Raw genomic sequence first — 72,089 nt, 5'->3', positions numbered from 1 at the left:
GTTGGACCTACTATTAATACTATATTTTGATGCATTATAGACATAGATTGTATATGATCTAGTGTTTCGATAACATTGATATGATTATGTCATTTACTTTGATTTGCAGTACTTTATTTTGATGCTAGAAATTATGGATGCATGCTCTATAAATGATTTAATTCCATGATTATGATGATGATGCCATTTAGTAGATTATTTTATGTGGATGTGATTAGACAATTGGAAACTTGATTATTATAAATGAAATTGTATGTGATGTTTGAATTGTATCCTTTGTATATGATAATATTATGTGTGATTTTTGGAATTACTAATGTGCAAAATGAGATGTGCAGGAAAATTATTCCATGTGACCATGGAAACTATTCGGAGAATCAAGCCTAGGCCTATGTGCGTTTGTGAAGCCAAGGGTTGTCTATTTGGAGAGACAACGCCTCGTTTGTAAATGTGTGTTAATTTTTAAATGTTATTCTTGGAGGTGTGTTTATTTTGAAAATTGTTTAATTTATAAATTTCAAACAAAGGGACATTTGCCATGTGTATTTTAGTGATGTGTAATTCTTTTTGTGGTGTCACTTGACACTTGTAAGATGAGTTGGCAATGGCATGTCCCTTTGAAGGAAATTTGTTTTACCAATGCATATTTTTCAATTATCTTAGTATGGTTCCAAGAAAGTCTTGGATAGGGAGCCATTAGAAAGGTCAACTCAAGGTTGACCCGTAGGTAAACTTTGGGTGAGTTTCTAGGAGGTTAAACTAACTCCTAGGGTTAAGTTAGGGGCATTTTTAGTAGGCCATATGATGTACCTATGGATGAAGGTCAAATTTAGCCATGTGTCCACTCTCTAGGACCTGTTTAGTCACCCAAAAAATTGAGTTTCCCAAGTTGGCCGAATTTCAACTTTAGAGGAGCCTTCCCAGGTTAGACAACCCTCCTCATGAGTGGCATTGCTCTTCCCCATTCCTTTTTACCTTTTTAAAGTCCCTTGGCTAGAGAGTTTGTAAGGTGTTGGGAAGACCAACCAATGAACACCCTTCACCCTTCCCAAGTGGGTTGGAAAGAGTGAGGAGTGTCTTCTTAAGGAATAGTTTGGGAGGGAGAAGTTTGATCACCCACTCTCCATTTTGGAGACTTAGATTCTTGAGTAGTTTTTGTAAGTTTTTTTGAAAGATTTTGGCTAATTCTTGAGGGGAAAAGATAGTGGATGTGGGCAACTCTTCTACAAGATTCATCATTCCTTTTGGCAGATTTAAGGTTGGTTGTTTTTCTAGCTCTTGTATGTTGTTGTACATTTGAAAAGATTGCTTGTTATACTTGTTTTTTTTATTGTTGATATTTTAGTGTGCTAGGAAGATGTTGAGTTCTTCCCTATGTGTTCTTTGATTTTGTTATTGTGATTTTTTATTTTTGTTTTGAGAGTTTTTGAAGGCCAAACTCTCCCTTGGGAGGGTAGAGTGGCCTTGGGGTGAAGTGTTGTTTGACAACCTATGAGTGTAGAGGATCTCTTTGGAAGATAGTGATTTACAAGGGGTTATGGGACCCTTGCCGCATAATATTTTGTTTATGCAATGGGGGTCATAAGGGGAGTTTGTTGGCTTATATGCCTTGGGGGACATAAGGAATTGTAGGAACAAGTTTGGAACTTGTGGATGTGTTTATGTTGTAGCCTTGCAATGACATTATGTTCTCCTACTTGCATAATTAGCCTCTAGGTATATGGTCCACCTTCACCCCACTTGAAAAGTCACACAAGTGACATTGTTTATCCTTGGGCTGGGAGTTTTAATGTTGTTATGAGTTTTCTTGCTTGTATGTGTTTTGAATGTGTGTATCCCATCTAGCCTTGGTTCTTCTAGCTCGGGGGTGGCTTCTTGTAAGCCTAGGTTGGGAGGTGGGCCTCCATGGTCACAACCTAAAAGCTTTTATTGCAGGTTTGCTTGGGAAAAGATTGGAAGGAAAAAATTTGAGTGGATCCTATCTTTATTTGTATTAAGAAAATAAATGTATTTGGGAGCCCTCATTTAGTAGAAATGAGAGGCTAGTTTTTGTAAATACCTATTTGTAAAATAAATACCGTGATGTATTAAATGTATTTATTTGACTAAGTTTTATCATGAAACAAGATGTATTCTTTTTATTAGATTGATCTTGCAAAGAAAGAATAAAATTTGTGTTATTTCCTTATAGATATTTGAGATATTTCTTTGTAATTATTCATTGCAAAAAAAAAAAAAGAATGGAAGGAAATTTGTTTTCTGTTTTTTAATTGTTAATAAAGTGTATGCATGTTGGAAATGGAAAGGAAATAAATAGTTGTATATCTAAGTTGTTCCTTTCTATTTTCTTTTATTATTCTGCAAATATAAGTGTCTGAAATGTAGTTAAAAATAAATAGGAAAAAGCTATTTTTGTCTATAGTTTTGAAAGAAAATATAAGGATGATACTTTTATGTGTTAGTTTTAATCCTGCTTAAAATATTGATCCTACTCTTTTTATTTATTTATTTATCAAAATAAAGAGAAATAATTAGTGTAGCTATTAAATAAGTTATTCCTGTCATTTATACCTATTTCATGAGTTAAGTGTATAGAAAATTAAAGTGCAGATTGTAGGAATGAAAATACATACACATACATATACATATACATATACATATATAGACACACACACACACACACACACACACACACACACACACACACACACACACACACACACACACACACACACACACGCAGGTTAAATATTGAAAAAAAAGAGGAAAATATATTGTTTTGCTTTAATCTATTATGCTGCTGTAAGAAATATTATATAGAGAACATGTGCTACATCTAATTCAAAAAAAAAAGAGAGATCTTATATACATTATATTCTGGAAATTAAATACTATCATTTTATTTAGATTTTTGGTTCTTACCAGAGTTATGTTTGCCCTCATAGTTAATATATATATATATTTTTAAAACATTTTAATGTTTTCTATTTTTAAATAAAACTGTTTAAAAAATAAATAAACCTTTGCCAAAATCGGGATGGGGGAGCCGAGGGATCTACCCCACCCCACCTCCTTGTGGGTTGCCACAGTGCGATGCGACCGCCATTACGAGTTAAGCCGCAGTGGTCGGCTCGGTCGCCACTGTAGGTTAACCGCAGTGGATGGCTCAGCCGCCACTATGGTGAAACCATGGTGGTCGGTTGCGGCCGCCACTATGGTTAACCGCAGTGGATGGCCATGGCCACCACTGTGGTGAGCCATAGTTCGATCACTGCTGCCTCCTTCGACCTCCCTTTTCCCATGCCGCCACCCTATTCAACACACACCAAAAAAAAAAAAAGAGGGAAAAGAAAGAGAAGTAAGTAGAACAAGCAACCCTAACCCAATTTCGGGTTAGGGTTAGCTTGATAAGAATAAAAGTTAAATAGAGAGGAAAGAGTTAGAATAAAAGAATAGGGTTAGGGTATAAAGAAGAGTAAATCAACCCTAGATAGGGTTTGTAATTAAAATAATAATAAAATAAAATGAGGGGGGATTCTTTCTAAAATTTGAAAAAAAAATTCCCCCCATTTGTCTATAGTCAATAAGTAGAAATAAATAATTTCTATTATTGACTAGGGTAAAGTTAGTTCTTATATAGGCTAGTTTGCATATTTAATTAAATATGGTTGTTTGGGTTAAAATTCTTTTGGGGACTTTATTAAATGCATAATGTAAAATTTTAACTTATGAGGTCATTGTTGACCAAATATTTTATATTTGAGATTTAAATATCTAAGGGGATTTAAATTCGACTTTAATATAAAATGAATTTATTAATCTAATATTATATATGATGGTTAACTTTGTTAATTTAATTTAAAGGCGTTTTCGTATTTGCTCAATTAATTATTTTTAATATGAGTTAACATTATTTTTATTTAGTCTTGAGTATTTTAATATTGTTGAGATAATTAATATCTCTTGATTTATTATTGGAGAAATTTTAATTAGAGAAAATTAAGTAATTTAGTTTAATTAATTAATTAATTAAGTTGTGACGACCCCTTTTAGGGAATAATTAGTCTACTCTAAAGATTAACGCTATAATGATAGAGTTGAATTAAATCAACTTAGTAAACCATTCTATTTAACTCAAAGTTAACCCTTAGTTAAGACAAAACTTATTTATTCCATTTTAAATGTAGATTATTTAATGTATTTATGTTGTTTCTAAAAAAAATTGTTGTTCCATTTTTGCCCAAAAGTTTGGGCATGACACTTGAACCAGAGGTTTGAAGGCAAAAATTTCTCAGAACTTAGAAATTTTTTAGGAGAGATCTCTAAAAATGGGGTTCGAACAAACAGTGGTCCGAGCAAAGGGGGGTTTGATCGAAGCCCCCTTCGCTCGAACCCCCTAGGCTAAATAATGACGCGTACTTACATGTAACGAATGGGTTCGAATGAACCCGACCTTTTGTAACTGTCGGCATTCGTTCAAACCCTGAGCGACCCAATTTTTTATTTTTTTTTACATTTTTGTACAGTCATATAAATATACATAGTTTTTTTCATTTTTTTACACACAAATGATTAAAAAAAATTGCATTTTTGGATGAAATAAGACATTTGAAAGTTATTTTGAGGGAAATAATTTGAAGATATTTGAAGGTTATTTTAAAAGCATGGGGAACAAGAAGAGAAGACAAAATAAGACTTCAAGGAATTATTCTCCTGGAAGGGAACACAGATATCGAGAACAAAGAAGACAAAGATATCATCATGCAAGTATGTATTTTTATTTTTATTTCTATTTGATTTTGCATGTATTATGTACCAAAAACTGTGTTTATTTGTTAGTATTAGTTAAATATTTTTTAATTAATATTTTTTATGAAATTTATTTAAAAAAATTAATTAAATTAATTTAATTTATATAATAATTCTATCTTAATTAATTCTAAATGATGTTATTTTTATTAAATCAATTGGAAATAGTAGGAATAAAAATAATATCGTTTTAATTAAAAATAATTATGTTTTAATTTGAAATAATATGTGTATTTGCATTTCAAATTCCATTAACTTGCTTGTTGTGTAATTGGCATTTTCTCTCCCCCCTTAAGTCCATTTATAATAGATCATGGTTTTAATTTAAAATTTAGATCTTTAGGACCCCTCTCTTTCCCATTTATTATTTATTATTTAATTTAGATATTCCATAAATATATAATTTAATTTAGGTTTTGAAACCATGTGTCTTTATAGTTTAGCAAACACTTGAATTGGTGCTCTAAAATTAACAAACTTGTCTTTTGTGTCTTCAACAATAGGCTCTTTTTGTTTTATCTTTAGAAAGGGGCCTACCTCCCGAGTAGCCCTTAAGGCTCGGTGAGAGGGGACGAACCAAAGTGGTAACAAGCTAAAGCCAAGCTCTTCCAAGCCACTATAAATAAATGTGTTTGTGATGAAAGTTGCAAGCAACGGGTGTTACATGCTACAATAATGACATTAAAACTCCCCATAAATCCTATAGAGCACAACCTCTATGGGTTGGGAGGACTTCCATTTAATAGAGTGTAACACGCTGCTTATTATAGCCACTTGAACAGATGCCCTTACTAGAAACATTTTGTGTTAGAAGCCAAAAACCTTCTAGTTGTTGGCGCAGGAGGTCGGACCTCTGAAGCAGCTCACATTCTTATGGGTCTTAGTAGAGATACAAAGTTGACCATGGGGAGTTTTCATTGGGACTGGTTCTTGGCTGCCCTAGAGAAGTGAGTGTCATGGAGGGGAGCCTATGGGGTCAAGCACCTAAGTATCTGCTCTGAATTGCGTAGCTCGGGGTAACCCCCCAAATGAGATTCAACAACTATTGTCTCATCCAGCCCTAGTATTGTGCTTGCATGATCAAAACAATCAAACACTTTCAAACAAACAAACATTGTGTCTTCTTTGTTTTGAAGTGTATGCAAAAATATTTCACGTTATACTTGAGTCCCCTTAAAACCTATATTATGTGATACTAGGACCTATTATGTGATATTAAGACATATTGTATGCAATAATACCTATCTTAAATATGACATAATAGGTCTTATTGTGACTTAATAACATGACCACGTATGCAAAAAAAATTCACATCATATACTTGAGTCTGGGCCTTAAGACCTATATTTATGAGATATTAGGGCCTATTATGTACATGTGATAATATCTCATAAATATAGGTGTTAAGGGGAGTCAAGTATAATGTGAAATGTTTTTGCATAGGTGGTCATGTATTAAGTCACAATTAATAAGACCTATTATGTCATAACAGGTTCTAACTTATATCATATTTAAGACATACTTAATTGCATGTGATAGGTCCTTTAATATCACATAATATATCTGTCTTAAGGGGAGTCAAGTATATTAATGTGAATTGTTTTTGCATATGTGGTCATATTAAGTAATAATAAGGCCTATTATGTGATATTAGGACTTATTATGTGATTATAGGTCTTAAATATGACAAAAATTTAGAACCTGTTATGTCATAATATGTTCTATTTATATGACTGGACGTATGCAAAAATATTTCACATTATACTCAAGAGTCCCCTTAAGACCTATATTATGCAGATATTAGGAGGTCTATTATGCAATAATAGGTCTTAAATATGACATAATAGTCCACCTATTATGACATAATATTTAGGTCTTACTAAATGACTTGAAAATTTGGTTTCAAAATAAACTTGGAATTTCATTGCATTACAAATATACTCTGTCATCTTAAATTATGTGCAGGATGGGCTCGAGAAGAAGGGAGTTCTCATGCGGGAGTTGAGGCAAACAAACCTATTGAAGAACACAATATAGTTGATGAACATAGAGGGGAGCTTGCCCAAGTTGAACCAATGGAGGTTGAAGGAGAGGGGTCAGACTCCTTATCTCCTACCACCGGTATGGATGAGCATATTGTGGATCTAGCTAAACAGGTGAAGAGAAATGTTTTTTATAAAAATTTAGATCATTTACTTGAAATGGATGTGGATGAGTTGAAACATCTCAGTGAAGAACCTAGACATGCTAAAAGGAGGTCAATGAATAAAAGTGAAAAAGAAATAATGTCTCATTTCAACAATCTTGATACTACACTAGAGAAAGCTCAATTGTTATCAATTGTACTTACTCGTAAAGACTTAATAGATCCACTGAAATTGTTGGGTATAGATAATAAAAGTCAAAAGAGAAAAACTTCTCAGATACAAAAATCTATTGTTGGTAATGTTAAGAAAGGTTTCGAGAACATTGGTAAAAAATATCGAACAATAGATAAGACCATTTCAATAAGAGTGATGTTGACATCTTTAGTAAATGAAAGATTGCCTCAAGAAAGACAAATCTCTTCACTATCATCTGAGTTTGGTTTTAGTAGAAGGACAATATCCAAATATGTGACAAGGAGAAAGAGTTTGGATGATACTACCTCAGAAGGGAATTGGGCAATTATGTGTAGAGCTCCTCATTCTGATAGAATTGAAGATGTTGTTAGGAACTTCGTGACAAGTTTTTGCAATGATAATACTCGTCCTTCATCAAACAGTAGAGATGTTATCAAGTAAAGGATTGGCCCTAATCATTATGATCTCCATGTAAAACATTGGTTAGACACAACAAAACATGAATTGTATGTGTTGTTTACTAAAACAAACCCTCATATAAAGATTGGACAAACCATGTTTGAACGGTTAAGGCCATATTATGTGAAGGTAAACAAAGTCTTCGAAATTTATTGTTGTCATTATCACATCGAATTTGTTCTGTACTATCAAGTGTTTTGAAAGATTAGAGAAGATAGTGATGGTTATGAAAAATCTCCTCCTAAACAAACAAGTCAATTCATAGCATCCATCTTATGTGATAAATCAGATGATAATGCAACCGGTCAAATAAATTGCATAAAAGGAATTTGTGGAACATGTGAGGAGTTGGCTAAATTGCCTTTGAGAGATGAAGATACTGACATGAGGAAGATGGTAAATTGCAAGAGTTATGAGTACAAAAAAATTTAAATAAATTTTGGAAATGAATCTACAAGGTTAGATTGTGTAGAAGAGGAAATACTTATTGGAACATTTATGGAAAATTTTCGTAAGTTGATAAAACCATACATATGCCATGGTTTTTTTGCCAAGTGGCAAGCAGACCAATTTAAAACACTAAGAGACACTTTCCCACTTGGAACTATTCAATTCGTAGTGGACTTCGCAGAAAATTACTCTTTTGCACATCAAAAAGATATTCAATCAGAGTATTACTTTTCAAAGCAAATCACTATTATGGTGCATGTGTGTTATCGACATGCACAAATGGATTTGGATGGTTTTGATAGTACATTTGAAAATCGTTTCATTAAGAAAGAGTATCACTTCTATATCAGTGATGATAAGGAGTATGACACACTTTTTGTACAACATTGCTTTAAGAAGTTTTTTGAATAGTTGAAAGAGAGAGGCATAACAATAGTTAAACATTTTGTTTGGTCTAATGGATGTGCGACACAATTCAAATCTTCAAGGCCATTTTATGCATTATTTAGATATCATCGAAATGACAAAATACCACATGTTTGGAGATTTTTTTAGAGTGGTCATGGAAAGGGTGAACATGATGGTGCAGTAGCTTGTATCAAATGTTCTTTAAGAAAGCATCAAATAAATTATATAGGAGATCATATAGACAATGCACATTATGTTGTTGAATGGTGTAAGAAACACTTTGTGCAACCTAATTATCCCGGTGAATCATCATTGAGAACATACAGGCCCATTCCATATAGAGTGTTTTGAGAGATAACTGATACGTGTTCTCTTTCAGTGTTTTATTTAAATGTTTTTTTAATATTTTTAAATGTTCCTAGTTCAAATGTTTTAATTTAACAACTTGATCTGCATGTATGTTCGTGTACACATTTACATTTTGTAGATGTGGATAGAAGATCAATGCATGGATGCAAGAGCATGGAGAGGACAAGATCTTTGCATTGTGTCATGAGTACAGATAATCGCCCATGGACATTGTATACTAGGGATTATTCATGTTTTAGTTCTAATTGCATTTTGGAAAACTATGTTGATTGCAAGAACCAAGAGCTTGGATATGTTAGTGAATGGAAATTGGTGCCACTAGATGTTTCTAACACATACGAGGATTCAAATAAGGACGAAATCTTTGAAGACATTCCTTTGATTTCTGCTAATTATGACCATATTTCAAGATTGATTTAAAAAGGTATATGGTCTGTACACATATATTTAAATTATATATATATATATATATTTATTTCCTTTAAAAATGTTGCATATGTAAATAAATTATATAAGTTTTTAATCGAATACATACATTTTAAATTTATTTAACTTGTTTCAAATTGCAGGAGATATTTTTGCAGTCATAGCAAAAGATATAAATATAGAAGGTGTTAGTTATTATTTATTGCGTTGCAGAAAAGAGAAAAAGAAGTTAACAAAATCTAAAATGAACGATGGAATGTGCTTTCCCATAGGTTTGAACTGATTTGAACGTTTACATTTTTTTAAATAAATTTATTTTAAACATGCACATCTACACATGTTTTAATTATTATATGTACACAACTCGCTTATGTGCAAATTTTTAATTTCTCATTTCTTATATACATGTACATGCAGGCTCAGTTGTAGTGCAAGGGACATATTTCAAAAAAATTAAAACTGTTCAACATGGCATTCATTTCACTGAATACCATATTGACAACAAGGTATATCAGTATAGCCACTTGGTCATTGTTGTTGGCCCAATTCTTCATACAGTTCCATGTTGCGGGCAGTCTCAAAAGTGGAGACTAGATAGTGAAGATTGTGAGAAAATATTTAGTGTTATTGAAGAGCGGTCTGAACCACTTGATGTGGTATGAACTATTTAGTAAACCAAAGTACATGTGTTTCAACCCATGAATTGAATTAATACTTCATAAATCAGAACTTAACTTGTTTTCAAACTTGGACGAATTATTAAATACATTAAAGTGTTTAAATTTAATATTTGATATATATATATATATATATATATGGCTTGTGTGGACCATATATTGTTTAGTTAAATATGAAATTTTCAATTATATTAAATTAGGATGTATGACTAATGTACATGTTAAATAATACTTACGTGCATGTATGTAAAGTGAATTGGGACATGTGGATGAGTTGAAAATGTGTTAAGTCCCAATGTATGTACTTGATTATGATGTATACATATCTAATTCTAAATGCACATGCATAATTTGTAATTTGTTAAAATATTTTAGCATGTATGTATGTTTTAAGCAAATTAGGATGTACATGACACATGTATTTATTTAATTTAAAAAATGCATTTGTATGAAATTCAATATTAAATTAGGATCCATATGTGTGTAAATTTGAATAGGTATTAAGGGGGTCACATGTACAATTAGGATGTATAGTCTATCTAATTCTAAATGCACATGTATGCATATGTAGTTTGTAAGTTGTTAAAATAATTTAACATGTATGTAAAGTAAATTAGGACATGTATTTATTTAATTAAAAATGAATGTGTAAATTTAATTAAAAATGCATATTAAATTAGGATGTATGTGTAAATTTGATCTTAAATTTGGACATGTGTGTAATAATTGAAGAGTGGTCTGAACCACTTGATGTGATGTGAACTATTTAGTACACCTAGAAGTACATGTGTTTGAACCTACATGTATGAATTTTTAATTTTTAATACTTTAGAATATTCACTTCTACTTAACTTGTTCTAGATGAAACTTCTAGAATTTAAATTATTGAATATGTTCATTAAATTTAGTTTGTTCATTTGATATGAACAAGTGTGATTTTTATATTGTTCATGGTTTGCACGATAGAGTGGATATATTGTTCACAAATTCATTTAAATTCAATGCATATCTACATATACATGTTACATGTAGTAAACTTTAAAATTTAAATAAACATATCAATCTTTTTTTAATCTATCTACATGTACACAAATTCAATCACAGATATATAAATTTGAAAGTTTTAGAGTTCTTAAAAATATTTTTTAAATTGAACATTTACACCAATTCAATCTAGATGATCTTATATAATATAATTTAAAAGAATCATCAAACATGCACATACATATAGACATGTTATCTAATAAGCTACATATAATCAAACACATCATTTAGCTTAAATAAATATTTAAATTATACATATCAAACATACAAATATGATCAAACACTAACATGTGCATGATCATATAGAATATGAATAAAAATGATGTGATATATAATCCAGGATCAAATGTACAAACTATACATATAAAGTATAATCTAACCATACATGCACATGATATATATAATCCAGGATCAGACACAAACTACATAAAGTATAATCGAACATACATGCATGAAATATATAATCTGATCAAACACAAACTATATAGAGTATAATCTAGAAACTTCATACATGCATGAATATTTAATATGAAACTCTAAAATTTATATATATAAAAAGATAAAGAAATGGCCTATAAATTCCAGCAAATCAACATGCATCATGTCGGCCATGAACAGAGTGACCATCTGAGGGAGAGTCCTGGTGAGAGTCTAGATGTCCAACAGACCCCTGCAAAAGTAGAATTTATTTAAATATTAAATATAGATCTCTACACATATACATATGTAGCGTCCTAAAATTGTGACACTTGCAATTTCGACTGCATTTCGGTCTTCACGATGGCGATGCAACACGCAACCTAAATGGAGACCCCGAAACCTGATTATGACACTGAAAACTGCATTTTCTTGCACCCTGGCCTGAACCTCCTTTGCACCCTGCTGTCTCGAGAGGTGGGACCAGAGCGCCCAGTGCCCTGGTCCTTCAGGACCAGGGCGCCTAGCGCCTTGGTCCCCCAGGACCATGGCGCCCAACACCCTGGTCCCTGGCCCTATTTTGGGCCCAGTTTCCTATGGGGCTTCGGGTCCTTTTGTTTGCAATTTGGAAAATAAACTTTCCTGGTCGACCTAAGGTCGGGAAAATCAGTCTATTAACCCTAATTGGCAAGTATATAAACTACATTTGCCTCTCCCATTTGGGTAAGAAGGACATATGTGTACAAGCGTGGAAACTATACTCAAGCATTCAAGCATTCAAGCATTCCTTCAAGTAATTGATCATTTCAAGTCTCCATTCAAGGCTAAGTGTTGCATTCAAGACAAGGATTCAACCATTGAAGAGGAGATCACATACTACATGCTACATACAACATACAACAATACAACAAACAACAACATCTATACCTTCGCACATAAGGATACAAACATCCTTACAACAAGGTATTAGAACTTGTTTTACATTACATACATTGACATTTATGGCAATTTCTCATTTCTTGGTTAATTCCAAAACCGGGGTTTGACCTAAAGGAAAACCCCTAATCCCTAACCCCCCAATCGTCTTCGCTTTTTTGTGTGTAGGTTGCAGGTACGCGGCTGAAATTGAAGATCTGGAATCCTTGTGCAGAGACGAACAGATCCCCCTTCGTTTCGTGGATTTTTCAGAGGACCGTGGCGCCGGGCGCCATCATCCCAACAACTTTTGCTCAAATTTGCAGGACAGCGCCGTATCGACATTTTACTGCTAATTCCAGGTCCGCAGCTTCATCCTATATCCCTATCTCAGTTTATAAGCGAATCTTTGTCACTTTCTATGCATTCCTAGCTTAATTCTTCTATCAACATTCTTTACAAAAGAGGGTCGCCTTGCTTTCTTAACCCTTGAAACACATTTAGCATCCAATCTTGCATTGTGTGGGATTGGATCTTGTGGGTTTCAACCCCTCTTTTGAATGTAAAGTCTCTTCCCTAAGTGAAAACCATCAACCCTAGTGAATCTCCCTTCTCTCTCCTTGGAGTTGGAAGAGGGGAGAGCAGCTAGGGTTCGATCGCGATTTTCCGCTTTACATTTTGGTGAACCTGACGTGAACATCCTTTCTGATTATTCATAGTTAGATCTGAAAATTGGATTCCTTGATTACATTTCCATGTTTGATCTTGTGCAAAATTTTAGAGGTTAATTGCATAAAAACCCTAAATTTTCTTTTTTTAAGTAATTAAACTTGTGAAATGTTTAATTGTTAATGCTTGTTTCAGATCTTCCCTTCTATTACAAATTATCAATTCATATTTGTGCTTTAATTTTGAAAATTAAGTGGTTAAGTGTCAAAACCCTAATTTTTGAAACCCTCTTGATTCAACCTTTGTCCGACAATTTCACTGATCAAAACACCTCCAAATCGGCTGTAACTTTGGATTCCGCAATAAAATCACAATATCTTTCATCCCTGAAAATTTGAAAAAAAGTTGCGAGGACCGTGTGCACCCCGAGCGCCATCGTCCCCGACATTTTTTTCGAAATTTCGGGAGCTAGATCTTACTGTATTTTTCTGCTAAAATCCAGAATTTTGGTTGATTTTATCAATTTTAACACCTTCAAAATTAAAGTCAAAGTTGGTCTAGTGATTGCTTGGATTGAGGCTTCTAATCATTTAAAAATTGTTGAAATTGAAATTTGTGTCAAAATTGTGTTTCTTACAGTCCTAAATCTAAAAAGTGTGTTATCATTCATTCGAAATTTCAGTGATTTATTCAAATTTTTTGCAATTTGTGACTTTTGAAATTAAGTGCTTAATTACAACAACTTTGATTTCCGCTTTCAAAATTGAATTTTGCGTGAAATTGAGTCAACTTTCAAATTTCGAAACTTACATTGCTTTTGGTATTCCCTCTAAAATCATAAAATTCAAAATTTCAGTTTCCCTCTCTTTTTCAAAATTCAAATTTTGCATTTTTCGACAATCTTGGTAGGGTTCAATTTTGAGATTGCAACTTTAATTTGGCCTATCTACAGATCGTAAAATCACTCAATTTTTTCAGGTTAGCTGTAAAATCATCATAACTTTCATCCCTGCAAATTTCGAAAAAAGTTGCAAGGACCGTGTGCACTCCGAGCGCCACGGTCCCAGACATTTTTTCCGAAATTTCGGGAGATTGTCCTGATTGTATTTAACAGCTTAAATCTGGAAGATTGGCTGGTTTTACTGAAATTTGCTACCTCTAAAATTCAAAATCTTCTCTCTCTCTTTAGTGCATGAGTTTTACAACAATAAGCCCTACTTACACTATTCCCGTTAGACGAAGCCTTAGAATTAAGTCCTTCCAAGGTTTAATTACTGAGGAGATGGAACCTAATTTGAATGGCCTTTTTAATGAGGACATGGGTAATTCCTCTAATCCTCTTAATGATGAAGAAGCTCTCCATGAGGTTTCTGTAGAACAACTTTCAAAATTGGATAACCAATTTGACGATTTTCGACAATGGATGTCTCAAGAATACCCTGATAGTCAAGCTCTTCCTTTAATAGGATCTAAAATGTATGCTTCAAAATGATAAGAATGGAATTGATATTTTGCGTGGTATTGCACACATTGTGGATTCAAATGTGATGCCTATGAAGAGTTGTGCCGAAACTTTAGGTTATACACAACCTCCCACTCAAGACAATCATTCTATTCCTTTGACGACTTCTATTGCTAGCATACCTACTTTTACATCAAACATAATGACTACTTCAACACAAGACATTCCTCCTATGATCACCAGTCATGGGGGCAATCCCTCTTCTTCAATTAACCCTCTTCCTTCATTCAATCCGACTTCTTCATTCATTCCTTCAATAAGTGTTCCTATTACATCTCCACAAATGAACATGACGCAAGGGGGCAATTCATTCAACCATTCCATTCCTCCTTGTAGTGTTCCTCCTTTTCAATCATCTCCTATGACTAACTATCATAGTGTCCCACCACCTTACTCTCTACCTTCTTTCAATAACATAACACCTCCATCACAATCTAACATGTCTAATATGAACTCTTCGACTGAAGCGACCATTAATAATCTTGCACAAATTGTCTCTTCTTTACAGCAACAAATTGCCTCTATGAATCAATCTAAGTTTAGTGTGCCCACATTTGACGTTGCGAGCCCACTTTCTCTTGACATTGTTCGAGCTATCCCCCCTAAACATATTGAAATCCCACATTTGGAGCTTTATAATGGTAAGGGTGATCCTCTAACACATGTTAAGACATTTCAAACAATATGTACTGATTTTGCTTATGACCAAAGGTTGCTTGCAAAACTGTTTACTAGAACATTAAGAGACAAAGCCCTACAATGGTATTGCTCGCTGCCTTCCTATTCTATTACTTCTTTCGAACAACTTGCAAATGCTTTCATTCAACAATTTCAAAACAATATAAGTCCTAAAGTTACTTTGATTGATTTAATGCATTGTAAACAAGGTGTTAAAGAAAAAGTGACTGATTTCATTGGTAGATATAAGCATTTGTATGCTCAAATTTCCTTTCCAGTGCCTGACAATGATATTCAAAGAATCTTTATTTCTAATTTACAAAAAGACATTAGAGAAAAACTCCTGTTTTTTGAGTTTACTTCTTTCCAACAGTTGTGTGCAACTCTTCACAATTATCAACTGACTGTGAGTCAAATGGAACAATCACATCCTATGGCTCCGAGTGATAAGGGTGATAGCAGTCAACAACCATTTGGGAAGTTTAAACCGAACAGAGAGTCCATCAAATTCAATGAAAACATCATCAATAACAATGTGAATGCAGCATCAGGTGTGTCTCCTATTTCTAAGTTCTTCAGGAAAGAAAGAAAGTTTACTCCTTTGAATGAATCATTGCATAGTATTATGAATAAGTTATTGGAACAAAATGTGCTTATTCTTCCTCCTATAAGGCAAATTGATCCTGCAAAGATTAATTCACCTTATTTTGATAACAAATCTTTTTGTCAATTTCATCGTCAACCTGGGCATGATACTGAAAAATGTTTTGCTTTAAAGGGTAAAATTCAAGATTTGATCGATAATAATACTATCTTTGTTTCTGGTGTGAATGATAAAGGCAATACATCTGTAGCTCCTCCTAACCAAAATCTTCAGATTTTTACTGATCCATTGCCTTCTCATACCTCTAATGCGATTGATACTACTGATTCCTCTGTCTCACCTGATGATCTCGTGTCTATGACTCCGAATGTGATTAACTTTGTGGAGCAGCAGAAAATCCCTAAAGAACCTTCCATCACATTTGATTCCAGTGAAACTATCAAGGCACCTGATGGTCCTTTATATATAGTTGCAAAAGTCAAGAATACACCTTGCCGTGGAGTGCTTATTGATCCTTCTTGTATGGTTAATGTCATTACTGAAGAATTTCTTTTTACTTTGCAATTGAATCAAGTTATCTATGACAAAACAGATGTGGTTGTGAAACTATTTGATGCATTTTCTTCTCCTGCAATTGGTTCTATTACATTACCTATTGAGGTCCGTAACAAATCTCTTGATGTGGACTTTGCTATTATTCCATCATCCGAACAATTTCGTGTGAAGCTAGGCTATCCTTGGCTATCTTCCATGAAAGCTATTGCTTCTCCTATTCACAAGTGTTTGAAATTTCCCCATAATGGTGAAGTTGTTACTGTCAATCATAGTCTCTTTAAACCAGCTGAAAGAACTTCTAGCGTTCCTATTGATTATTTTTGGCCTAAACAATTCCAATCTCTTCCTCCGCGAAGTGATTATCTTTTCAAATCTTATCAAAAGTGGAAAAAAGACATGATCTTATCTCTAAGTGAACCTAGAACACCCAAACTTGACATTCCTATCATTCTTGAGAAGGAAGTTCTTCCTTTGAAAGATAAAACTAATGTCTTTCCTCAAGAAGATTCCCAACCCATCCCTATGGATGTGACTATGCCTATATCTAATAAACCTCCTAAGAGTAGACCTATACCCCCTCGTCATGATGGGCTTGGTCTCCTTCCTAAACCGAATATTCCTCCCTTATATGGAGCAGTTCCTCCTCCTTCCTCTTATGGAGAGAAGAGACCCTCCTCTTCTCCTATTATTCAGCCTAAGAGACCACAACCTAAACACCCAAGTGCTAAGGATGAGAACATTCCTCCTCCTCAATCTTCTCAACTTCCTACTAAGACTAGACAAAATCGTTCTGCACGTGAACGCCGGTGAAAGCGTCGTCTTAGAGCTCAAACTTTGCAATCCCCAAAAACACCTTCAACAAGCATTATTCCATTTTCTCCTCAGCCGACGATTGAGCCGAAATCTCCTAAACATAAGATGCATGATGGTCTTGATCCTGTGCGAGTTAAAGATCCTATTTTTATAAATCTTGATGATGATATAGATGAAAATGTTATTCATGATACAAATGTTACTCCTGTTCATTCTGATAGTGAATATGAACTTGTTGATATTGATAACCATTTATCTAATGAATTTTCTAAAGCACTTATCCTAGCTCCTAGACAAGAACACCGTGGCTTGGGATATGAACATAGCCCTTGTTTGGATCTTGTGATAGCTCCATCTGCTGTGTTGGATGTTCCTCCTCTAGCGTGTTCCCTACCTTCCCGAAACATTGATCAGCAAGATCGGGGGGTAGATGACGTGCTAGACTAGTTTCATTAGCATAGCAGATTCTCTCCCCCTCTCTTTTGTTACTTCTTCTATGTGTTATTCTCATTCTTCTATTTGTTGTCCTTAGTGTTGTCTACTTGAGGACGATGCAAAACATTGAGATCTCCTGGTCTCTCTCATGTTGACTCAAAAGACACATGTGTTCCCTTCTTCTAGGTGACCTTCCTTGATTGAGGAATGAAGAACAATTATGCATACATACATATGATATACATGAATTATCATACAGCATACTGACCCCGAGGAAAGCAAAGTCACCTTGTTCTTTTTGTTTTGTGTCTATTATCCTTGGGCTTATCTCACACTTGGGGGCTAAATCCTTGTGATAACGTGCTCCTTTCTCATTTCTTATATGTATCACTACCTTAAAGCAATCACCCCCGATGAGGCGTGTGCGATCGCTTTAACGTAGGGGGGCATACATCCCGTCCATATCTTTTCAAGATACTTAAAAATTTCTTGACAAATTTAGCTTTGCCTTGAAAATTTTTGATATCTTTCTTGCATGACTCATAGTGAGGGAACCCTACTACTGACAGTCATGGTTCTCCCTCGTGATCTTCCCTTTTACTTTGTCAATCAAAGTCGTAAGATCCTTAGTCCACTGGGGGCTTGGTGTATCTTGCCTCCTTGACGTGGTGAAAGTCTTTCAATATTGTTTCCTTGTACTTTACCGGAAGTATGAGCGTACGCCTATACTCCCGCTAAAGTGGGGGCTAAATGTAGCGTCCTAAAATTGCGACACTTGCAATTTCGACTGCATTTCGGTCTTCATGATGGCGACGCAATACGCAACCTGAATGGAGACCCCGAAACCTGATTATGACACTGAAAACTGCATTTTCTTGCACCCTGGCCTGAACCTCCTTTGCACCCTGTTGTCCCGGGAGGTGGGACCAGAGCGCCCAGTGCCCTGGTCCCCCAGGACCATGGCGCCCAGCGCCCTGGTCCCTGGCCCTATTTTGGGCCCAGTTTCCTATGGGGCTTCGGGTCCTTTTGTTTGCAATTTGGAAAATAAACTTTCCTGGTCGGCCTAAGGTCGGGAAAATCAGTCTATTAACCCTAATTGGCAAGAATATAAACTACATTTGCCTCTCCCATTTGGGTAAGAAGGACATATGTGTACAAGCGTGGAAACTATACTCAAGCATTCAAGCATTCAAGCATTCCTTCAAGTAATTGATCATTTCAAGTCTCCATTCAAGGCTAAGTGTTGCATTCAAGACAAGGATTCAACCATTGAAGAGGAGATCACATACTACATGCTACATACAACATACAACAATACAACAAACAACAACATCTATACCTTCGCACATAAGGATACAAACATCCTTACAACAAGGTATTAGTACTTGTTTTACATTACGTACATTGACATTTATGGCAATTTCTCATTTCTTGGTTAATTCCAAAACCGGGGTTTGACCTAAAGGTAAACCCCTAATCCCTAACCCCCCAATCGTCTTCGCTTTTCTGTGTGTAGGTTGCAGGTACGCGGCTGAAATTGAAGATCTAGAATCCTTGTGCAGAGACGAACAGATCCCCCTTCGTTTCGCGGATTTTTCGGAGGACCGTGGCGCCGGGCACCATCATCCCGACAACTTTTGCTCAAATTTGCAGGACAGCGCCGTATCGACATTTTACTGCTAATTCCAGGTCCGCAGCTTCATCCTATATCTGTATCTCAGTTTATAAGCGAATCTTTGTCACTTTCTATGCATTCCTAGCTTAATTCTTCTATCAACATTCTTTACAAAAGGGGGTCGCCTTGCTTTCTTAACCCTTGAAACACATTTAGCATCCAATCTTGCATTGTGTGGGATTGGATCTTGTGGGTTTCAACCCCTCTTTTGAATGTAAAGTCTCTTCCCTAAGTGAAAACCATCAACCCTAGTGAATCTCCCTTCTCTCTCCTTGGAGTTGGAAGAGGGGAGAGCAGCTAGGGTTCGATCGCGATTTTCCGCTTTACAACATATGTGCATATTTTTAAATATAATCAAATCTGACTAGTTAAATTTAAATTAAAATATAAATTGTAATGCATACGTGCATGTACATATATACAAAAAACCATAACTAACCTGTCCACTAACAGCTTGTGTAGCATTGAAAGAATCTCTCCTACGCACATGCTCAGAGCTCAATCTAGGAGTGACATAAGCTAACTGTTATACATATGTATACATGTATTTTAGGATTAGTCTAGGATCAATTTAAATGACACAAGTTAACTTCTATTATTTATTAAATGATCTATATAAATTTATCGTACATTACAACATATACATCTTTTAAAAATTTAAATGCACATGTACATACCTGTGTATCAAGAGTAGGATGTATAGTCTGATCATGTCCTGTGATCATATCAACCACATCACTCATGCCTGCATATCTCTCTCTGGTTGTACGTATGACTGAGGAGTGTAAGGGGATAACTAGATGACTAGGCACTGTAGATGAAGTGTCTGATTGTAGTACCATATCCATAAACCCAATATGGCTCAAACCTCGTAGCTACTCCTCAAATGAATCCAAGCCCTCATCTATGATATGGACCTGATCAACTCGTATCTCCTCCTCTGCAGCAACATAGTGATCTGTAGGTGGGTTAGTGCCCGAAGCATGTGTAGAGTGATGAGAATGATGGGATTGCCTCAGGGTATGTGTCGATACAATGGTAGCCTGCCCGTCTTTGAGAATCTCCTCTCTACAACAGGCAATGGTATCCCAAGTCGAGATGAAATAAAATTGTAGTAATGTAGCAGGTCCTCAGCTAAATACTGCAACATATGTACATGTCTACCACCTCTTACTATAGTCCCTACCTCATCTGGGGAGGGGATGCCAACAATAATATCCCAGTCATCTGAATCTTAAGCCACCCAGTGACTAGAAGATGCATGATCTGTGGATGATCTTGAACGTGGTCGACTCATCATATATCTGGCCAGCCTATCAGATGATAAGGTGACTGCTACTGATGCAATCTTTCCAATCCTATCAATTTCTTTTCTCTGAGAAAAAATCACAATGTGATCCGTTATGGGGGCAAGGGCTAGGACTACTGCTGGAAATATCTCGCCAACAAGGTCCTTGTAACTAGGCGAAGCTCTATCATGCCTACGATATGCATCTCTGTCAGCAATCCTACCCCTCCCCTGTCCATAATATGCTAGAATATCAAGGTAGTTTGGTTTCATCTGAAAATGAACCTCAACAAATACCTGTTGTGCAAAGTATAACGATATTTGGTCGTTATTAGGATAATGGCCATGGACAGCTAAGAAGCGTGGGTAAATTAATGATGCAACCCATGGATCAATACATCACGTGACCTAATATCCTCTCACCTTACTCTTCTCCTGATAATGTGTAAAACATATCTCCTTGATGGTCTCCTTCAAGACCACCCTCACCACATCAGCAAAAGAATCATGACCCCTCACCTCACTCCTCAACTATCTATAAATATCAGCTATAACCTTTGGTGAAAATGAGGTGTGACTGACTAGGTGGTCCCTCAATGTCCGCAAACTATCAAAAATGGATTTGCATGTACTCTTGTACACACCATCAGTCTGTGGGTCATCTAATATGACCCTCAACCTCTGTAACTCACAGTCACTATAGTGAAAAATGGTAGCAATATTAGGCAACGGGGGATCCTAGTGTGGAGGATCTATATCATCATGTGGCTCCTGATCAAAAAACTGTGCAGGTGGATCCTGATCTGGAGCCTATGGATGTGGATCCTGATCAGGATCCTGTGCAGGTGACTCCTAATCCAGAGCCTGTGCATGTGGATCCTGATCAGGAGCCTATGCAGGTGGATCTTGATCAAGTACATGATCATGGACCGGATCCTGGGATGCCATATATCTAGGTAGGTCATAAAGTTACAATAAATACGTAAGCATGCACACACATGAAGTGCATTCAATTTAAAACATTAAAAATTAAAATTAGTTAAATTCTAGAGAGAGAGAGAGAGAGAGAGAGAGAGAGAGAGAGAGAGAGAGAGAGAGAGAGAGAGAGATCGTTAATCTTGAGCTCATTAAAAATTAAAATGTACACATGTGAAGTTCTCGCATAATTCATATATATATATATACACACACACAAAGTTTTCGCATAATTCAAATTTTTAAATAAATAATTTTAAAGCTCGAGCAAGAGGGAGATTATTAAAAATATATAAATTTATCTATATAGAGATCGCATACATACATTTTAAATTATTAAAACATTAATGAGAGAGAGAGAGGGAGATCATTTTCATGACAGAGAGAGAGATAACATTAATTTCAGAGAGAGAGAGAGAGAGAGAGAGAGAGAGAGAGATCATTAAAGATATATATGTACATCATGTACTAAATTAAAACATATATAAATTTATCTATATAAATCGTATACATACATTTTAAATTATTAAAAAATTAATGAGAGAGAGAGGGAGATCATTTAAATCATGACATCTAGAGAGAGATAACATTAATTTCAGAGAGAGAGAGAGATCATTAAAGATATATACATACAGTTACTAAATTAAAACATATATAAATTTATCTATATATAGATCACATACATACATTTTAAATTATTAAAACATTAATGTGTGTGTGTGTGTGTGTGTGAGAGAGAGAGAGAGAGAGAGAGAGAGAGAGAGAGAGAGAGAGAGAGAGAGAGAGAGAGAGAGAGAGAGAGAGAGAGAGAGAGAGAGAGAGAGAGAGAGAGAGAGAGAGAGAGAGATTATTCAAGATATATACATCATGTACTAAATAAAAACATATATAAATTTATCTATATAGATCACATACATACATTTAAATTATTAAAACATTAATGAGAGAGAGAGAGAGATCATTTAAATCATGACATCTAGAGAGAGATCTAACATTAATTTCAGAGAGAGAGAGAGAGATCATTAAAGATATGTACATACAATTACTAAACTAAAACATATATAAATTTATCTATATAGATCAGATACATACATTTTAAATTATTAAAACATTAATTCAAGAGAGAGAGGGAGACCATTTTCATGACAGAGAGAGATAACGTTAATTTTGAAGAGAGAGAGAGAGAGAGAGAGAGAGAGAGAGAGAGAGAGAGAGAGAGAGAGAGAGAGAGAGAGAGAGAGAGATCATTAAAGATATATACATCATGTACTAAATTAAAACATAATTTTTAAAAATTAAAACACATGCCAGCTGAGCAAATTAAGGGAAGAGAGATTTTATAAGGGGTGGTATGTGGTTCTAAGGGGTCACACATGTGTTAGGGGACCACATATTCTTGACCCCTTAGGACACTAATGTATGTGATCTTAAGGGATCGATATGTCGTACACACTATGATTTTATAAGGGGTCATATGCGGTTCTAAGGGGTCACGTGTGTGTTAGAACACACGTGTGACCTCTTAGGACCACATATGACCCGTAAGAACACTATGTGGTCCTAAGGGGAATGTTGTATGTACACTAAGATGTTATAAGGGGTCATATGTAGTCCTAAGGGGTCACGCATGTGTTAGAACACATGTGTGACCCCTTAGGGCCACATATTCTTGACCCCTTAGGACACTTTAATATATGTGATCTTAAGGGACTGTATGTCGTACACACTAGGATGTTATAAGGGGTCATATGTGGTCCTAAGGGGTCACGTATGTGTTAGAACACATGTGTGACCCCTTAGGACCACATATTCAACCCCTTGGGACACTATACATGTGATCTTAAGGGACTATATGTCGTAGACACTAGGATGTTATAAGGGGTCATATGTGGTCCTAAGGGGCCACACATGTATAGTGTTATAACACACATGCATGACCCCTTATGTGACCACATATGACCCCTTCTAGGACACTATGTGATCCTAAAGGGTACATGTTGTATACAATAGGGTGTTATAAGGGGTTATGTATGGTCATAACAGGTCACACATGTGTTAACACATGCGTGACCCCTTAGGACCACATATGACCCCTTAGGACACTATGTGATGAACTAAGGGGTATGTCGTTCACACTAGGATTTTATAAGGGGTCATATGCAGTTCTGAAGGGTCCCCTTAGGACCACATATGACCCCTTAGGACACTATGTGATCCTAAGGGGTATGTCGTACACACTAGGATGTTATAAAGGGCCATATGTGGTCCTAAGGGGTCACACATTTCTTAATACATGCATGACACCTTAGGACCACATATGACCCCTTAGGACACTATGTGATGGACTAAGGGATATGTCGTACACACTAGGATTTTATAAGGGGTCATATGCGGTCCTAAAGGGTCATGCATGTGTTAGAACACATGTGTGACCCCTTAGGACCATATATGACCCCTTAGGGTCCACTATGTGATCCTCTATGTTCCTAAGGGGACATATAGTGTCGTCAAGGGCATATGTGGTCTTAAGGGGTCCTAAGGGGTCATGTTGTGTGTGTAATAAGATGTGAAAAGGGGTTATAGAGGTTTTATTTTGTCTAATTTGTTTAAATTTGTTATCTAAGTTTTGTAATTTTTTTAAAATTTAAATTTATTATTTAATTTTTCTAACGTTTTAATTTATTATATTTAGTTTTGTAACATTTTTCTAAATCTTAATTTTCCTAATGTTTTTCTTAACGTTTTTTCTAAGTTTTAATTTACTACCTTAGTTTTCTAAGTTATTCATAACATTTTTTTTTTTTAAAGTTGAATTTTTTTTACATATACAGTTATTTAATTTTAAAAACAAATTGACGTTAAATCAAAACATTAAATTAAGTTTTCTAACTTTTTTCTAAGTTTTAATTTTGCTAATGTTTTTCTAAAAATTTTCAAGTGTTTTTCTAAAAATTTTCAAGTGTTTTTCTAAAAATTTTCAAACGTTTTTCTAAAATGCCGAAAAACAATAAATATACAATTATTTAATTAAAAAAATTAATTAACAAACAAATTATTTATAAATTTTTAAATAAATTTGATTAAAAAAAAATTATTAAACAAAAAAAAATGTTATTTTGTGCACCTAAAATAATGTAGGTCGAAAGCTGAAAGGTGAGAAGCACTGGCTGCTGCTGCCAGGGCATGGTGAGGTAGTGTTGACATCGGGTTCGCTCTAACCCCCTCTAGACACAGAAAATTCCAAACTTGAAAATGACAGTTAAACCATCATTTTTGGTTTTTATACCAGTTTTAAAAAAAAAAATTAAAAACCGCTTTGATCGAACAGGGGGTTCGAACAAACCCCCAAACCCACCTGGGGTTCGATCGAACCCTTCAGGGGGGTTCGCTTGAACACCCCTAGTTCGTTCTAACCCCCCCCCCCCCCCCCAAAAAAAAAAAAAAAAAAAAAAAAAAAACTTCCCCGCCTCTGCCAATTTTCTTCGTTGGCAAAAGTGGGAACCATTATTGTGGGATAGCCCCAATCCTTTCTTATACTTTAAGTTATATTTCATGTATATATTAGTAGAATGTTTGAGAGTGGTTTCAGATCTCTAGGAGTTATAATAAAGACTAAGGTTTTAGAAGATCATATAAATTTTCATACTTTGTCAAATTTAAATAATCAACATGCTCCTATTAGGATTTTCTCACTCTTTCTATGTGACTCTCTTTATCTTCCCCAAACTCTAGATCTATCTATCTCCCTCTCTTCTCTCTCACCTTTCTCTCCCTCTCATCTCTCTCTCCCCTTTCTAGTTCTCTCCCACCTTCTCTCCCTCTTTACCTCACCTAACTTCCTTACCCCCATCTCTATCCCTACCTCCTCTTTTCTCCTCTATCTCCCCCTCTTTCCATTCTCTCAACCACTACCTCTCTCTCTCATGCTTTCTCTCCCTATCTCTAGGTCTCTCCCTCCCTCCATCTTTACCTCGCCACCTCTCCCTCCTTGTCTCATTACCCACCTCTCTTGTCCCCTCTATCTCTCACCTCTATATCTCCCCCTACATCTCTTACCTTTGTCTCCTCAAACTCTAGGTCTCTCACTTATATGGCTCTCCCCTCTTTGGTTCTTTCTTTCCTTCTCCACCTCTCTCCTTTCCTCCTTGCCCATATTTTTCTCTCAATGAACTTCTCTCCCTCACCCCTCTTCCTTTCTACCTCACTCCCCTCCCTGCTTAGTGCACTCTCTCTTTGTCTTCTTTCTCTTTTTTTCTCTCTCCCTCTCCTTGCTTGGTTGTCATCTCTCCCTCCCTTATATAGAGTTTATGGAATAGGGTGCAAGATATAGGGTTTAGAGTAAAGGGTTTATCACATACAAGATTGATGGTATAGGATACATAGGGTTGAGGGTATTGCCTGTATTGATACTTCCCTTTATCTCTATCTCCCTCTCTCTTTATTTTATTCCTCACTTTTCTCTTCCCTCACTAGTTATCTCTCTCTCTCCCTCTCAAGTCTATCCCTTTTTCTCTCTCTCCTCTCTAGTCTCTCCCTTTCTTTCTATCTCCCTCCCTCCCTCACTACCACTCTCTCACTCATCTATGTTTGTGCTCTCTCTCTCTCTCTCTCAACCCCACCTTCATCCCTCCCTCTTTCTCACTTGGTCTCCCTATCTCTCTCTAGTCTCTCCCTCTCTTTCCCTCAACCCCTCCCTTCAACCCCCTCTCTCTCTTTGTTCTCTCCCTCCCTTTCCCTCCCTCACTTGGGCTCTCTCTATCTAGAGGTTGGAGAGCAAGAGCCTAGGGAGAGATGGGTTAGAGACCTGGAGAGAGAGATAGAGGTGAGAGAGATAAAGGGCAACACAAGTGGGTAATGAGATAGGGAGGGAGAGGTGGAGAGAGGTATAGATGGAGGGAGGGAGATGCATAGGGATGGGGAGAGAGAGAGAGAGGGAGATGGAAGAGAGATGGAGGGAGGCATGGAAGAGAGATGGAGGGAGGCATAGAAGAGAGAAAGGCCATCAATTTACTATATATTCATTTACTTTTCCCTCCAAAAATAGGAAATTTGAATTCACTTGTTTCTTATATATCCATGTACTTCAATCAATTTATTCATTCATTATTTTGTCTATTATAGCTTTTTGATTGTTGTCTCATTCTCACTTTTATTTTCCTAGCTCATTTCACAATGACTAGCATGAAACTTAGGTAGGATTGTGTTGAACCTACATAATCTTGGTGTGACCAATATTTTTTTTGTTAACAATATTAGGGTTGAGATTAAATAGGTGCAAATGGGATTGTGAAGCTTTTACATATTATAAGATTATGTGATGTAGAAAAAAAATAGCTTCGCAACCCAAATAAGACCATCATAATGAATGACATGTCTTCTAATTGACTAATACAAAGTGATCTCTAAAATAATGAAAATATCACATATAAACACTTTATTTACCTTTTGTACATACTTCTTAATCCTTAATACATATCCTATCTCATTTCTTAAATATATATTTTCACAAAATATTTTAAGTAATAATTTAAAATATATTTTAATTATTTTAAAACCCCACATAATATATATAAATTTCTATTTTAGAAGCAATTCAATAATTGACCAATAAAATATCATTAATTATAATAACTTCTTGAGCACGGCGCGGACGCCTTGTTTTGACCATGTGCATGTTTGCTAAAATTACAGTGCACTTATTTTTTAATAATTTTTTTTTAACATATATTTTTCCATAAATTAATAAATTATGTTTTACCGTTTTTAAGCTCATCGGCAATAAGTTCGATGTAGAAGGAATTCGTAGAGATGACGCGGTATGATACCCACAGGCTACACGTCGTAAATAGTGATCAGTTGCCACTATTTTCTCAAAGACAAAATATATGCGGATTAAAACTTCTGGCCTTTCAAAATTCCACTCTTCTTCACAGATTTAAAACCACAAAACAATGAAATGTTGACAAGTTAAATGGTGGTAGAGGATCTATGGTGAGCTTGCTTGTGGGACCACATCTTGTAGTCGTAAAACTATGTGATGATGCCACGTATTCATGGTGAGCACATATATAAATTTATTTACTTATAACTTGATCGTGCATCTTACGCATGTGATGTCATGAAGAAGATAGATCAATAGTGAACGCTCAAATGTGTTCAATAGCTAGGTACCTAATTTGAGTTTGAATTTTTCTAAGGTTGACTATCTAGTGATTCAACTAAATTTTGTTTGGCTAACATTGGATGTGTTAGTGATGGTTTCGATGCATCATGACCGACGCAAAGAATAAATCCAATTACACAAACTATTATTTAAAGAAGAATCATTCATTTTATAGAGGATAATGCATGTAGAAGAACTATTTGTGATAGTGAGTACAAAATATATGGACATGTCTGTATTTTGGTGATCTATGATTTATCCTTCAAATAGAGTTTGTTGATGTAGTGCAAGAGAATGTGTTGATCAAAATTTGTCTAAATGACAAAGTGTTCATTATGATATTATTCTTAATTTTATCCCAAACAATGGTATGTCTATCAAACACTATGCAATTAGTTTTGAGGATAGTGCATCTCTTATATTGAGTTGGAGTTCAAATGAGGAGATTGTAGACTCCTTTGGGTTGGTTCTCATAAATAGCGTATTGTTAAGGGGGTTGGTGTCTCCTTAAGGTTAGTGCCTTCAAATATAATTGTACTATTCATTTATTTTTGAGGCTAGATTTTGATAGTCCAAGCAACTTTCTCGTCATGGTTTTTCCTTTCTAGAGTTTCCATTTATCTAGTGTTGTGTCTCTTTGTGTAGTTGTATTTGTTACTTGTTTCATTGTTGTTGATTCTTATACATCTAACAATTGTCAAAGTGTTAATTGAGGTTGAATTTTCAATATACTGATTCAACCCCCCTCTCAGTATAATTGTGTGTCTGACAATGTGAAACAAAGACATTAATGTTTGGTGAAAACCCTACATTTACAAGAAATAGACAATAAATATAACAATAAAATTAAATATATTAAAAAATTATTGTTTTTGGAAAGCTTATAATAAGGGCTACATACTTACAAAATAGAAATTCTAAATGAATTCATTTGATCTCAAGATCCATTCATCTATCATCGATTACAAATGCCAACCGCTAGTGATGCATGTTAAAATAAATCGCAGAGGTTTTTTTTGTACACTAGTTTTTCAACCCTATATACCATTGTAGTGGGTCCATTTGTGTTGGATACAAAACATTAGAGATAACACAAGGTTTATGGTTACCATGATTAGGTTTTGGAGAACCTTTAGAAAGTCAATTTTTGGACACTTCTCATTAGACATGTTGATGTGGCAAGCTTTATGGTGAGTCACATCCATAAACCTTAGTTGTAGATAGATATGAAGTCAATTCACATTTCTAAAAAAATGGAGGTCCTATAATATTCCATGCAACCACTACATCCTCTCAAAATTAGTATTATTGGCCCCTATTTATATTTAATTTTAAGTGATAATAAGAAACAATACAATATGTGAATAGGTTTGAATAGAAGCATAGATAGAAAATTCTTTTACTAAGCATTGTATATAGGTGAAATGATTTTAAAATAATTGGCCTTCCTTGTTAAACAATTTTTTTGGTCTGTATTTATTTTAACGTTTTATTAAAAGTAAAATATTCTATATCTTTATTTTAAATTTAAAAACTTTTTAAAATTTTGAATATATTTTACAATAAAAATATTTAAAATACAAACCATACAGCCATCAGATTTAAGCGTTGAATCATTTTTGAGTCGATCGTGTGCCTAATTGCTGGGCAGCTCTCATAGCACCACAACGTACCGGCCGGCTGTGTACCGTGGGGGCCACCCACAACATAAAATGCGGAATTCCATTTTCTGACTATCTAGTTCGCCTCTACGGCATTGAAGGCTTTAGTTTCTTTTCCTTTGTTTATTTTTGTGGCATTCATTACTCTGTTAAAGTTTGTGATGTTCTTATGGAAGAAGCGTTTCCACCCTACCATGTTTTTATTAATCATAGAGGACCTGATGTCAAGAAAACTCTTGCCAGCCTAATCTATCACCGTCTGGAAGCCCATGGTTTGAGGGTGTTTCTCGATCAACAGGAATTGCAAGTGGGAGATTCCTTAACCCCTGCAATTAAATCTGCTATTTCTACTGCCCCGGTTCAGATCGCTATTTTTTCCAAAACATATGCAAAATCCGCTTGGTGTTTGAATGAGCTGGTATGGATGTTTGATTCAAATTCTAGTATAATTATCCCCGTCTTTTATGACATTCAACTTTCAGACCTTCGCTACGTTAAGAAGGGAGCATATGCCCGCGCCTTCAAGAAACATAGAAGGGAGGGCAGGGTTACCACACAACAAGTGGACAGTTGGATAAGCGCCCTCAATAAAGTCTCTGGCATTTCTGGTGTGGTGATCAGCACAGAGAAAGAGTAAGTATTTACATGTTCCGAAAATATTAATTTATTGATGTAGAGTTATTTACTTTAGCTTCTTGATTATAACAAGTTGTAGAATTATTTCAGTGACCTTGGAGAGCGCTTGGAAAAAATTGTGGAGGTTGTGTTAAAAGAGGTGAGAAGAGAAGATCTGGATGTGGGTAAATACCCTGTGGGACTCCGTCAAGCGGCACAGGATTTTGAAAGGGAGGTTTTGAATCCAGGTGAAATAAGAGGAGTCAAGGTTGTGGGTATTGTAGGACTTGGTGGATCAGGAAAGTCAACTCTGGTTACTCATCTCTACAACTCCAAGCGTACCCAATTCCAGAGATGTTGTTTCTTATCTGAGGTAAGCAAAAGCGATTTACCCTCTCTGCAGCAAACTCTGCTTAGGGATCTGCTCTGTGATCAGAAATTGGGTTTTCAGGGTTCGCTTAGAGGGAGGAGCATGCTTCGAGATCGTCTGCGAGGGTTGAGACGTGTTTTGATTGTTTTTGATGATTTAGATAATGCAGAACAAATAGAGAATCTGTTATTTGTAAAGGATGTAGTTGGGGATGGCAGTCTGATTTTGGTGACATCTAGAGACCAAACTTTGCTTGTGAGTTGTAATATAGAAATATACAATGTTAAATTATTAGATTCAGAAGATGGCCAAGAGTTGTTCTGTTGGCACGCTTTTGGTCACTCTGAACCAGTAGACGATTTGCAAGATATGATTGAAGAGTTGGTTGGAATGTGTAGTGGGTTTCCTTTGGCTTTGAAAGTTTTAGCGGGACAGCTCCATGATGAACGTGATCCAAGGAAATGGAAGAAGGAATTGGAAAGCCTTCGTGAACGACTGCCGAATAAGTTATTAGAGCAGATAGTAAAGAATAGCTATGAATCTCTTGACATTATAGAGAGAGAGGCGTTTTTAGACATTGCCCATTTCTTAATTGGAGAAGAAGCGGATCTGGTGGAGAGGGTTTTGGATGGATTGAATGGTAGCGGCTCTCAATGCCTTCAGAGGCTCCGTCTTAAATGCCTCGTGGAGTTTGAAAGTGCAGACATAATTCTTCTCAAGGTAAGAATTACCCGCAATCCTCAAATAACCGTAGATCTTTATCATGCTCTCAAAACTTAATCAGGAACTGTTTATTGCCATAATTTTGCCGATGCATGTATTCTCAGGGTAAATTCTTCAGTCGGAGCATAGGATTTTGGAGAAGACCGAAGGGAAGTTTGGAAATAAGAATGAACGATTTAGTGAGGGACTTGGCAATACAAATCGGCAGAAAGGAGTCACCCCTTCGCCTTTGCTGCAGAAATTATACAATGATCCCCACACGACTAACTGATGTAAGTTCCATATAACAAAATTAGTTAAAAGTAGTTAATTATAAATCCTTACAGTTGTATGTTATCAAGAACAGAGTTCTAAAATTTATCACTCTCTAATTAAATAAGACAGAAAACTTATATATTAAAAAATTCCCTTCAACCTCCCGAGCAAATGGGTTAGAAAACCTGATTCTCTTTGAAGAAGCCTATTGAATGCCACTCCATCTTTCATTCTTAGGGGAAGTGTATCACTAGTTGTTATAGCTAACTTCGTGTATCTGTATATTCTAAATGATACATTGGATTTTGACAGAAATAATTGTAGTCTCCGCATGCGACTTAATTGCTTATAGCTATTGTTTTTGCTTTTGGGTAGTAATAATACACACTATGGGATTTGTTATGTGTGCAAGGGTCAAAAAGTACACTTTTCAAAGTGTCACTCGATACCTTTTTTAAATATGCCCCAATAACCATGCACTTAAAATCTCCAATACTTATGCACAAATGCCCCAATAATCGTGTGCTATAGGTACCAATAAAAATGCACAAATGGGTCAATTATGGTCCAAAAAAGCTAAAAAATGAGTGGCTATTAGTACATGTGCAATTTATTAATGAGCTTTTAGTTTGTTTTTTGGTTTTTTTAAAGTTGGTAATTGGGGGGTTCGGTGTGAAAGGAGTGAATGATTATTGGAACATGAACAGTAACTAGTGCTCTTCCCCTATTATCTTCTAATTTGATCATTTCACTACCTTTGTGACAAAAGTTAAACATAACAAACCATTTAAAGGGTTTCTCTTGAGCTCCTTAACCATCTATTTCCCACTTCCATGGCATCTACAAAAGGACAAAAGTAGCAAGTCTTAATTTATCCTAATCTATCATTTAGGGCACCGCCATTCCTTGTATTGAGAGTTTATTTTTAATTATTATTTTTTAATGTTTTTTTGGATATTAACCCTTCAGATTCAGATGCCCTACATGTATGTGATATTAAAATAACAATTGAGAACTGTAATTTCTCTTCAAATTTATGAATTGACATTTAAAGTTACATGTAAAATAGCATTTAGGGTATAAACTTGCACTCATGTTAGTCATTTTGAGCTATACGTGAAACCTTCAATATTCAATACTTTTACATATTGTATGTTCAATTAAGTTTGAGACGAATCATAGGTTTTTTCATGATCCTAAGATAGTTGTTCATCACTTGGGGGGGGGGGGGATTTCTTATTCTCTTTATGAATCTATCTTGGCAAATTGTGACTTTGTTGGAGGTGTGGATCCAGGTAAGGTGGATATTTGCAAGAGATGTTCCTTCTCTTGGGGTGCAAAGTGCTCAGTAGATCATGAGGAGTAGATGTTGACATCCTCTATGGAAGCTAAATTGAGAGGGTTATTGGATCCCTCCTCGTCATGGAGTTTTGGAAATTAACATTGATGGTTCTTCTCTGGGGAATACAATTCATGTTGGTATTGGTAGAGTAGGGCGCGATATCTTAGGAAATGTTCATTTTATTTTTTCAATTTACGAGGGTCTTCATACCAATAATCTCATAGAGGTTCTTACCATTTTCTATGTTCTGTTGTTGTATTCTTGGCTGGCAAAGGATTCCTTTTGAATTTGACTCTTAGGTGGTGGTGGCTTTACAACTAGATGATGTCAATTGGCACTTAGATTTGGTTATTACACATATTCTTTGGTTGTGTGACTCTTTGGACTCTGTCACTTTTATTCACATTTTTAGGGAGTGAAATGGAGTATTAGGCTGAATGGGTTTTTGAATAGATGTAGGGTTGGAATATTGTGGATAGGGGTCAATTATCTCTAGAAAGCTCTCACATGCTAAATCATTTTTTGGATAAGGACGGGCTTGCATGGTGCTTTTTTCTTTACTTGGTGGTTGGTCCTTCTTTCTTTTTCTCTCTCTCTCTCTATGTATTGAATAAATTTTTACCCCTTTTAGTAAAGAAAACAACATAACTAGTAGATTAAAAAAAATAAAAGAAGATAATAGATTGTCTCAACCTTTAGATACTTTAGAAGTAATGCTTTCAATATTCATAATATTGACCAATTGGCAAAAGTGGTTGAAAACAAGAAAGAAGTTTCCTTCTTCAAGTAAAGCAAGCACTATTTCCACATGAAGAAGGTTGAAGACAAACACTTCTTCTTTCACAAAATCCAGAAAGAACACCCTTTGATGTTACGAGTTTTTCTCAACTTTACAAATCACAAGAAAAATTTAAAACAATCTAGCATCTAAAGAATCTCACTAAGAAACAATATGAGAAATTAAATTAAATTGAACTAATTCAAAAAAGGTTTTGAGAAAGTAAAGCCAAGGTTAAATTGAATACTAAAAAGCATAGGCTCCATATGTGGTTTCCGTTGAATTTAGATGACCAAAATCTCGATGCATGTGTTGGGAAGGTGTAACTTGCAATGATGCCCATGTCCCTCAAAATTCACCAACAAACCTACACATGAAAGGGATTATTGCCAAAGCGATTTGCCAGCTCCCATAGCTATATATACCAAAGAAGCAATAGTTTGCAAAAAATTCTGATTATACCTGATTAATCCTGAATCGTGGAGCCAACCGATTTATTCCCTAAAAAAATCTTGATTCATGAACAAATCGTTGACCCAATTTTCAACAATTTTTTGTATTAAATCATGTTACAAATGGCAAAAAAAAAAATAAAATAATGTTAAAACTTGCAAAACCCTAAAAAATTTGAATAACTCTATGAAATTATTGAATTGCTCAGAAATAGGGTTGATCCGAGATGGAATCGAAGTCAACGTGGAATGAAATTTGAAACAGTTAGTTATTTTGTCCCTTAGTTTTTTCTGGCCTTTGAAAATCCCTAAGTAAAGGAGTGGGAGGAGCAATGATCGTCATCAACAAAATTTGAAAGGGCCTCAATCATCTTAAGTTGTGCAGCACAGATGAGATAGTGTCAAAGTAGTTGTCAAATATGCTCTAAATTACGGCTTCAATATAGCTCAAGCTCTCTGCACACCTTGCCCCATGAATATTTCTGCAAATAAGTATATAATTAATATTGTACACCTGCTTCAAAATTAAGACTATCATGCACTGTTATAGATGACTCTTTGACAGGGAAGAAGCGAACCCCTATTATTTATAATTAATACTAGACAAAGTAGTTTTAGAATTGAAACTATTATAGACTAGGAATATATATTAATAGTTATATGATAAACCATAAATTTAAAATAACGTAAAACTTATAATGTACATATTTAATTTTTAACACACACACACACACAAATATATATATATATATATATATATATATATATATATATATATATATATATATATATATATATATATATATATATATATTTGATGGAGGAAACTTGGGTTTTTAGCTTGGTCTAATTTGAAAGAGACCACTTATAGAGGATCTCTTTGCACAAGACCATTTTCAAGGGATCATCATTCCCCCACTTCACTTGTTCAAACCCAAGAGCTCAATGGTCCAACGAAGGCAAAAGGCCTGCGAGATCAGTGGCCCAGTAGGGGTTTGAACCGTTATGGTTGCCTCAATAAGAAAGTAGTCTACCTCAACACTAAACATATGAAGATATATATAATATATATATAGATATAGATATATGATTTTTAGTTTATAATTAATATAGTTATTTTTTGCTGAAACAAAGACATACAATTCATTATGTGAGCAATATATCTACAGTGCTCCATGAAATAAATCTGAAAGATAACAAACAAACTTACATACTTGTAATAAAACAACTTCGAACACATAATCATTCAAATTTGTCTCTACCTAAAATAGTAGTTGTAAGCTAGGAATTGCCAAAACCAATGGCTTACTAATCTTTTACTTCAACTAAACAAATACCTTTTGTTGAATTCTACCCCATTTTTTATTACTTGGAGATCAATCATTTAATTTTATTGGCTATTTAAAAAAAAAAATTGGTGGAAACGTAATATAAATTTGGTTGGCAAAGTTCTTGAAATCTGCAAAAATCAATTAAAAATGTTGATGAATATTTATCTTTCTTTTCAAATATATATATATATATATATATATATATATATATATATATTTTGGAAAATCAAACATTTGATATAAACCAACAAATAATACTGGTAAATTAAATTAGTAAGGCCAAAAACAATTAATAATGGCGGCAAATGGCTTTGCAAGTACCATTTACGGGTCGTGCATTGATTTTGCATAATGCACTCTGGAGACCTAGATTTATTACTCAAGCCTTGGCTTTCTTGTTTCATATCGTTAGTTGGTCGAGACATCATTAATGTGGAATATGGTAAGGATGGCATGGCTCAAACATAATAGAGGTTTTGGATTCTGAGCTTAGATGTTATTATGTTGGGGAGCTGGCCACTCCTGTGGAGTTTCTTTAAATTCTATGGCATGTTGACATTGAATTCATTATTATTGAATAAATTTTTAGCTTCGGTGTGAATTTGAACAACACTTGGCATGGATAACCCCATCAAATTATAGTACAAGAGGTGGCAAATGTCCTTCTTAGGAGAAATTTCAGACCTTAGATTGAAATATATCACCAAGGGCCACCAATTTCCATTTATCTAGCAACTAGAATTAGAAGTCATCAAGATGGTGCTCAGACGAGATTTTATGGTTAATGAAAACTATTACAACATTATGATTTAGGAGCTTCATGAATATATTGAAGGCAAGGAAGGAGTATTAAAATAAAATATTGACTCTTTCAAGGATCTCCAACATTGGACCATTTCAAAGATCCTGGGAAAGAATAAGCAAATAAAAAGTTTAGAGTAGAAAAAGGATTTTGAAATGGTGATACAATCAACCATCAAGAGTCCACTTATAGAGGATCTCTTCCCACAAGGCCATTTTCGAGGGGTCATCATTCCCCACACTTCACTTTTTCAAACCCATGAGCTCAATAGTCCAACGAAGGTAGAAACCTTGCAAGATCAGTGGCCCAGTGGGGGTTTGAACCTCGGTGGCTGCCTTACCAATAGAGTGTTTCTACCATAACACTAAACATATGAAGACATATATATATATATATATATGATTTTTAGTTTATAATTGATATAGTTAATTTTTGGTTAAACAAAGACATACAATTCATTATGTGAGCAATATATCTAAAGTTCTCTATGAAATAAACTTGAATGATAAAAAAGAAACTTACACACTTGTAATAAAATAGCTTTGAACACATAATCATTAAAATTTGTCTCTACCTAAAATAGTAGTTCTAAGCTAGGTATTTCCAAAACCAATGGCTTACTAATCTTTTACTTCAACTAAACAAATACCTTTTGTTGAATTCTACCCTATATAAAAGACTTACCAATTTCCATTAGGGAATATAAAGCATTGCAACTATGGAATATGATTCGATAAGCTTTCTCAAATATTGAACTACCCCTAGAAAAATCCTTGCTAGTGAAAAATTTATGAAACCCCCCCTCAAAAATGGTGTAAAATATTGGCAATTTTTTTGTCAATTAGAGATCGATCATTTAATCTTATTTGCAATTTTTTTCATTTTTCGTGGAAATATAATATAAATTTGGTTCGCGAATTTCTTGAAATCTACAAAAATCAATAGAAAATGTTGGTGAACATTTATCTTTCTTTTCAAATAAAAAATAATTTTTTGGAGAATCGAACATTTGATATAAACCAAAAAATAATTTTTACAGGCGAATTTTTGAAATATATAAAACTATAAAGTTTAACGTCGCAAATTATGCTTCGAATAAAAAAAAAATAAAAATTTTTACTAGCTAATTAAATTAGTAAGCCCAAAAATATATATATATTTTTTCAAAATAAGGTGGCGGTGCCACTTAATATATTTTATTATATAAAGCTGATTCAAAGAGCTCCCGGAGAAAAATATTTAATAATGGTGGCATATGGCTTTACAAGTACCATTTAAGGGTCGTGTAAATATATTAATTTTTCATAATGCATTCTAAAAACCTGGATTTATTACTCAAGCTTTGGATTTCTTGTTTCATATTGTTAGTTGGCCAAGGCATTATAAATATGGAATACGGTAAGGATGGCATGGCTCAAATAAAATAGATGTTTTGGATGTTGAGCTTAAATGTCATTATGTTGGGAGATAACAATTCCTATGGAGTTTCTTTAAATTCTATGGAATGTTGACATTGAATTCATTCTTATCAATTAAGATTTCAGCCTCGACATGAATTCAGAGAATGCTTGGCATGGATAATCCCATCAGATTGCGGTGCAAGAGGCGAAAAATGGCCTTCTTGGGAGAAATTTCATACCTTAGATTGAAATGTATCACCAAGGGCCATCGATTTCCATTTATCGAGCAACTAGAATTAAAAGCCACCAAGATGGTGCTTGGTCAGGATTTTATGGTTAATGAAAACCATTATAATAGTATGATTAGGGATCTCTAATATATTGAGGGAAAGGAAGTATAATTAAAAGAATAGATTGATTCTTTCAAGGATCTCCAACATTAGACCATTCCAAAGATCCTAGGAAAAGATAAGCAAAAAAAATAGTTTGGAGTGGAAAAAGGATTTTGAAATGGTGATACAATTAGCTTTCAATCGGCTCACCTGGGGAAACAACCCCAATATTTCACTTACCATTCAATTGTTGATCAAATTATAGAAGTCAATTTTTTGTACAAAATATTAATGGTAGAAGTCAAAATGCAATTGATAAAAAAACTAGGGAGACACCTAGCAGGGCGCAAGAGTTGCAATCTTTTAAGTGGCCTGCCATCTTCCAGATTAAAGGTTGGAATAAATAATATTGCACGCATAAAGGAGAAACAAATTGAAGAATAATCTTTATGCAATATTTTGCATCCCAAAAAAGTGGACATGTCACAATACTCCAACATATCTAGGAAGATTGGTTGGGAGCACTCTAGTTTCTTTGTTTTCTCCTTCTCTCTTATTTTCAATTTTTAAAATTTTGGATTAGGAATCTTGTAATATAATTCAATGATTATCAAGTAGTATCTAGTGTTTTATTCCAAAATCTTATGGAAACAATGGGTTTTTTATTTTGTCTTTGCATTGTGTTGCTAATGAGTAATGTGTGTCTGATTTTCACTTCTTCAAAAGTAGATGATTAAAATACTTAAATTAGATGCAAATATTTTTTGGAATTCCTATTGGATATAACAAGTATGACTTTTTGACTCATTATTTTTTATTAAGGTAAGCAGGTTTTATAGGGACCCAAAACCCAAAACCCAAAACCCAAAACCCAAAGTTTTACAACCAAAAGATTAGTCACAAAATAGACCAAAACCAATAACTAACCATTAGACGAAATAGGGGGCAAGTCCACAAAGTAAAAAAATTATAAAAAAATATGCTAAGCACAAAACAAAATACTAGTACCCTATTGGAAAGAGTGCACCAATTTCGAGTTCTTCTGGATCATCTCACAATTTACGTCTTCAAGCTCTTCCATAATGAACTTGGAGGTACCCTTCTCCTAATTCCTACTTCTGGTTCTAGTATATGGGCCAATCATAGTCTGAGAACCTATAACTTGCACACTCTAATCCTGTAATTTCTTCTTCTATTTCATTGCCAAAGGTGGTATGCTGGATAAAGGTCGAGCTTTGTGATCAACAATCATCGCATTAACCTTCTTGAGGCCCTTCACACTATTATTCATTGTTTCCTTACTAATGTTCACTAATTTTCTCAAGCTCCCTTTTATTTCTTCCAAGCTTGATTCTAGATAACCAATTCTACTCTCATGATCAGTCTTCATAGTCTCCATATATTCAATTAATTTTTGTGTCATCTGGATCAGCTTATTGGTTTTACTTGGCTCAAGGTTATCAATAAATATATCAATGATACCCTTGATACCCTCTTTCAATATGTTGATTTCCTTACCAACCCACAGGAAGCAATTATCTTTCCCACTAACAGAATTCTTGATTAGTTTCTCTAGCATCGAGTCAATAGTGGCCATCCCTTGTTTTCCATGGTCAACATTAATAGGGATGTCAAGCTTAATTTCCTGTTCCTTTCCCTTGTTGTCACTAGACTTTCCTGACTTAGTTTTTTTAGATTTTGGTGGGTCAAAATCCTATGGTTTGACTCCAAGAGTCTTATAATTACTAGCCGCCCATCTAGGATGTTTGTTCCTCCTACTATTGCCAATCTCAGGGGTCATGTGGGGGGGATCCTCCTCTTGAGTGGGATAATAGTCAGGGTCTTCCAAAATCTTAATATCCTGCCAATCCATGGCCATTCCACTCTCCTCTCCCTCCATTTTTGTATCTGACACCACGTGCACCTCAGAGTTGGTGGACGACATGGGGGTTTTGATAACCGGGGAAGGCTTAACCTCATTAGCCTTAGCATAGTCCATGATAAGAACAATTAATCCTTCATGTAACACAAGATTAATTGGATTCTTGTCATGTTTAGCTAGACTTTGCTCCAAGGAAGAAAGCAAATAAAAGGGAATGGAAATCCTTTTACCATGCCTAAAATGATTAAGAATCATGAAATGATATGAAAATATACTAGCAAAATGGCTATCAAGGGTAATGTACCTCATTATCACCTCTGCCATGTCTGCCCATAGGGTTTACAAATCTTTCCTGTTATACCCGTCATCCATCATCTTGAAAACCTTGTCTCTTTCACTTTGTTTATCAAAGAATATGAAGATAGCCTCCATAGCCGACTTCTTCTCATGATAGAATTTATTTCCTTCCATTTGCATGCTCATGATATTAGCAATGAACTCCTAGATTCTGAACTCCACCCCAAACATAGTGAGAATACCCTTATTCCATCCTTTAACAAAATCTTCTAACTTTTTGGGATCATTCCCATGGAGTCTCTCAAGATAGGGAGCAAGACTCCCATTAGAGATTTCATTCCAAAGGTCCATATTCTTCTTCCATTTTTCATAAGATGTGGGTTCCATTCTATTTTTTTCACCACCCATACAATCTCCATCTCTGCAATTCCAGGTATACGCAGCAAACCAGACCCACAAAATGCAAAAGAAGGCTCTAAGGAAGGGTCTAGATACTCTAATATTGGGATCCAAAAATGAATCCCACCAAAACACACCATTCAAAAGACTACCTATCATCATTAATGAGTACTGAATAGTTGATACCAGCAACGACTTTTCTCATCGGATCACACAAATGCTTTGGGAAAGTTCCCCTTTCCATCCACCACCGTACCTCCACACAATCCACACCAATATTTTTCATGTGGTCCATTGGCATATTGCCTTCCCTATATACATGTGGGAGACTTTGAAATCATCCGGTTTATCAATCATGATGTGGCACTCCTCAATTAGGTGTTTGATCATCTAGCTAGGTTCAGATTGCTTAGTAATACATTTAATGATATTCATTGAGTCACTCTCCAGCTAGACTTTCTTGAACCCTTCCCTGATTGGCATGTATAATCAGATATTGTTATTAGATATTGTAATCAAATATTGACTCACTCATTCTTATGCTATGATTAATATAAGATATTGATCTCCGATCACCAACAAATTAAATTCTTTATTAAAATTATTGTGAGTCTGGGTAAATCACTACATATTGTGAATCTGTAAGTAGGGTTATGTAGTAATATACATAGATATATTAGTTAAACACATTAATATTTAAATTCCTCTAAAATAATTAAGTAAATAAGTTCTCCAAATAAAGCACATGACAATTACAAAAAACAAATATTATATAACTATTTACTACAAATGAATAAAAAGGAACAATAGTAGTACAACCATTAATTATATTAATAATAATGAATTACAATGTTACATGGTACGTGATTCGTCCCTAAAGTTACAAATGAATTATAAATTGACATAATTGATACCAATCTTCTACAAATTGTATGGGTTAAGGGATCCATCAACATCCCCAAAATATGAGCATCATGTTGTGGTAGCCAACAAAACTTGCTCCCCTGATCTTCAAGAAAGATGAATTCATTAAAAAATAATATGATTGCAAATAAAAGTGGTTTTACTGATAGAAAATCTACTTCCAACATCTTTGTACAGGATCAAGCCATCATGATAGAAGAGGATGGAATTATAAAGGATGAAGCAGAGAAAGAAAACCTTCAAAACTACGGACCAATTCCAAAGTTCCTATTTGAGGGCCTCTCTCATGCCTTATTCTACCCATCCAAATCTTTCCAATTCCACCCATCCTTATTCTATGTGTAGTTATTCACTATTTTCCTCTGGAACTACATAACTAGAGGTAAGAGAATTTACAATACCCCCAACAATACATTTGCATCATCGTTAGTACTTGTTAACCTAAGAGAACACTTATTAGAACTGAGAAATGAGAACACTACATTCAAAACTCACAATGATCCATCGCTTATTCCTCTTTATAGAAAAATTATGTTGTTGACAAAGTACTCCATCATTAATTAAAGGTGATTATTACATATCAAAAAATATCTCGATGAATATTTTGCAAAGCCTTCAAATTGGAAATGATGACAATCACCTTGAAAAGATAAACTCAATATTAGGCATGTACAATCAACATCAAAATCATCTCGAAAAAATACAAATAACTATCAAGATCAGTTGTTTACAATGAACATCACATTAGTAATAATAGTTACCCTTACTGAGAAAACAAGAACAAAACAACTCCTTTTTCATTGTGCAAATAAATAACCCTACGAAGACCTTAGAAGATTCTCAATAGAGAGCTTCAACTTCCTATATTACATAAAAAGCCCCATAGTCCTTTCCAATATTGCATAAAAGCCCAATAGTCCTCCTCAATTAACATCTTCACCTTTAGCTCCACTTGCTTAAAACACCACGAAGGTTTAATGGTATAAGACTACAAGTGTTCACCAAGGTTGCAACTAATCTACTTCTGAATCACCACCAAAAATGATAGAATAAGGTAGTAGAGAACTTGAGTAATGGTATTAAATAGGGCTACAACATTCACATAAGACCTCAGAAGATGCTAAATACATAGCTCCAAAAGTTACACAAAAACCCTATGGTTCCTATTCCAGTAAGATTGTCTTTTATTGTGGATTTCCTTTTCAAGTGTACAAGTAGATTTAGTGATACAAAAAGTCGCACCATTAGCATCTTCTGGTACCAAGACATCTAAAGACAACAATATGGCATTAATATTCCATAGCTCTTTTTTGAGAGCCTCTCTACTACCTTATTGTACCCATCAAATTCTTTCCAATTTTTCCCATCCTAACTTTAAAAGGAATTAGTCTCTCTTTTCCTCTGACACTGCACAACTAGAGGTAGGAGAATTTACAGTACCCCCAATAATATGATGGCGTCATCTTTATTAACCTCAAAAATCTCTTATCATAACTAAAAATACTTAATAACGCATTCAAAACCATTAGTGGATTATGGGTGGCAGCAAGAAGTTGAGTCCCACTTTAAAAAGTGGAAGTATTTTTCCTATTTTTCAAATTTTCTATCGATTGCTGTCAAAATTTGAGGCACTTATAGATTGACTCTGAAAAAACTTCAGTTATAGAAAATGTAGTGCTTGGAGTCTAATTTTCAAATATGCAATTTATTTCAATACCCACATGGTATACATTGATTTTTAGTAGGCATGTTTAAAAACCACTTTTTCAAAATGCATGTTTCAAGACCATACCACACATGTGTACGACCACCATATTTTTATGTAAATAAATGAATTTTTTCAAATCCTTCTTGAAAACGATACTTAAGACACCAAATATTGATGAGAATATTTTTCCTTATTTTTTTATTACATATATTTTTATTTATTTATTTTTAATTGGCTATAAAGTACATTTTCAAAACATCTGGTGTACGACCACCATAATTTGATGAAAATTTCATATTTTAAAAGTTTCTTGTTTTAATCTTCAAAATAATTGTATGTAGATTGATGTCATATAATTAATTTTCCACAAAATCTAAAAACAAAAAAAGTTATTAAAGTTTTACTGAACCTCACTATTTTACATCTAGATACCACTTTTGATTAATAAATAATGCAAAAATAGTAAAAATAATCATATCACTATTAAATTTATATTTTTTAAATTAGGTGAGTGAGAGCTCTAATGGGTTTTCATTTCATCAAAAAATACGATCAAGATGACCTTCAAAAAATTATGGCAAGGAAAAAATCTAGTAGTCTAGTAGTGCCTTAGCCATTTTTTTGGAGGTCCACACATAAGCTTGGTCCTACCAAGCCTAACTCGAAGCCAAAACCGAGGCATAGGTGTGATTCCCACACCATCTTTTATGAAATGGGCGCCCATTATTTAAAATTAAAAAAGTAGGCACCCGTTTTGAAATTTGTAGCATTTTAAGAAACGTGTGCCCGTTTTCAAAAATGGGTAGAAACTTGTAACCATTTTTGTGCACCTGTTTCTCTACAGTGGTCCAATCCTAAATGGGCACTCATTTTTCAAAATGTGCACCTGTTTTATTTTTATGGGTCGAGGCCCTGAAGCTAAACAGGTATCCATTTCTTAAAAAATGAGCACTCATTTCTAGCGGCAAACGTTTTTGCTTGCAGACTTTCACAGAATTGGGACTCAATTTCTTGCACCCACCCTTATTTTAGTCCAACTTCATGTCCCTATTTATAGAAAGTTTCAATAGTTATTGTTAACTAAGTACTAGATCATTAAATAAAGGTGATGATTTTGTATCAAAAATATATCAGATGTGATGTCTTCAAATCCTTGAAGATATGAAATGTCAAAAGTCACACTCGAAAGTACATTGTCATGATTAGTCAACTACAATCAACATCAATATTCATGCTAGATGCATTGATATTTGAGAACATGACAATGTATTGCAAAAGGGTTGTGCACGTATTAGAAACTACTAATTCTTTATGACTTTTTTCATTTTTGTGGGCTTTTTTTTTTTAAATTTACTTTAATCGACACTTTTCGGTTGTTTAATACATGCAACTTTCTATGCTCTCTAACTCTCTATATATCTAACCTTGTCCCGTTACTCACCTCTCTCTCCCCATCTATTTATCTCACCTCTCTCTCCCCCTCTATGTCTCTCACTTCTCTTGCTCTCTCTCCCCCTTTAGATATCGAGCCTCCTCTTTCTCCATCTCTCTCTTCTTTATCTAACCTCTTTATCTCTCCCCTCTCTAGATCTCTTTTTCTCTCTCTTGCTCCCTCCCTCTCTTTATTCTTCTTTCACCGGTTCTTGGACTCCCACCCTCTCTAGGTTTGAGGGTGTAGGGTTTAATTTTGAGGGTATTGGGTTTATGACTAAGGGTATAAGGTATAGAGATTATGGTTGAGGATGCATAGCATATAAGTTTTAAGGTATAGGGTTGAGGATATAGGGTTTAGAGTTAGAGTATTGGTATACGATTAGGGTTTAAGATTGAGAGTATGGGGAATATGATTTATGGTATAGGTTGTATGCTTGGGGTTATTGGTTATAGGCTCGATGGTATTGGTATGGGATTTAGTGTATAGTGTATAGGGCATAGGGTGTAGCATTTATGGTTTAGGGTATTGGTTATAGATCAAGTTTATAGGGTTTATGTTTGAGGTTGTATGGTATAGGGCTCAAGGTTGAGGGTATAGAACATAGGGTTGAGCATATAGGGTTTACGGTATTGGTTTTATGTTGATGATATAAGGTATAGGGTTGAGGGTTTAGCATGTAGGGTTGTAGGGGCGAGGGTATTTGTATAGGGTTTAGGGTATTGGTTATAGGTTTGAGTGTATATTGTTTACTTTTGAAGGTAAATGACACATGGTTTAGGATTTAGGGTATTGGATTTATAGTTGAGGGTATAAGGTATAGGGTTTAGGATTGGGGGTATAACATATAAATTTTGTGGTATAGGATTTAAGTTATTGTCTTTGTTCTTGAGGATATAAGGTATAGGGTTGCAGATTTAGCATATAGGGTTATAGGGTCAAGGGTATCAAATAAATAGGATTGATCAAAAGGATTAAATATTATAACTATGATAAACTAGGACATTATGCTAATGGGTGCGAAAGAAAATGATAGTGTTTTGTAGCCTAGTCCAAATGTAGCCTATGATCCTAAAGTAATAATCAATAACTAAAGTAGGGAAGAAAACATTAGACAATATAATAAATAAAATATAGAAAATGGATGTAGAAAAGGAGAATCATCATTAACAAAAGATAAATTGGGAAATAATAAAAAAGAGAAAAATGAAAAAAGTTAAGAAAAAGGCCATGTAATGACCTAAGAAAAAAGATAAAAAGAACCTTAATAATTACTTGGGGTTAGATTAGTAGAAGCATATTCTAGGAGAATTTTATGAATTTAAGAAGAAGAAAACATATTTTGGTAAGGGAGAACATGATTTAGTGAGAAGAAAATCCAAAGAGATAATTAAGAAAGACACAAAGTCTATAGGATGATAGTAAGGCATCTTTTATAGTGAAATAGGTCTATAGATTAAAAGAAGTGGAAATTTTGGTATAATAAGAAGAGCTTGGAGTTGAAAAGTTGAATATGACAAAGTCGAATAAGGTTATTAGAAAGAAACACATGGAAGATGGTATAATGTCATAAATTGTTGACCTTAACAATTTCACACTAGGTTAGGAACCCATTTTAGTGGAAGTTCCTAAATTATGTGTTATTGTGCCTATTTTCAAGTTTATTACAGGAAACTTGGTTTATTCCCCCATTCTTGACCTTTTCTATGGTTCATTTTTCTAGGGTGCCAAGCATTATTGTCTTTTATAGTCCATTTTTATTAATTTAAGCATTGTGTGCCTTATGTTCTCTTCATGTGTGTATCTTAATATAAGTGTTTTGGTGTGGGTCAATAGGATCCTAAGCTTGGAGGCTTGCACATCCCTCAAATAGTCTCATCATGTCCCTAAAGTTCCTTTCTCTCAATTGCTCTATTCCTTTATTGTAGGTATCAGTGCAAGTTCATACCATTGCTAAAGTGGGAGATAAATGTAACATCATAAATTATTTATCCTAATAATTTTATGTCCTATTTGGAACCTACTTTAGTGTGGTTTTTCCTTATTCTTTTTGACCATTTGTGCTCTATGATATCCTAAACTTTACCAATGTGTCTACAACTTAATCATCATAAAATACAAAATCCAAGACTAGGTCTTAAGTTAAGGGCCTTGATACTTTTCTCTCCCTTTGGGAGGCCTCTTTTTCGATGGACCCAAGCACCTAACATCCTAGTCTTGTCAAAAGGGGTTCAAATTTGGGGTATTGTGAGTGGTGATCTTTACCTTTTGTGAGCTAGTCCAGATATTTGCATTTGATAATTATTTGTCATCCTGTACTTAAAATAGTCTTATGATTATGATATAAATACCATCTTCTATTTCTCATAAGGTCTAGCAAGTAAGCATTACAATCTAATCCAATCTATGTCAGTCATATAGGGAATGAACTATCAAGCAATAGAGATCAACAGACAACAAATAATCTATAGTCAATTATAGATTCATGTTTCTCATTTATGGTTATCGTGTTATCATACTACCACTTGTAGGCTTTCCAAAAGAGAATTGCATCACCACCTTTATGTGGAGCTCCTCAAGAGGGTTTCACAACTAAGGAAACTTTATCATTTCAACATTTATGATTTACTTAGCCTCTATCTTTATGGAGATAAGACCTCTTTTCATCATCATCACTATTATCGAGGTGAGAAAACTAGCATGAGGCTTGACTTAGGCAAGCCCCTATACAACACAACTACCTTTTCTCATTTTATATGTGTTCAGGTCTAAATCCAACAACAAGAAAGTTTAGACAAGTAGAAAAAATAATGATAGATATTGTCAAACTTTGAATGGACTAAAACTCTTAGATTAGGGTGTTCAAGGCCTTTGTCCCAAATTTTTTGGAGACATGTGTACAAAGCCTCCTAATTGCATTTTTGGTTCCTTATTGAAACCTCTATCAACTCCAGACTAGGGCACTCAATGATTTTGTCTATAATAGTTAGCTCCAAATCGTAGTGCTAGGTTCCTCTCTATTTTTCCATCTCAAATCTACCTTACTATTTTTTTCTTTCTTTATTTATCTATTGTAGTCTATCAAATTTAGTCATTATGGTATTACTAGCCTAGTTCACCCACACACACTTCATTATCTCTATCTTTCACAACAAAGAAATAGAATCTCAACACCTCTAAGCTCTCCTTTAAGGATAGTAGTTAGGCCTATTTGTGTTCCAATATTATGAAGGGATTAAATATATTTAGATTGCATTGATTGGTCTTAGAGGTTCCTTTTCCCATCATTTCATTAGGTTCAGCAGGAGCCTCATGAGTTGCATTGGAAAGCAACTCAAGGATTCTTCATTCTCTTTAGAGAACTATCACATTTGTGATTCACTACAACATTGGCAAAGAGGTTGATTCAGTTGGCCCATATAGGTTTAGATTGGGTTAATGATCTATAGAGTCATAAGTCCACTCCAGGTTAATAGTTTTTCCCTTGGTTTTATTCCTATCAGTTGATCTACCAGAAACATGCTATTGCTTTGTCTTCTATAGTGGACAAGTATTAAGGAGTTTTCAATGTAACTATAAGACTATTTAGCTTCGGGGTATTCTCATTAAACAACCTACAATCAACCATTGTTACAATCAAAGTACTATTCAAATATGTGAGAATTCAACTCAACATTAGTAGAACAAGCACATTGAGATTTACTTGCATTTTCATCAAGGAGTTCATTCATGGGCATATCATTGACCTTTTCTTTTGTCAATATTTAGATTAGGTTGTTGATATCTTCACCAAAACCTTCACTGAGATCAAGTCCATCCATTTAATTTATATTCATTTAATTTTTCCTCCAAAGATATGAAATTTGAATTCACCCATTTCTTATATATTCATGTACTTTGATCAATCTATTCATTCATTATTTCGCCTACTATTTTGATTGTTGTCTCATTCTCACTTTTATTTTCCAAGCTCATTTCACAATGACAAGCATGAAACTTAGGTAGGATTGTGTTGAACCTACATAAGCTTGGCACGTGACCATTCTTTTCTTTGTTAACACTATTAGGGTTGAGATTAAATAGGTGCAAATGTGACTGTCAAACTTTTACATATTATAAGATTACATGATATAGACAAAAGATAGATTGTCAATCCTAAGAAGACCATCATAGTGAATGGTATATCTTCTAATTGACTAAAACAAAGTATCTCTAAAATAATAACATCATATATAAACACTTTCTTTGTCTTGTGTACATAATTCTTATCCTATCTCATTTATTAAATATATATTTTCACTTAATATTGAAGTAGTAATTAAAACTATATTTTAATTATTTTAAAACCCCCACATATTATATATACTTTTTATATTTTAAAAGTGAATCCCTTTTAACCTAAAGCAATTCAATTATTCTCATCACAATATTGCTCGCAATAATTGACCAGTAAAATATCATTACTGATAATACTTCTTGAGTAAGGCCTGGGCGCCTTGTTTATACCATGTGCATGTTTGCTAAAATTACAGTGCACTTATTTCTTAATAATTATTTTTAACATACATTTCTCCATACATTAACAAATTATGTTTTACCCTTGTTAAGGTTTTCGCCATCGGCACTAAGTTTGATGTACGAGGAATTCGTAGAGATGATGCAGTAAGGGAACCAGTGCTGGAGAACCCATTGTGTGGTAAATGTCGAGATAATGAAGATCAGTTACTATTATTTTTGCGCAGTCAATGGATATGGGGATTAAGACTTCTGGCGCTTCAAAATGCCATCTTTCCTCGACCATTTAGAAGTGTGTCCGGAGATTTGATATGGTTTCGCTTTCGTCAATCAAAGGAAACTTCAATTTCTTCAATTCCTTCAATTCCTTCTACTCTCTTACTCAAAAATTTATGAGTGTTGGAAGTCCATTCTGTCAACAACCCTCAAGAACTCTACAACTTGTTTCATGATCGTGAGGTATGTACATCAATTGCAATTGTAAATATGTAGCAATTAAAACCAGAGATTTTTCCTTTTCGTAATTGTTGTTAATATTGAAGGAATATACAAAACCATAGTATACACATTATATGATAGAGAATATATCAAACATAAAATTAATCCATTCCATTCATTTTCTATATCATTGCCATGGTACATTGTCATAATTTTGAAATTTAAATAACTATCTATTAACAAATAACTATCTATATTAATTAATGTTTATTATCTTTCATTCTCTCTCGTAATAAATATTAATTAAAAATCGTCATTCTCCAAAAAATGTGCTGCAGCATTATCACCATTCTTCAATCATTAATGAATTCAAATAGGAGTCATTTCAATTAGGACCATACGTGACCATCTATCTGCAATTCTCTCAATCTCAAAATCTTCATCAAACTAAATATCAATAACCATAGGACCCATCTTATAGTCCAACCACAAATCTGTAAGTTTTAGGACCAAACAATACCCAAAATTGTCACCAACAATGCCACAAAATTAACAAATCTATAAAACATCTGAAGCATACATCATTCATCTCGTGAAATTTCTATTTGAATCATGTATACACACATCAATAAACAACACCTTTGCAAATGACAACCGCACCAACATCATCAAAACAAATCATAAAATTTTCTTCCTCCAACTTCACGTTTTGTAGACATTTGACAAACCAATGATTTTGTTTTTATATAAGATCAAGTATGCTTGAATCATTTTTTGAGCATACTTGATATCATGTGTCAACCTGATGTATAAGTCCATCCACAATTCATTTTCATGTATCTTAACAAAGATTTATTCTTCAAATTCTCGTCTACAACTCTTGGAGACCTTTCCAACAAGATCGACGGCTCGTAATTTCGAGTCCCGAGCAGAAAGTTATGCCTAGTTGAAGTTAGGATATAATTTCATATAGTTTTTTTGAAAATTTCGTAGTTTTTTAGATTTTATTATGTAATGAACAAATGTGACAGTTGGACTTCGATTCTCAAGAGGTTTTTGTGACCCTTGGAATTTCATGAACTTCTATATGTTGGGTTTTCGAATGAAATAGATTACTTTTTGGCTTGCTTCAATTCTATGATTTCTAGTTCTTGTAAACAAAATTTACAATACCGCAGGTTCTCACTCAGGTGTTGTCATCCGAATCCATAATTTGGATCAGTGGTATCAAAGCAAGTTCGCTCATGTATGTCATATCACACGCAATTAACATATCAGAGATTGGGCTTGGAAACAAGGAATCCTTCATACTACCTTCCTTTGAGACACACACGATCGCAGATGGCTAAGTTGCAGATAGACAATGACATTAAAACATTAGTTGAAGATACACTAGCAAAACAACGTGAAGAAATGATGGAGCAGTTCAAGCAAATGCTGGAAAGTCATGGGTCACAAGCAAACCCACCATTCACAGGGCATATGCCATTCAAGGTGCAAGTGAATTTCGATATACCCACATTCCAAGGAAAGATCGATGCAGATGTTGTTGATGATTAGGTTTTAAAACTGGAAAGATATTTCTTTGTCAATTAGTTTTCAAATGAAGAGAAGATAACTTTTCCTCTCCTCAAAGCTAAACCATGTGAAAGATTCGTGGGAAGCAAAGTTAGCATCCAAGGCAGCAGAAAACGGTAGCACTTTTATTTTTGATCAAAAACCCACATGGGGAGAATTCATGGAGCACATAAAGGAAGAATATTTTCCTATTGATACATATGAATAGAAATATATGCAGTGGCAATTGCTTCGATAGAAGAAGGACCAAACTGTTCAGGAATATACTTTTATGTTTCATGCCTTAACAACAAAGCTTGCCATCAAAGATTTTGAAAAGCACCGAGTTTTGAAATATCAGAGTAGACTCCACAGGTATATCCAAACCGAAATGGAATTCCTGAAGATAGAGAGTTTACCTAGTGCCTATAAATTTTCTACCAAAATTGAGGAGAAATTCAAATAGAAAGGAAGGAGAGATAATTTCACAAACAACAGATGGAAGAGTCAAGGTGGTAAAACTACATGGAAACAAACCTCTAAGGAACCCTCTCCCAATTCACCCAAAAAAAAGACATGGAGTATGAAGAAGACACAAGAAAATGGTATGTGGTGTGAATTTCATAAGAGTCCCTCGCATAATACAATAGATTGCAGAACCATCAAAAGCTTAATGATGGAGACGCATGAAGACAAGGCAGAATCTAAGGTGGCAGAAACATGCACAAAAGGAAATCATGAACAAGTCATTGAGGTTGATCCATATGCCACGGTAGCTACTACAAGGATATTGCCTCGGGAGGATGAGGAGAGATTGTTCCATTCACAAATGTGGGTTGGAAGAAAAGCCCTGCACTTTATTGTTGATAGCGGAAGTCAAAAGAACCTAATATCAGTAGAGACTGTGAAGAGACTGAATCTGAAAACAATAACCCACCTGCAACCCTATTCAAAGGGATGGGTTAGTCAAGGAAGAGATATCGAGGTGCACCAGTAGTGTCGCCTTTCATACTCCATAAAGCCTTTCAAAGATGAGATAATTTGTGGTGTGGCTCCCTTAGTGTGATGTTCTATTGGGACAACCATATATGTACCAGTGACATGGTGTTTATGAGTCCAGGCCTCGTAACGTGACCATCATATTACATGAGCAAAAATACCGAATACTAGAGGTAAGCCCTGCATAGACTACCTTTTTGATTAGTGCCCAGCAATGTAAGAGGTTAGTTGCCGAAATGGGAACATTCATTTTATTGATGATTCATTTTGAAGAAGAAAGGAAATTTGTTTATAATTTCCACACCATCACAAACACCACAACACTGCAGATAAAATCAATGGATCAAATTTTGATGAAATATGACAATCTGTTTAAGTTACCAACTAGGGTACCTACACATTGCCAAGTGTGACATACTATTGATTTGATACCAAGAACTCCATTACCTAATGAACCAATCTACCATAGGTCAGTATTAGAGAATAATGAGATTAAGAGGCAAATACAAGAATTGATTGAGAAGGGACATATTCATCCAAGTGAATCACCCCGTGGCAGCCCCATTGTTCTAACAAAGAAAATGATGGAACTTGGAGACTTTGTATTGACTAGAGGGCCTTGAATAAAATTTCAGTAAAAAATAGGTATCCACTTCCCCAGATAGATGACCTCTTGGACTAGCTTAGAGGGGTCTGATTCTTTACCAAAATTGATTTGAAATCAAGGTACCATCAAGTACCAATTGAATCAGCAGATGTGTGGAAGACAACATTCAAATCTAAAGAGGGATTGTTTGAATGGCTAGTGATGCCTTTCGGTCTAACAAATGCTCCAGTGACATTCATGAGAATGTTGAATGACATACTTAGACCATTCACTGATTCCTTCGTGGTGGTATATCTAGATGACATACTCATCTTCAGCAAAACTTGGGAGGAACATTTGCAACATGTGGAAAAAATTCTCTCAACCTTACAAGAACATGGGCTTTATGTAAACAAAGAAAGGTGTTCCTTTGGTATGCAGAGTATCATATACTTAGGATATGTTATTGATAGTGAGGGTGTCCATGTTGATCCAGAGAAGATACAGGTGATTAAGGACTGGCCGTCTCCTAGAAATCTCACAGAGTTACGAAGTTTCCTCGGGTTGACAAACTTTTATCGTAGATTTGTGTTGGGATTTTCCCATTTGTCTTGGCCTCTAAATCAGTCATTGGGGGGGGGGGGGACACAAGCAAAGTTTAAATGGACAAGTGATCAACAAGAAGCATTCGAGGGGCTAAAACAAAGGTTATGTTTTGCACTAGTTTTATCTCTTCTTGACCTACAATAGTCATTTGAAATACAAACAAATGCATCAGAATATGCTCTAGGGGCAGTCCTCATGCAGCATGGTCATCCAGTTGGATATCACAGTTAGACCTTTTTTGATACAGTGTGTCGATATGCTACTTACAACAAGGAACTGTATGCTATTGTTCAAGCCTGTAAGCAGTGGAAACATTACATTCTGGGTAAGGAGACTGTCATCCACACAGATCACAAACCCCTTCAATTTTTGCAAACACAAGGGAAGTTGCAGAATGATCGACATCAACGATGGTCAACATATCTTCAACAATTTCACCTCAATATTCGCCACAAGAAGGGAAGTACTAACAAAGTAGAAGACTATTTGAGCAGGCCTCCAATTGCAGCCATAAGTAAGGTTTTGAACTCATGTGGTCATCAAACTGAAGCCTAGGCTTACTTGTATGAGAATGATGTTGAATTTACAGATGTTTATAACCAATTAGTGAAGGGACAACAAGTGAATGATTTCTATTTGCAAGATGGAATGCTTTGTCACCTTGGCCAAATCTATGTGCCCAATGCAAAATGCAAAAAGTTGATATGGGAAGCTCACTATAGTAAGGTTGCTGGTCACTTTGGTATAGGTAAGACTACTGCTATACTTCAGAAGTATTTCTATTGGCCAAAATTACAGAATGATGTTATTTCATATATTCAAGCCTGTACCACATGTGCTATTGCTAAGCCTGCCAATCGTAAACTTGAGCTATACTCACCACTTCCTGTTCCTGAAAAACCTTGGCACTCAGTTTCTATGGACTTTATGTCTAGTCTTCCTACCACCAAAAGAGGCCATGATTGTGTGTATTTTTTGGTAGATAGGTTCTCGAAAATGGCAGTAATAGTGGCATGTAAAAAAACCATTTCTGCAGAGGACACTACAAAACTATTCTTTGAATACATTTGGGTTCATTTTGGTCTGCTGAATACCATTATCTTGGATAGAGACAACAAGTTTCTTAGTAAGTTCTGGTCTACACTATGGGAAAAGATGGACACAAAATTGACAAAGTCTACTGCTTTCACCCTCAAAGAGATGGCCAAATGGCCAAACAGAGGTAGTGAATCGGATGATCATACACATCCTATGAATGCACCACTCAAAACATCCCCGCACATTGGATGGAAGTCTTCCATATGTTCAACATAGCTACAACAGGGCAATTCATAGTTCAACTGGCCACAACCCATTTGAGGTTTGCCTTGGTTATTAGCCACTTGCACCCATGGACTTTGCCATACCACTTATTCAACCTCATCTAGTTCCACATGTTGGTAAGGAGGAAGATAAGGCAGCCTAGTTCATCGATAGAATTCATCATCTACAACAAGTTCATGAAATTTTGGAACACACCAATAAGAAGTATAAGGAGAGACATGATGAGCATCATACTCCTCATAATTTTCAAGTCCGGGACAAGGTGTGGTTGCATTTCTAGAAGGAACAATTGCAGGGTGCCAATAGGAAGCTTCATCCTTTGCGTTATGGGCCATACACCATCATCAAGCAAGTTAGTGATAATGCTTTTGAGCTTAATTTACCTCCATTTCATTGTCTTCATCCAGTCTTCAATGTGGAACTCTTGAAGCCATATTTTCCTCCACTATTAGATGTTGCAAATGTGGCAGAAACAATCTCCACTATAGAATTGAATCCAAATGCAGCTACCCCATTCCAATGCGATTAGATTGTGGACACCATGGTGAAAACACTCAAACAACAACAGATTTACTTGTACAAAGTGGTTCGAGCAGGGCAGATTGCTCAATAAGAAAAGTGGTTTACCAGAAAGCAACTTCAAGAATGTTTTCCTCATCTCATTCAAAGTGTTGATGCAATGGGGCCCATTGCTTTCCAAGGGGGAAGTAATGATCAGAAGAAAATTTGAATTATATATATTTTTTAGTTTATTTTGTCTATATGTTAGTAATTTGCATTTTTGAAGGTCTTAAGGGCATTTTTAGCCCTTGAAAGTGCTAGAACAACTTCTTTCAAATTCTTGTCTACAACTCTTGGAGACCTTTCCAACGAGATCAACGGCTCGTAATTTCGAGTCCCAAGCAGAAAGTTATGTCTAGTTGAAGTTAGGATAAAATTTCATATAGTTTTTTGAAAATTTCGTAGTTTTTAGATTTTATTATGTAATGAACAAATGTGACTGTTGGACTTAGATTCTCAAGAGGATTTTGTGACCCTTGGAATCTCATGAACTTCTATATGTTGGGTTTTCGAATGAAATAGATTACTTTTTGGCTTGCTTCAATTCAATGATTTCTAGTTCTTGTAAACAGAGTTTACAATACGACAGGTTCTCACTGAGGTGTTGTCATCCGAATCCATAATTCGAATCAGTTCGCTTCTAAATAAAACTAGCGCAGCAATATTTACTTTGGATGCTTCTCTTCTCCTAGCCGTTAGCTCTTGTCTGTAATTTGCTATGCCCTGCTTTACGGCTTGTTGAACTTTTGACCCTTCCTTCAAAAGCTGCAGAGTTTCCTTTCGATTTCCCGTTCAAGGATTTGCAACAGTTGCGATCTGCATTTGCCTTATTTTCACAGCAGTGACTGCTTGTGGCTGGACAGACTTTCAAAACATTATTTTTACTGCGTACCTCCTCCTATCTTCGCTGAGGTTCAGATTTCTGCAACTACTACAAATATCTCCTTTGTGCCTTTCAAAACTGCTCTCGGAGAATATGATGTCATCTTCAAACACAATGATTTACCCATGCAACATCAAACCCTTCCTTTTTGTTAGCAGCAGTGATCTTCTATTCTCTCTAAGTGCAGAGGCGTCGTCCTTTCAACGGCTGGTGTCTTTGGGCTTCTACTTTCTGTTTCCTCTGATCTGTTCTTCCAACAAATTCTCCAAACAATTTCTCATGCTGCTCTGGATCTTCTATAAACTCATATCACCTAGAATATTTCCGCTCTAATACCAATTGAAGGAACATACAAAACCATAATAAAACTGAAAAATTCACCAGAATTCACATTATAAAATAGAAAATACACCAAAAATAAAATTAACCCATTGCATTCATTCTCTATAGCATTCGCATAGTACATTGTCATATATAGAATCAGTAATATAACTGAAACCTAAACAACTACATTAATCAATGTCTATTATCCTTCAAATATTCATAGCAATTAATCCACAATTGGTAAATATTCGCAGCCTCCTTCGCAGCTGCGTGAGTTGACAGTCGCCTGCGCAGGAGACTATCAAATGTACAGTCCATGGACAGCTGGTCCTTCAACACCTGGTTTCAAGAGACTCTCAAAGGCTTCGGATTCATTGGTATCTCCAATTCCTTCAAAGGCTTCGGATTCATTGAAACCTCTAACTCCTTCAGATACTTCTGAGTCATTTCAGCTTCAATTAATTTTTGGACATTGGTTTGAGGGGTGGTTAGGAAAGCTGAAAGTTTTGAATTTGGGCAAAATAGTTTTACAAAATGTTCAAGGCCTCCAAACACTTCCAATTAAGTTTGAGGAAGTAAGAAACCTCAGACATTTAGATCTTTCTGGCTGCAGCGATTTGGAGGTTTTGCCAGATTCTTTTGCTGAAGAATTATTGCAACTTCAATATTTAGCATTGACAGATTGCAGGAAGCTCACTCTCCAAAGTTTGGGAAAAATCTCCACGCTTGAGTACCTCGACTATGAGGGTTGCTCTATGCTGGATGAATTGCCTAGGGGAACGGAGGTTCAAAAGTCCTTAAAGTATTTAAATGTGCTCCGTACTAAGCTGACGAAATTGCCTCAGGATCTACAACAGCTGGGAAATCTGGAAGAACTACATATAGGGAGCTCAAATTTGACCGAGTTACCATCTTCTCTATATACTTTGAACAGTTTAACAGACTTGACCCTGTTAGGATGCACAAATCTACTTTTCATTGACAACTCTATTGTAACGTTGTTGCATTTGGAAAGGTTTACAATACATAATTGCGGAGTGAAAGCATTACCAGAAAGAATTGCATGGATGGATATGAAAATTTTGGATGTTCAAGATTGTCCACTTAGTTCCAATCACTTAACGATAGGAGGGGATTCAGGAAATATGCGGCCAGGTAGTTCTCAGGCGCAGGGAAGCATCGATCACAATCGCTCAAGTTGTTTGACAAATCTGATTATAAGAAACAGCCACATTTTAGGGATAGATATTCCTGGGGCCAAAAGTCTTTTTCCCAAGCTTGAAATTGTTGATCTGTCCAGAAATGACTATTTGAGAGAGATAGGTAGGTTACCAGACAGTTTGATAAACCTGAACCTGATAAACTGTTTTTCTTTGAGAACGCTGGCATGCTTCTCTAATTTGGCAGGACTTAAAGTTCTTGATATAAGTGGATGTGTTGAACTAGAAACACTTGATGTGGAAGGTCTCAGCTCAATAGAAGTAATTATAGGCGACAGGTGTTGGAAAATACAGAGCATTGAGAGCCTGGAGCAGTTGCAAAAGTTGTCTTATTTTCAGATATCAGTCCATAGTTTGCCCAGACCCAGTTGCACTGACATCATGGTGAGCCACCAAAACTATTCATAATCTTAGCCAGGAAAATATCTCGAAAAGTTTTATTTGCCATAAATGACTAAATCAAATTATGTTGTGTGGCAATTAACTGATTGTGCAGACTTGTGCTCGCAATATATCAACAGCTATCCTTTCCGGAACAACCTCGAAAATGGAGGACGTTGATGAAATGGTAGGATCATGCTTTTACTCCTGCATTTGCATCTTTGTTAAATGACACTGAATGCTGAGACTTGACCGACGCGTTTCTTTTAAATTTACGCAGGACAGAGTTGCAAGCAGATTTAAAGGTGTTGAAGTGTGGAGGCTTTTAGAGAGGGATCAGTTGGAGCTTAAGGAGAAGCCGAAAGGTGCCGTTTTTCTATACCTTATAACGGATCCGTTAACCAAAATTGAAGTGACATTCTTTGGCCATGTTTACACCGCCCAATCTTCTGGCTCTAATTATCCAGTACATATACTGATGTGGACAGAAGATTCCGAGGCGTATAAAGATTTTAAATCCTCTAGTGATAAGGCACAAGATTTTAGTTTGTTGAAGGCACAAATGAAAAAAGGATGGATGGTGCAAGCCGAAAATTCAGAGGTTTGTAAGCAGTTCATAGGACATCTCTTCTTTGAGGGTTACATATGAGTTAGTCCGTTGCATGAAAGATGAGGCAGAGACAGCATTGCAAGAGATACAAACGTTAAAATATTTGGAGCTTTGTATTAAAAATTCAAATAAAAACTTTTGCCATATAAAAAAAATCACAGCATTGCAAGAGATGCAAACGTTAAAATATTTGGAGCTTTGTATTAAAAATTCAAATAAAAACTTTTGTCATATTAAAAAAATCATTTCCCCTATGAATTAGTGATGCCCTTTGTTGCTCAATGGATTAATGGTCGATAAGGTTGTGCAAAAGAAAAACTTAAAAGGATAGAAATCTATATTTCTTTTCATATTTTAATATGCAAGATTTTATATTATGCAAAATTCTTTATTTTTATTGATTTCATATATAATTTTAAAACTTTCACGGTGACCATCAATTAATATCATTAAATTTTCATATGACAAGGGTGACCCTCAAATTTCAAGTATATGTTCAATTTTTTAAACTTTTTTTCGAGATGCTTTCATAATAGAGCATTTTAGAATACAAAGTAGGTGGTTTGAAGAGTATTTTAAAAAGAGTGGTTTGAAAATACAATGAAGGACAAATAGTTTGAAAAAAATAAAATTCTTATATAAAATTTTGATGAAGCTTTCAGCCATCACTTGTTCCCATTTGAATAGTTTTTTATGTTTGTTCTTTCAATCATTCTTATGTTTTATTGTATTGTAGCACCATTTAGGTGCCTACAACATGTACTTTGCCATTAAATCATTCTATGCCTATCTTTATATAGATAATAGAATAGTATTGTTGATTAGTACTGTTAAGGTGACTGTCAATCTAGCATTCAAGATATATATTTGTTTTTTATTAATTAATTATAATTTAAAATCATAACTATTACTAATTGTCATTGTAGTTGTTAATAAATTTAAGTGAAATAATAGACAAATAAAATAGCCGTCTCCATAATGACATATATGAACATCTTTTACCTAATTTCTTTAAAATATAGATATGTTAAATAATTAATTGAAATTAAGTCATATTATATTCTTACTTTCAATTAATTAATTAAATATCTATATTTTAAATTTTTTATATAAAAGATGTTGAGAGATGTCATTATCAAGATGGCTATTTTATTTGTCTATTATTCCACTTAAATTTATTAACAAATAAAATGACAATTAGTACAATAGTTATAATTATAAATATAATTTGTAAACAAATACCTTGGGATCCAACAAGTTGTAGATAAATGACTAAGGATTCAAAAGTAATATTCCAATAAAAGAGTTATCTTAAAAAAAAATCATGTTTCCTCCCCCACTTTCTTCAAATATTAGAGGTTACTTTAGCTTCGTAAATTATTGATATTTTTAATTCTATTAGACTGTTATTTTATCCATTTTTTAGATTACCCTTAAATACCATACCCTTAAATACCATATGGGGGCATGGGATTCAAACCTTATAATAGGACTATTGTAACATTTAGGAAAGTCCATAAATAAAAAAATGTTCCTCCTAAATATCATATGGGGGCATGAGATTCAACCCTTATAGGTAAAAGCTCCCTATTTCAACAACTATTCTAACATTTAGGAAAGTCCATAAATAGAAAAGGGTTCATCCTTGCTTCTTTTGTTGTGGGCATAGTTTCATGCCATAAATTATAAGTTCTTAAATAACTATTTTGTGTGTGCTCACTCCCCCATGCTTGGACATGTACTCTTTATACCTAATATCCAAGTGTCACAAACAACCACCTAACCCTTAGGATTTAGATTAGTCAAATTGTTAGCTTCTTACAGATTCCTACTACACAAGAAATTCAACACTTTTATTATCTATTTTAATGTATAATCAAACTATTTGTGCATGTGAAGATTGTTATTTTTGGTTTGGAGTGAAGATAACAAATATTCAAAAGTTGTGATGATTATTTATTCGACATATGAAGCTTTTGTTTGCATGTTATTATTCATGGAAAGCAAAATTCTTGAAACATTGTTTGGTATTCCCAAAAATCCCATCAAAGGCTCACTAGAACATCTAGTTGTAGCTAAAAACAACACAACCATGCATGTTAAAGTAATCTAAAGATCATATTCATGTAGTTGGCTATATGGGATGGACTTGCATGTCATATTAAGAATAAGGACACGATCCTAATGGATTGGAAAACTGCACTATATCTTAAGCAATTTCGTTCAACTTACAATTTTTAATTATTAAATAATATTTAATAATAACATTTTTTAAAAATTATATTGGTTGATTAGTTATATTTTGTTGATAAATTATAGGTTTTGGGATCTTATAGCATTAAAATACAATATTCTAAGGATGCTATTTTTTAGGGAGTTTAAAATATTTATAGATGTTGAATAACCTCATGAAAATATTGACAAAATAGTGCTTTGTGAAATTAATAATGATTGACATAATCCTAATGAATTCAAAAACTGCACTATATCTTAAGCAATTTCATTCAACTTACAATTTTTAATTATTAAATAATATTTTATAATAATATTTTTTTTAAATTATATTGGTTGATTAGTTATATTTTATTGATAAATTATAGGTTTTGGGATCTTATAGCATTAGAATACCATATTCTAAGGATGCTATTTTTTAGGGAATTTAAAATATATATAGATGTTGAATAACCTCATGAAAATAATGACAAAATAGTGCTTTATGAAATTAATAATGATCTGTAGGAAGATGCATATACAAAATAGCAATAGGATGGATATGATAAGGAAGGATGGGGTTTATATTATAGTTCTAATGATGAACAATATTATCCTCTTGTTACACTATGCATGGTCTACTCAATAATGTAATCTAGTCAAAAGGTACAAGTCTTCTAATTACAACCGTGTCTAGGTTAAGGGAGTGCATTTTGGTGACATCTTTTAATCTATGGCTAAACTAACATGATAAGGTTCTTTTTATCTATCACTATTGAATTTAATTTATAGGTAGAGAAAATTGATCTAAATATAATATTTATACATGTAGATATTAATGAGGAAATGTGTATGAAATTGCCTTATTTTTTGTGGTGAAGGGGTAGGAGCACTTGGTTTAGAGCTATAGTGATATATGTGTGGTTTTACATAGCAAAAAATTAATATGGTATCATGAATTTGAATCTTTCATATTGGGTCATGACTTTATTATAAGTGAAGCTAATCAATTATGTTTATTTTAAATTAATTGATGATTTATTGCTAATCATTGTCCTATATATTGATGATACATTATTTATTGGTAATGATAAGGGAATTATTAAGGAAATTATTGACATCAATATATTTAACCATAATTTGTGTTGACATTAATTTGTAATGATAAGAGAATTGTTAATGATCAAATATGTGATAAATTTGATATGAAATACTTCTAGGATAAAAACACTATATTTGGGTATTAAAATATGCAAGGATTGAGTTAACATAAATTATGGTTAAATTAAAAAATTTATGTTATAAATATTTTTAGTATTTTACCATGCAAGATTATAAGCTAATAAAGATTAATTTATTGTTTTGCATTGGACTCTCAATGAAATATTGTCTTAAAATAGTGACGAACTTGAGGAGGTGTAGAATATTTTGTATGATAACTGCTATTTGAAATTTCATACATGTCGTGGTCAATATAAGACCTAATATTGATCGACCAGGGTGAGGTCTAAGTAAGTTTGTGTCAAACCATAGTAAATAAAATAAAACATATGTACATGGAACTTACCTTTATAAATAATAGGTAGCTCTATAAGAGTAATGGTTCTATTTACACACACACACACACACACACATATGAAAGAAGTAGTACACTAGATAAAACCTAGAGTAACAAATGAAAAATATGAATAGATGCATTCATTCATCATTTCACCATTCACAAATAAAAATATACAAGAAGATATATATCCAAATTTACCAAGAATAAACAAGGTGAAAATAAATCTTATGACATATCTCATAATATTAATAAACTAGAAATAGAAAAATAACTTCATGTGCATGTTGAATTTGACCTATTAGTAAACCCTAACAAAGCCAACCACTAACCCTAGATTTACAAATGCGTTAAAAAAATGACCAATAGAGAACTACAAATGCAATTAAAATAACATGAAATAAACACAAATATACCTTCACATGTATAAGAGGCTTGTCTCCATTGTTCTCCTATCCTCCATAATCTTTTATTGGGTGGTGTTACTCTCATATTTCTGTTGAAATTGTACAAAAGCTCAAAGAGGAATGGATGTGTTTGTGATGATGTAAGTCTATGCTTGTGATGATGCATGTTCTATCTTGATTTTGAAAAAAGTGTAGGTATGCTCAAGATATGTGTGATGTAGTATGAGAGGAGGAAGCCTCTTTTATAAAGATAATCCTAAATTATGAATGGTCAAGATCTCATAGATGAAAGAGAATCAATAGGATTTGAGGGTAGGTAAAGATGAAAGGAAGAGATTAAGAGGTGGGTTGAGTTGGAGAAAGCATAAAGTGAATGAAGAGACATTTGACACTTGTCACATGCCTATGACTTTAGATAATGATAAATATGAACAAGTTGGAGTGCTAGGATCAAAGAGAAAAAAGGTAAATGAATTAATTTAAATAATGAAAGTATTTATTTAATTAATAGAGGAAAGGGCTAGATAAGTTAAATGAAAAGAAATATTTATTTAATTTAGGAGAGATGTGTGATCTAAATAAATAATAAATATTTATTTAAATTAGAAAGAAGAGGCTTAGTGAATTAATTAAATAAATTAAAATATTTTTTTAATTAATAGTAGAACAAGCTAATGAATTAATTAAATAAAAAAAATATTTATTTAACTAATAGAACACATTAAGATAAAAGAATTAATTTAATAATAACCATTTATTTAATTAAAGGATAATTGTGGGTGTCTACATATTGCCCCTCTTTGAGACAATGTAGTTTATCATATTGTTTCAAAGAATTAAAAATTAACTGATACATGCCCTCGATTTCCCTAGTATGGAAGGTGGTATGCCCCCTTGACAGATTGGGCAAAAAGTCAAAAAAGGCTCAAACAAGCTCTCTATAAGAAGAGAAGGATATGCTAGGAAGAGATGACATAAATGGAGTTAAATTGCCAAAGAATGGGACCAAAATAAGGTCACAGGGGTTACACAAAACCATGGCAGGTTAACAAGGATGATTATGGTTACAACTCCTATATAGGATCTTGAAGGGTCATTTTCCTCATTTGAATCCATCACCTTGAGACATTAAGCCTAAAGAAGAGGAGAGCGAAGGAGAGTATAGAAACAACAATGATGTTAGGAATTCTAGTCCAAAATCACTTATTTGAGCGAGTGCAAAGGTATGACAGACCAAACGATAAGCCAATATGTATTTAACCATGTTGTCTTGATTTTGCATTTATTGTATCATTAGTAGGCTAGAAATTAGGTTTAAAAAGGTGCATTGGGAATGATTCTACATTTTTGTTGGCTAATGCGATATTTTGGCAACTTATTGATGTGTACATGCTTATTTTTACATTTTTACATTATGAAACCTCAGTTTTGTTATAATGATGTGTCTTTATTTTAAAACTGCATATTTAGTAGTGTAGTGTTGTGTTTTTGTTTAATGTTATGAATTTGCAAGCTGATGATGTGTTTTTGCAAAGAAGTTATGTTTTTGCTAAGTAAAGGTGCATTTTTTTATGTAAAAAGAACAACTGACAAGTTTGAGTGTGATTGATAAAATAGGGCAGTTGACTAGCTGATTAGAGTTTTGTTGATGCAATGATTGATGTGATTGTAAGTGGATTTAGCACTGGTGATATCATAGGAGAGATTTCCTCCCACTCAATGGATGCGGCCAAACATGATTGAGGGCGATTGTGAGGTCTCTAGCTCAGTGAGCCTTTGACATGCTATGTTTATGCCTAAGATTAGGGCTAATCTAGGTATGTTGTCTGCATTGGCTAAGTGATAGAATAGTGAGCACATCTCATTCCATCTCTTGACTAGGGAGATGTCTCTGACTCTATAGAACATGTCCAATGGATTCTCTAGATTCCTATAGCAGGGGAGATGGTAGTGTATGATAAATATGGTTATGTGGAAGATTTGCACTAGGATTTTGGAGATTATGACTTAGATATTTGAGGAGGTACATTGAGTTGGAGAGAGATGGTTGCATCATGTGATCCAGTTCCTTTAGTTTTGGCAGGGATTTTCAAGGGATACATTTGTCGTGATAGATAATCACATGGCTTCTCGATTGGATTGGGACCTACCTTAGAACAGATGATAATGGATAGGACATGATTCGCCTAGGGTCCTTGCATGCTAGTGCATCTATATCATGATTTACATCACTTTTTCTACATGGGAGGTTCTAATTTATCAACAAAAGTCACATTGCTTCATGTATAGGCCTACGAGCATATTGCAATTTTGAGGTTGGTCTATATGAGGTTTTGTGGGGTAGGACAACCATATGTGCACATGTACAACATGATCACTTCTTAGCCTAAGCTAGGTAAGATGGAATATTGGTGCCACATTATAAATGACATTTATATCATCATTTGGATACCCTACTTGGATTACAAGGATTGGGAGGATGATGACGCAAAGCTCCCATTTTGTTATCAAACTTGATGGGTGTTCCATCATAATACTTTTTATTATAGTTTATGCTTTAAAATTTTAATAGTTTGTAAACTAATATGCTTGGAAGAATCCTTATTGCACTCATATTTACTTATTTTTTCTATTATATTCTGCTAATTAGAAGTAATATTAGAAATGATGTCCTGTGATATAATGTTTCACATTTTTCTTGTTTACAAGGATAAATTGCATGATAATCATAATTATGTCACTATGTTTTGTTTTATCTCCATAAATGTGTTTTCGAATACGTTTTGAGTAAACAAGAAGACTCAGCAGACAGATCTAGGATGGTTGCCACAAGGATGATGATAACTCCTAATTTCTCTAGTTGAGAAGATCTTCTTAAATCTTTTTACATCTATTCCATTGGAAACCTATTAGAACTTAACTTCCTTCTGAAGTTATTTTATTTCTAGTGAAGTTTTCTCCAGTTTGGTTTTGTATTTGTTACTTTTCTTTAGGCAGGTAACCATAGTTTGAATTTGAATAATGGATATATAAATATCTTGGTTTTCTCTTAAGTAAAAAATAGGGAAAATAGACAATAAGATAGTCAATAGTAGAGCATTACATTCTGTAACTAGCAAGTGGTGTTCACTTCCCTTGTGGAAGTTTATTTCAATGAAAATTGAAAGTTGATCTGAAATCCTATGCTTAAAGATCCCACCAGAGGAAGAGCAGGGCCTGCTCCACCAAAGGGAGGTGATCCTTGTGTTATTTTTCTTTCACTTTCAGTTTGGATCATTGATATTGATTTAATTTTGTTCAGTTGATGTAATGATAATTTTTGAGTAATTAAGAAATTAATTTCAGTAGTTAAGTGTTAATTTCATGCAAATATCGTTTGGTAGATGAATGTTTTTATAAAGATAAACAGGTTTTGAAGGGACCTGAAACCCTATAAAATAGATTTTGAGGGGACCTGAAACCCCATAGGTTTTGAAGGGATCCCAAAACCCTCATATTTTGATAGGATCTAGAACCCCCAATACAACACTGCTAAAAAGATTGGTCATTAAAAAACTAGCAGCCAGACAAAAGAAGGACTGAAAAAATCAGTCCCTAGAGGACAAACTCAAGGGACAAACACCCTTAACCATCAGACTTGGGGTTTTGAAAGGCTCCCCTAACCATAATCATGGGTTTTAAAATGGCTCCTAGAACCAGCAGAGAAGGGTTTTCCCAGGCTCCCTTAATCTTAAACAAAGTCTTCATGCTTCCCACAACAAAACCTATCCTTAAAAAAAACAACAACTAGCCATCCTAGGCCCTTGAAAATTGCTAGCATCCAGCACATGCCAATGTGACTAACAAAGCTCCCACAACCAGGAGCAGGTGAAACAACCCTTATCCAAAAACTAAAGAATGGGTTGGGCCCAAGGACCACCTGTCGACTAGTGGAAAAAACCAAGCTTCCACAACTAGAAATAGTGGAAAACCAGAGGTTTCCACACCCAACAACAACCTAGATCAAAGAATGATAGCTAAAAAGAACCATTTGGGCACAACAAAAAAAGAAAGGCAACCAAAACCTTTTCCAAAAGAGAGCATGAGGGTTTTCAAGGGCTCCCAAACCCATAAAAAAGAGAGGGAAACTGGGAACCGACAAGGAACCCAGACCAATCTGTGAGAGAATGAAAGAGAGAGAAAAAATACCAACTCCACCAGCAACAATGTAGACAAAAGTCAGAAAAATCCTTCACTCCTTCTCCTCACCTCAATAGAAGAGAGATCCACCTCAAAAGGAAGGAAGACCAAAAGCCAAGAAACACCTCTCTTCATTCTACATAGAAAAAACCTCTCCACCTCAATAGGAGAGCAACCCATCAATGAAAGAAGACCAAAAAACTAGGTGATCTGCCTCAAAAAAACCTTTTCTATAAAAGAACTCAGAAAAGCCAAGAGAATCAAGGGACCTCATACCACCCCCAAAGAAGAAATGACACTCAGATTCAGAGCCAGCCACAACACCACATAAGCAGTCAAGAAACCAAGACCCCCACTCCCTCCATAGACATCAAGAATAGGAACAGAAGATGACCCACCACAACCAAATCTGCCACCAAAAGGAAGCCCAACAACTTACACAACAAGGTAGATCTGAAAACCAGAAACCCAAATGCTAGCTCCAAAGAGGCAATCATAGCAAAGCTCTGATCCATAAAAAATTTCCAGCCTCCAACAAGAACAAACAACCAATGATCTAGGGAGAAAATTCCATCATCTTCATCATCACCTCGTGGATCATCGTCCCCTTCAGCAGGCGAAACCCTCGTCCTAGAGGAAATACCTCCCCTGTTCCCACTCCTGTCGCTTTCGCATGCCATTGTTTGGTAGATGAATGTTAAGTTACTTTCAATTTATAGATTTGTTAGAATACATTTCCATAAGATGCATTTCGTTATTAAAATAGTTAATGAGATGGTGAGTTTGATGATTAAGATGAGAACATAACTATCATTAGATGAGCCTATGGATTTAGTTATTTTCATGCTTTACTAGACTATATTTCATTTCCTACAAACATAATTTAGATTTTATTTTCAAAAATCATAAAACAGGTGTATTTTCCAAGCACTTATCTTTAGGTTTGAATTTTATAGGATTTAAAAGTTATTCAAGTTTTCTAGATAATTCCATGGTAAGTCTTGACTCCATCCTGTTTGAATTCTTGTCAAAAAATATGAAATTTCTTAGGATGAGTTTGGTTCCTTTAAGTTTAGATTGTAAGGATCTTTTTAGCTTTAAAATTCAGTTCTAGCAGAGAGCTCCTAATAGCTCCCGAGAGCTCCAAACGGAGTATGATCACACCCTAGGCATTGTTTACCAGTATAAAACCCCCCAAAAATTGTACCAAATCATTCCTTATCACAGATATCTTTAGACACACCATGGGTCGATATTTGAAAAGGATTTAAGAGGTGCAAGTTGACACATCAATGACCTTGCCCACCATTTTTTGGCATCATTGCCATAGAACATTAAAATATATAACTATTTAAGTTAGAAATTTAGTGTTGATAAGGAAAATTTTAATAGTTGATCAGAAGAAATAGAGATCTATTTGGAAGATTCCTTCCAAGACATTACAATCTTGATCAACTACAAGAAGAACAACAAAATAAAATAGAAGAACAAATTGATCCATTTGAATAACAACATCAAGGAGAAGAGATGTTTGACCAATAGGAACCACAAGATCCCCCACCAAATAGGACATTTTCATATCCTATTAACCTGAATGAGAGGCACAATGAGCCTCCTATAAAAAATATTCTACCCTCTGTGTTACCAACTTCTAGAGGAAAAACTTCTGAAGTTCCTAATTAGTTCCTTTTTGAGTTTAAAGTCTTTTGTCAGACTTATGATTATATGGCCGATAACCAAAAATTAAAGTTATTTCCTTCTACTTTAAAAGAATCAGCATTAAGATGGTTCATGGGATTAAGATCTGGTTCTATCCCAACAAGGCTTGAGATGGAAATAATTTTCTTGGATAAATATCAGGATTATTGTCGAGTGAGAGATAGGAAGGATGAGTTGTTTCAAATGAAGTAATTAGAAGATGAAAGTTTAGAGGACTATGTTGATAGGTTCATGTTTGTATACAAAAGATATGCTGAAGGACTAAATGATTCTCAATCGAACAATTTTTCTAAGGGGAATTGATGATGAATCAAAAGAATATTTGAATTTAATGACAAATGGTGATATTAATAATATTCTTTTAGAGGAAATTATTGAGATTTGCAAGAATTACTCTAGGACCAGAGTGGGAACTAGAAATTCTAGAAAAAATAAAGCTTCAGGTCCTAATTTATCTCAAGTAATGGAGGAGTTGGAAAATTTGAAAACTAATATACTTCTCCATCTTAACACACAGGGAGATAAGAAAACCACTAAACCTTTAGCCATCTACTGTTCAAAATGTAGGGGTAAACATCTTTTAAGGGAATGTCCACAAAATCAAAATCAATTTGAACCATGATAAAACCAACGCCCAAAAAGACCTTGGGGACAATCTACACCTCTTACCACTGGTCCAAATACTGCTAATGAGTAAGTTAATCAACTTCAGATCCTAGCACAACCAGTCCCAAATCCTAAGAACAACCATCGTCAACAAATATTTAATGTTGATATCAATCCTTTTGGGTTGAATGTTATAAAAGTAAATGATATTCAATTGAGAAATCAGAATGTGCCTTCAAAAGATGATACTAATGAGAAGGACAAGATAGAAGAAACAAACAAAGAAAGTCATGAATCTGGTGAAGAAAAGGAAATGATTGGTAAAGCCTAGTATCTAGAACATTTGGAAACAACACAGAAAACTCCTGACACCTCCCAATCTGATCATATCAATATGGAAGACTCCTCACTTCTTCAGGAGTTGAAAAAGATTAAAATTGAAATCCCTTTGTTACAAGCTATCAAGGATGTTCTAGAAATAAGCTAGCTTGTCAAATCACTTTGTGTAAAGACACCCGGGAGGAAACAAAAATTTCCACCCACTATTCAAGTAGGAACCAAACTTACTGATGTTTTGTCAGGAAGGTTGCTTCCTCAGATATATAGTACTCTTGGAAGTCTTGTGATTACCTTGAGTATAGGAGAAGTTAAGGTACCTAATGTGTTAATTGATCTAGGAGCATCCATAAATGTTATCATAGTAGATACGACAAAAATGTTCGGAATGACTCGTTCAACCAACAACAACTGTACTTCAATTTTTATATCAGTGTACTGCTAAACCTAAAGGGGTTCTTGAAGATGTCATGGTTACTATTGACACCTAGGATTATCTAGTAGATTTTCTAGTACTTAAAGCTAGGAAGAAGGCATCGGAATACCCAATCATTCTAGGGAGACCTTGGTTAGCAACACCAACAACTCTAATAGAATCCAAATCTTTTAGTATGACCATTTCTAATGGTTGGGAGAAGAAGGAATTGACACTTTACCCCTTATCTAAACCATCAATTCATTTTAACACTCAACAATTAATTGATGATGGCATGGATTCATAACAGAATGGGGTTTTTCAATTAGCCATGGTCACTTTGACTAAATATGTTGAAGAATGTGTAAAGTAGGGAAACAAATTGGGTAATGAGGAAGAACACTATGGGGAAACAAAGGAAATTCCCTTCCAGAAGAAAGATAATGGGGAGAGTAATAAGGAAATTTCTCATCATACCAATTCACATCCTTTCCCTCTTAATACACTTAGTGGAAATCCAAGTTAAGGAAAGACTAATACCAAGGAAATCTTAATTTCAATAGACAAACTTCTCTTTATTAATTCATCTTTACCTCCCATAGAAAAGGAGAAGTTAAAAATCATACTAGAAAAACAATTAGAAGCATTTGCTTGGGAATACAAGGATATGAGAGGAATTCATCCTTCAATTTGTATACATCACATCTATACTGAAGATGTCAAACCTGTAAGGCAAGGACAGAGATGAATCAACCCAACATTGAGAGACTTTTTTAAGACAAAAATAGAAAAACCAATGCAAGTAGGGTTTATTTACCTAATTTCATACAGTCAATGGGCATCACCATTGGTCATAGTGCCTAAAAAGAATGGGAAGTGGCATGTTTATGTTGATTATAGAGAATTAAATAAGGCCACTAAGAAGGATTATTCTCCTTTGCCATTCATTGATCAAGTTCTTAATAATCTAGGAGGCAACAATTATTTCTCATTCTTGGATGGTTTTAGGGGCTACAAACAAATACAAGTGGCTCCTAAGGATCAGAATATAGGCCTACAAGCATATTGTAGTTTTGAGATCAGTCTATGTGAGGTTTTGTAAGGTAGGACAACCATATATGCACATGTACAACATGATCACTACTCAGCCTAAGCTAGGTAAGATGGAATATTGGTGCCACATTATAAATGACATTTATATCATCGTTTGGATACCCTACTTGGATTACAAGGACTGGGAGGATGATGATGTAGAGCTCCCATTTTGTTATCAAACTTGATGGGTGTTCCATCATAATACTTTTTATTATAGCTTATGTTATAAACTTTTAATAGTCTGTGAATTAATATGCCTAGTGACATCCTTATTGCACTCATATTTACTCATTTATGTTATTATATTATGCTAATTAGAAGTAATATTAGACATGGTGTCTTGTGATAAAATGTTTCACTTTTTTCTTGTTTACATGGATAAATTGCATGATAATCAGAATTATGCCACCCTGTTTTGTTTTATCTCCATAAATGTGTTTTTGAATATATTTTGAGTAAACAAGCAAACTCGATGGACAGATCTAAGTTGATTGCCACAAGGACGATGATAACTCCTCATTGCCCCAGTTGAGAAGATCTTATTAAATCTTCTTTACACCTATTCCATCGATGGCCTGTTAAAACTTAACTTCCTTCTGAAGTTAATTTATTTCTTGTTAGGTTTTCTCGAGTTTGGTTTTGTATTGATTGCTTTGCTTTAGGCAGGTAACCATAGTTTGAATTTGAATAAAGGATATATAAATATCCTTATATTCTTTGTAGTAAAAAATAGGAAAAATAGATAGTAAGATAGTCGATAGTAGAGCCTTACATTCTATAACCAACAAGTGTTCTTTACTTCCCTTGTGGAAGTTTATTTCAATGGAAATCAAAAGTTGATTTGAAATCATGTGCTTAAGGATCCTACTAGAGAAAGAGAAAGGCCTCCTCAACCAAAGGGAGGTGATCCTTGTGATATATTTCTTTCACTTTCAGTTTGGAGCATTGATATTGATTTATTTTTGTTCAGTTGATGCAATGATGAGTTTTGAGTAATTAGGAAATTAATTTCAATAGTTAAGTGTTTATTTCATGCAAATATTGTTTGGTAGATGAATGTTAAGTTAGTTTGGATTTACAACTTTGTTAGTTTACACTTCTATAAGATGTATTTCATTATTAAAGTAGTTAATGAGATGATGAGTTTGAAGATTAAGATGAGAA

At 34.5% G+C, this 72,089-nt stretch overlaps 1 protein-coding gene across 1 annotated transcript; it reads left to right on the top strand.

The window, feature by feature from the left end:
- Positions 1-27,338: 27,338 nt before the first annotated feature.
- Positions 27,339-58,438, top strand: LOC131875763 (disease resistance protein RPV1-like). The gene is made up of 7 exons (XM_059220426.1): positions 27,339-27,378; positions 29,345-29,987; positions 30,081-31,059; positions 31,167-31,334; positions 56,443-57,792; positions 57,905-57,976; positions 58,070-58,438. Exons 1-7 carry the CDS (start codon positions 27,339-27,341, stop codon positions 58,436-58,438), a joined length of 3,621 nt encoding a protein of 1,206 aa, XP_059076409.1.
- The last annotated feature ends 13,651 nt before the right edge of the window (positions 58,439-72,089 follow it).

The sequence above is a fragment of the Cryptomeria japonica genome, chromosome 5 (genome assembly GCF_030272615.1).
Source record: "Cryptomeria japonica chromosome 5, Sugi_1.0, whole genome shotgun sequence".
In the NCBI taxonomy this organism is placed as follows: domain Eukaryota; kingdom Viridiplantae; phylum Streptophyta; class Pinopsida; order Cupressales; family Cupressaceae; genus Cryptomeria; species Cryptomeria japonica.
This window is presented reverse-complemented; position numbering and strand designations above follow the sequence as displayed.

Excerpts from the sequence above, each read along its gene's own strand:
- LOC131875763 (XM_059220426.1), top strand. The coding sequence starts at position 27,339 with ATGACGCGGTATGATACCCACAGGCTACACGTCGTAAATA. Across the intron at positions 31,060-31,166 it reads CAGACATAATTCTTCTCAAG|GGTAAATTCTTCAGTCGGAG; the intron begins GTAAGAATTACC and ends ATGTATTCTCAG. Across the intron at positions 57,977-58,069 it reads TGGAGGACGTTGATGAAATG|GACAGAGTTGCAAGCAGATT; the intron begins GTAGGATCATGC and ends AAATTTACGCAG.